Below are 72,089 nucleotides of genomic sequence, written 5' to 3'. Positions count from 1 at the left end.
TGCAAAATATTCAACAAATTGAACATGTTCTTATTAATAAAACTACCTGTGGAGTCCATTCCTAACCATTTGCAAGATGGCACCAAGTGTAAATTAGGTGGCCACTATGTTTGAGTGTAAAAGAAAATAAGATTATCCAATATTCACAGGAGAGAGAGAGAGAGAGAGTCTCTCACACATGGACTAGTAGCTTACTAAAAACACTCAAAAAGGGAAAAAGATTCATACCTGAAGGTAACACTGAGCACTGCAAGGTGTCCTGTCTTCTTCATGTTCAGACCAGCATGACTGTTTTTCACTCTGTCAAGCAAAGCCTCTGGTCATATAAATGAATGTAACAAACTTCATAATTAGTGCAGAAGCAATGAATAATGCTGCTGCTTACAGGATAGATTAAAGGTTGAGAACAGCCATGCAGCCTGCAGTCAAATAGCTGTTGGATAGGTGCAAGCAGATCAGCATGAATGTTGAAGCAATTCAAGGCTTCTATCAGACACAGCAACACCATGATTCTCTTTTGCAAATAATAAAGATGAGAAATGGTCTAAAGACCACATACCATACAGCGACGACAGAAAAGGTTATCAAAAGAATCTAAAGCAGCATTAAGGCTCTTGTCCAAACACATGGCCCTATCAGATTCCCCAGAGTCTTTGGAGTTTTGGTCATGTTTCTCTTGATACTTCTTGAGTGTGTCAAACCGTTCCTGCATTTTCAAACACAATTACAGCACTCAGAAATAGAAAGACGCTCGCTACAAATTCATATAGTGCTAATCATGTTTCAAATAAAGAATCGAGAAACTTCAACCATCCTCCAAACATAATAATCAACCTGGATTTCCAAAGTGGTGCATCCAATAAACTGGCTCACAATGTTCACTACTTCCTCACCTTGCCCATGCTCCTTCAAAGCCATCCTGTGAAATTGAACATTAAAAGATTAAAAAAAGAGTATAGTACAGAAAAAATTAAAACTCTTAACCGTATACTAATAAAGTTGGAATTTTATGACTATACAAGCATGACAAGTACATAGGAGCAAGCATTAAAAATAGTTGATGGTCAATATATGCCTCTTCTGCCTGGGAGACTGCAGAAGCAAGTCAAACATCTGAGTTCCATTAAGTAAATGTCAGCAAAAAATAGGAGTTTCAATGTCACAGTATGAAGGGACAGTGACAACATAACATTTAGCCCTTCAATTTTCATTTTTGTGTCTCAATTCTAACTTTGATATATGTTACACTCAAAACATTCTCTCCACTGGAAGACTGTCATTATCAGAAAAATTCCAAGAATATGACAAGAATGAACTCGCTTTGAACAAGGATGCCACGCTAAGACCTTTCTCTAACAGGATGGAACACCAAACTCTATTGATTTATATTTAGAAACAATGTATCTCCTTGAAAGTCTAGCATCTCATTTATACTTACATCAGAATGCGATCTTCACCCTCACAAAATTCATGCTTCTCTTCCTCATGTTCTTGAGTGTCATCCTCACTGTCACTACAAACCAGTGCTTCGCCACCATGTTGATCATAGTAGATACGTCTTCTCCCAACCACTGACTGGTCTTCAGCCATTCTCTGATTTCTGCGCTGTGTGCAACAAGTTTAAGAAAAAAGGAGCAGAAATTAAATCTTTCTATGAAAAAAATGATAGAAGAAATGGGTCATGAACCCATATCCTCACCCTCCAGTGCCTCCACCTTGCTCTTACAAGGGGAGGAGGTTCCATTTGAGCTAGAGGTCATTAGCAATAGAAGAAATCATATTTATTCTGTTCCCCATATGATTCCTTGTTTCTTACTTTATTTAAAGATATTTATTAAAAAAAAAAAAGTCATAAAGAAGAGCACTAAACAATATATGCAAATCAAATGTTCAATCCAGTAAACCCAAATGGAGAGGAATAACTTCGTCATACCTGTCCAAAAATATCCAAGTTGTATAAGGTGGTAACTTCTCAACATATGGAAGCTTGGTATTTGTTGATAATACCACTTCATGACCGTTAATATAGTCCTTATCTCCCACTCCTTGTGCAAATCCATTAAACATATAGAGAGGGCGTTCGGTTCTTGAAGAAAGCATTTTACCAACCCCATTCTCCGAAAGTGAAACATCTTTTCTTGATGTTGCTAATATGATCTGAGCAACATGACTTTCTAGCTTTCTTCGATTCTTCTCATTTTTTCCTACGCAAGAAATAAGTAGAGTTAGTAGCAAATTGGCCCGCAACATGTGCAAAAGTGGGCTTCTAAGTCTCCATCAGTTAACTAATATGTAAACCTAAGCCAAAGATATACATGCTATTAATATACAGTCAAAATGAGCAACAACATTTCCATAAACCTATCGATCCAAGGCACGATTCCAACTGAACTCCTTGATTGCTTTATACAACAATGATTAATACCAACCCAACACACTTAAGTCATATTTTTGTGCAACAGATGAGGCCTAAGAGTGTTCTGGAACCATCTACGAGTAACTTACATTACAATCATAGAACCAAAGACAGTTNGAAGCACTGGTTCGAGATTTGAATTTTAATTTCAGTATCTTCAACAAAAAGAACATGACACAAACAAGGATGGCAGTATCTAGTCTCAATAATAAGGTTCTTGCACAAAAGCTAAAGCGTTAGATCCTGAACAAACGAACTTTAAAAACAGTCACTCCCGATCCATGAGAGGCCATTCCCTAAACAAAAGGTAAGTTCATTTTGGTTTAAATCACTAGAGTTAGTTCCACCAGCAATGGCACCCATAAGAGAATTACTCTTCCTTCAATGAAGCCCAGGTTAGAGATTTGAATTTTCATAACAGTATCTTCAACAAACAGAACGTGACACATGCAAGGATGGAAGTCTGAACAATAAGGCTCTTGCACAAAAACTAAAGTTCTTCATACATCCTCCTGAACAAATGAACTAACAACAGTCACTCCCAATCCATGAGAGGCCATTCCCCTAAGTTCAGACCCTTTATCAATCACAAGACCAAGATAGGCATGATTTCATGCATGGGCTCCTGATTTTGCATGTAAGACTTGTCATTGGTTAATACAGTTGGCAGTCATGAAAATTTTCAAGACCAATTCATGGTTCAATAATGGATTCCTATAGATCCTACATTAGAGAATTATCTTCGGCCTCTCAATAAGCAAGCCTTGTAAACACAATTAGAGAACTTTGATTAAGGAAATTTTAATCAAGATGTACCCTTTTCTAAAGTGAGCCTCCATCAAAATTCTTACTATTAGTTTCAAGCTACAGTCACACCCTGCAAAGCCTCAAATATATTTTTTTATAAGCAATAAACTTGGACAAATAGGAAATAATGTAGCAATTCCAAGCATACAAATCTAAGCAAGTTTCTTGTCATTGTTTTAACAACTCATATATTCCTTCATGTTTGATGCAGTTCGTATGGAAGGAATGCAACTCTCATACATTTAAGAACACTAAAGATTCCTAGATCAATTGAAATCATTATTGATTCACAGACTGTTTGATTGGTCTCGGGCTTGGGGTTTTACACATTTTACTTCCATTTTTGAGTTTCCAGCATTAAACTCCAATCCTAGCACCTACAAAACCTTCAAGCAGCTGCTGTCCTGAAAATTCCTGCAACCCATATTTCTTGATCTCAACTTAAAAACGCCCCAACTACATTATTTGAAATTTTTTTCCATCCCTGATAACTAAAGAAGCCTGCTTAGCTATGGACCCAAAATCAAAATATTTAGCCCACATATATTTATCGTAGGAAGGCCCTAACTCAGGATTTAAGGGCTTTCATATATTGTTCATGACTCAGTGACACTACAAAAGAATCACATTACCTGAAAATCAATCTGTAATACTAGAGAATCAATTAAGACCATGACACTTTCTTGTTTTCCACTATAGCATATAGGTAGTACTTGCTAGGCACTTCCTTAGCATATTGCAATACAACTAAGCTTTACACTTAACACAAGCAGTAAGGTCTTTAGCTAGAAGGAAATGAAGCCACATAGTCCTACACATAATGTCTTCTAAATTATTTGAATTAATTTTGAATTACAAAAATTACGGTGACAAACTATCCGCAAGAAAGAACCCTTCCCACCCCCCCCCCCCCCCCAAGTGTGCCACCCCATCCCACCACCACCACCACCACCACCACACACATCCACATCACTTTTTGATGTTCTGATAGAATGATGGGTACCAGCCACTCACAACATGAATTTTGATCCCATTAATAAATTCTCAGCTTTAGAATCTTTTCAAGGTTCCAAAAAGTATATTCAAATCCCTTGCTTCTCTTTAATGGTTTGGCATCATACAGTGTCAAGAATAAGTAATCTTGTACAGTTTGTGTAAGAATAATGGAGAGACAGTGGAAAATCTTTTACATCATTGTTCTATGGCCTCAAATATGTGATCTTTTGTGTTTCTTTATTTGGCGTATTTTGGGATATGCCAGATGTGATTGTTCAAATGCTAGCTTGTTGGGGATGAAGGCTCCAAAATCACAGCTCAAATTATATGAATAAAAAAAAACCAAACTCAATCATATCATATAAGTAATACTGCCTAATCAAACTAAAGGTAAGATTTATACCAATAAAATTACCAAAGTAAAAGCTCACATATAAAGCTAAAACACCGATTCAAGCAACACACACAAGATATTCAAATCAAGGTTATAAACTCTCTAAATCGAAAATTTGCCACAAACATTCTAGAAAGAGCAATTCAATTTCTTCAACTAAAAATTTTTTCAAAGCCAAAGTGGATCTTGAATTTAGAGATAAAAGTTTCCAGCCATGAGGTATATGTTTCCATAGCCCCACGAATCCAATAACAAAGTATTTTGATCTTCTTGTCAACTTATAGTCCATTTGGATTATAGTCCATTTGGATTGAGGGAAAGGGAGGAGGAGTAGAATAGAGTAGATTTGGCACAAAATTAGCTTATTTTTAGCCAACTCTACTCTACTCCCCTCCACTCCCCCTACTTCCCCCCTCCATCCAAACAGGCCATTAAGGTGAGAATTTTGAAAAATTACTAAAATCTGTTTTTGAAGCCCCCCAAGCCCCTAGTGTTGGAGCATTTCATTTATCCTGAGTCTAATATCTGATACATAATTACATGTACTCTTCTAAACCAAGATCATTGTAGTAGTGGGTACAAAAAGTTTAAATTTTTATATCAGCAGCCGTCAAATTCAACTCCAGAATAGCAAACAAACACACACAGATGCTCAATGACATTACAATCAGAAGGAAACCTCAAACCTGAGATGGGAATTTCCCTAATGTTTAACTATAAACTTTTTTTTTTTTTTTTGGTAAATGAAACACAATTGAATTACAAATTCTTCACCTACAGAGTACCATTTCTGATCATTTACATGTTTATGGTCACAAATTACCATATAAAACCTCTCAATTACATCAACTTCCAATTTTTTTATTTTTTATTTTTAAATATCACAGTTTTAATTTCTTTGAATATAATGCAAAATTTTGAAGAGCCTAACTTCATATAAAATCAAATAGTGCGTGTCTCCAATTGGGTCGGGAATTCAGACACAATGCACTGTAAAATAGAATCAAAGAGAACCCAGAAACACTGATGAAAAATCCTTCGAAATTTAAGCAAAGAAAATGAAGGTCAATTGGGTTCTTCAAGAAGTAAAACTCAGTCAAAGTGAAAGTCAAAAGAGGGAGAGAAAAAATAAATACCTTCCATTACGAATCAATCTGTATGTGGAGAGCTAAAACAAACTTCAGATCTTTCCGTTCGGAAAAAAAGTCCGACTGTCTGTCCGTAACTCACCACTTTTCCTTTTATTATAATAATCTCTCTCTCTCTCTCTCTAAAATAGTTAAAACCTTTGTCTCTCTCTCTGTTCTGTCGTCGTTTGTACTTTGTGCTACTTACTTCAATTACAATAATGACTCGTTTCTTTTCTTTACTCTGCTGCTTTTCTCTTCTCATAGCTCTTTACTCGTCACTTCTCACCGCCCGAGATTTTTGCTAATTTAAATTTTTCTTGCTTTCTTTTTTTTGTTGTTAAAATACTATTTTAGTCCAATATTTTATCAAAAGTTTATTTTCTGTCGGTAAATTTTAATAAAATTGTTTTTGTCCACACTTTTTGAAAAGCTTGTCTTTCATCCATAAATTATTAAAAATGCAACACTTTTTGTTCTTAAACTAAGAGTGTTCCCAATGTAATGTAGGGTGATTTTGGTTTATTTTTAGCATTGTACTTTGCAATGCAATTTAGTCAAAACCATAACTGTACCACAATTCATTGTTGCAAGCACATGTGCGGTGTAATGCAGTGTAATGTAGTGTGGTTTAGAGTTTAATCAAAACTATAACCGCACTACACCTCATTTTTGAGGTCACATATGTAGTGCGACAGATAAAATGTAGTTTGAACAGTTTAAAACTGATATATTTTTTATATTTTAAGTTTTTCCTACCCAATCCAAAACTGATTTTTTCCTTTGTTTTAGACAAAGTTTTAAACTATTAAGTTAGTTTTCTTTATTTTGGGCTAGCTGCCCTAATCAATACTTGCTAGGGCTATTGATTTTTTTTTTTTTTTGGAAAACTAGGGTTGTTAAAATATTAATAATATATTTTTGATATTAAAAAAGTAAATATATTAATATATAGAGAGGATGCGACGCAATGCGGTTTTCTTATTATAAAACTGCACTGCACTATGCAATGTTGTGCAATTATGTTATTTTGTGGCTGGTTTTGGTGCCGTTTTTGCAATTTGGTGAACACATTAAACTATGAAAAACATTTTTTTTCATTCCTAAATTATTGAAAAAAGTTTTATTTTTTGTTTTTATTTTTTGTCTCTAAACTATTTAAAAAAAAAAAAAAACTTTTTACAAAGTATAGGATGAAAAACAAACTCTTCTAAGATAAACTCTTCTAAGATATTGTTTTCATCTCTAAACTTTGTATGAATTTAGTTTTTCATTTTTAAATTTTATAAAGTTCATTTTTTTTCCAAAACCATTGAAAATGTTATATTTATCCAATTTTTCAATTTTTAAAGTTCATTTTTCATCTTTAAATCATTGTAAAAGGGTCTAATTAACGAGTCATCACAATCCATAGAGCATTTGATAATGGACAATTTTAAGAAAGTATTGATACTTCTTTATAGGTAATATAAAAACCTACCAAAAAAATTCAATTACTTCTTTTTCCCACGAAAAGTTTATAAAAATATTCCCTAAATCAATACTGTATCCGTTAACTTTTTTTCATTGTAAAAGGTTCTTATTTCATCTTTATTTTTGTTTCTAAACTTTATTGTGCTATGCTTTTTTTTCTGTCCAGATGGAATTTGTTCCTCCAAACATCAATACTCTTATTTTGGGTGATAAGCCACTTTTCTAAGTTATAAAATTATTGGATGGATTCTCAAAAAAAAAAAAAAATCACCTCCCGAGATTTTGGCTAATTTAATTTTTTTGGTGCGTTACACATAATATTTGGCCAAAACATTGTTTTAGTCCTTAAACCTTGCTTGAATTTCATTTTTGTTGTTAAACTTTAAAAGATTAATTTTTTGACCTTAAAATATTGAAAATGTTAGATTTATCCAATGTTCAATTTCAAAAGTTTATTTATTATCCTTAAACTATTGTAAGAAGTTCTTTATTTATTTATTTATTTTCATCCCTAAACTATTGAAAAGGTCTCTTACAAAATTTTAAAGACAAAAAAAAAAATTTAAAATATACAAATAAAAAATAAAACTCACGCAAAAATAAATGAAAATATATTTAGCCTTTTATTTTTATCTTTTGACAAGTTATAGGTTGGTTCCTCAACTTTTGGTCATGGCTGATTTTAGTGTCTTAAATGATATGATAACACACAAAAAAAAAAAAAATGACAATGCATTATGTGGGGCCCGTGGGCCTGATAGCCTCAGCCCATCGTGTAGTAGGCCCAAGGCCCGCGCTGAGGAAGGATGACAATCCAAGGCTAAATTAGGGAGAGACTCTTTTTTTTGGATCCACGCCGAGGACCTCTTCGTCCTCGGCATACTAAGGATAATTTTGGGAAGGGACAAGCCCAGAGCAAGCTGTCACCTCCACACTTAGTGCATTCACTTAACCCCTCTGGTCGCATTGATGGGGATGCAACCTCTTAGTAAGGCGACGTTGATCAGTGTGAACCACTTGAGCGTTGATAAGGCCTCTGATATGACGGACGGTCAGAAGAAAGACAAATGGATGATCAACAGATGGAAGAACGAGATAGGACAATGAAGACTATATAAAGAAGAGCGAATAAAGTCAGGGGGGGAAAAAAAGAAAGAAGAAAAAGGGCTCCTCGGCCATGGGCCGAGGAGCATCCCCCAGTTGTAAATAGTTCTAAGTATTTTCTAATAAAAGAAGAGAGTTCATGCTCCCGGAACGCCGGCCAGCGCCTAAACCTTCAATCCACTCTCTAAAAATTTATTGTTTGGGCTTGTTGGGCTGAAAACTCATTCATACTCTGGGTCCAATCCAAATTGAGTCCCCACAATTAGCGCCGTTTGTGGGAAGGATTAGTGCGCTGGCCGGCGCATCAGGCGATTGTTCTAAGTGGTCGTTTTATAGTAGGTTGGCAACGTAAAAAAAAAATCGCAAGAAAATGGAAGATTTGACAGCAAAAAGAGAAATCTTGATATTATTTCATAAATAGAAAAAGTACAAAATACAATCAGAGGCTCAGGCAGGCGTACTTTACAAACAAATTTACAAGCTAATCCTACAATCAGAGGCCCAGGTGGACCCATCCTAGAACTAGCTAGAGGGAAGTGTCAACCCGTTCCTTTATTGGCACCAAGAGAATGGGAGAACTTGACAGTAAGAGGGCGGAAGGGGGCCGAGACGGGCTCGCTTCAAAGCCACCAACAACTCCTTTCTCGGAGCGGCGAAGCTTGAACAAAGTGAGGAGCAGATGCAGGGGCTCCGGGACGCCCTCCCCCGTGATGTTCCCTTGATTCTCTCCAATCCTCGCGAGCGTTGGCCGTTGGAGACGGCAACACTCGAGCACCGCCCATGACATGAATTCGCACGTCTCCTTCGTCGGAGGTGTGCTCCGAGGAGAGATATTAGGTACTTCAACGACATCCCTCCGGACCACCTTGTATGGCGCCATCGGGGTTACGCCTAGATTCTGCCGCACCGGAAGCCCAGTGGGGGCTGCGGCCATAACGGCTCTTGGCACGGATGTCCTCACACCCGCCCAAAGCCGCCCCATATCTGCCAACTCCGGTCACAATTCCGGCGGGGTTATTAAAGGGGCTTGGGGAGCTGAAAGGGTGTGTTCCTTCTATTTGTGTTGGGAGGTTCATGGAGTATGGAGAAACCATCCCCCTGGAAAGCCTTATATAGAGGATAAGGGTTGGTGAGAATTAATTCATGCAGAATTCGAAAAGAGAGTTATCAACAGGGCTAATAATGAAGCTACCAAATTTTAAGGGGGTCATAGACCGTTGGACTCGTGTTAATTCACGAGGACATTAATGAAGGCGCGTCTCGCGCACCGAAGCGTCAAGCGCGGAACACGAACGGCCAAAAGACGCTTCATAAATGAAAAAGATGGGAGCTCGAGCTGGAGGCGTGATCAATGCCACGTGTAAAGATCATAATCCAACCCAAGGAGGAATCGTCTCCAGTAAAGCAGTCCGAGGACAAACCCTTACTTACAGAAAAATAGAAGTGGTAGACAGAACCAAGGCATTGCATGGTCCTCGGACCCAAGCCTATGGTAAAACTATTCACACCATTATACTTGGGTACTAGACAGAACCAAGGTATTGCATGGTCCTCGGACTCAAACCTATGGAGAAACTAGATACTTACAGAAAAATAGAAGTGATAGACAGAACCAAGGCATTGCATGGTCCTCGAACCCAAACCTATGGTAAAACTATTCACACCATTATACCTGGGTACTAGACAGAACCAAGGTATTGCATGGTCCTCGGACTCAAACCTATGGGGAAACTAGATACTTACAGAAAAATAGAAGTAGTAGACAGAACCAAGGCATTGCATGGTCCTCGGACCCAAGCCTATGGTAAAACTATTCACACTATTATACCTAGGTACTAGACAGAACCAAGGTATTGCATGGTCCTCGGACTCAAACCTATGGAAAAACTAGATACTTACAGAAAAATAGAAGTGGTAGACAGAACTAAGGCATTGCATGGTCCTCGGACCTAAGCCTATTGTCACACCCCAAACCCGATTTCCGGATTTGTGACCATGACCGGCATGCTAATATCAAGCCTAAACCTGATATTAACAAGAACTAACTTAACTTTAAAAAAAACTTTCAGAAAAGCTTTTACAAAAGCTTCCCTCTTTATTTTCATTATTGTTTCTCTACTTAAATGATATAAATTTTCACTTGACATTCAGAGCATCTACACTGTACTCAAAATATAATGTAATCCTCCAGTTTTTCAAATTTCATACTTTCACATAATACATATCTTAATATCTTAAGGTACAACTTTCATTAGATCCTAAAATACACAATATCACAAAACTAAACATCAAATACTAATTTAGGATCTATACATATAAAACTAAACCAGCTCCTTCCAAAACTCGACTAAGGCTCCCTCTGCTCCAAAATAAAACCTGCTAACTGAAATTAATAGGGTGGAAGGGGTGAGCTACACAGCTCAGTAAAGGTAAGATATATGAGAGTTTAATAAGGATGCATGTAAATCAATTCATTTCACTTTATCAACGTTCGAATAGGAGAACATCATTTCATGCATAGTATTTTATGCTATTTATAATAATAGCTTGTATGCTTTTCATAGGTAAATAATCGTTCTCCTTTTCTTATCAGAATAATATTACCAAAACCTTTCGGATTGAATTTTCTTTCATTTCTTACAAAGTCACCATACATATTTTCATTACAAAATAATCATTTTAACTTAAATCAGATAATCGGTAACTTTGTCTTAAACTGGAAGCATCTTAAATAATAATAAAACTTTCCTTTGTAAACTTCTTCTTATAAGATATTATAACTTTCATAATCATAAAACTTAACGTTTTATAAGGAAAAACAGATATCTGATAACTTCTTAACATAAACTTGTACTTTCATTAGAAACTTTATCTTTATAGCACAACAGAACTTCAGGAACTTTTACCTTTAATGAACAGCTTTCTTTTCATCATAAACTTCTTCTTTTCATGAGAGCTTTTAACTTTTCATAATGCATTTAAACATAATTATTCTCTCATGATTGATAACATAATATAGTTGTTCATAAATACACATTGGTTAGTCCATATCTGACAAATCTGTACAGAGAAGGCCTCATCACATTTGGGTGCCCTCGTGTGTATGATATTGTCCCCTTTGGGAGGCCTGATGGCACATCCCCTCCAGGTTTTGTTCCTCCCCGCCGTCCTTACACACTGGGGAGAAGGCCTTAGAGTTATGGGCAACCCCATTTCCTCTACTTTAAATGGCCTAGAGTTACGGGCATCCCCATTTCCTCTACTTTAAATGGCCAAACATATAACATTTTTCCATGGAAAGCCAGTAATTAACCCCTACTGATCGAGTTCAGATCACCAGAGGACATAACCCAAAAACATTTCATACATTACATCATACTGAAATTTTGTATTTTGTATAACATTTCATAATAAAAGCATTTCCATTGTTTTCTTCATAATTATCGTGAAATTAGTAATAGCATCAATATGGTTAAATCATATACATAAAGTTTCAAAAACTCACGAACATATCTTTATCTGATAATGCTTATATGCCATATCTCTAATAACACATTTTAATGCATAATATACTTTAAAATAACCTCATGACTTACCAAACGCTCATATAACTTATCCCTTACCTGATAGCAGAGGAACCGAGAGCCTAAAGTCGAAGGAGCTTAGACCCGGCGGCTGGTAACACCTAAACCGAAATCAAAACTTATTACTATCCATAACTTCCTCATCATAAACTTACACATTCATCTCAAAGCCTATCTCTTAAAATTAAGGAAATCCTAATCCCACCTCAACGAGGTTCCCACAAACACAAAATTCATTCATCATACAACATGATGTATTAAATCATAAAAACCAACATTCTCACATTACTCTCATAACAGCCAACTTCATTTCAAAAGGTGCTTTGAGCTTAGGGCAACAATGCATGCATAAACATAAACTCTTTTAAGCATTGTCATGTAACCATAAACACACTTAAGGAAACATACAGCATGTTCAGTAAAACAGCTTCATAAATACAACTGTTGAATGGTTTAGAACCCCTTCTTTGAGTACTAAAACCTTGAACCAAGTTATACAAAAATCACTCTATGATCTAGACATATCATATGATGAGCAGAATAAATTATAGCTCAAATCATTTACCCTAACTCTAGAATTAAATCCTCAAAGTTAGGCATGTCCCTTGCTGTTCACTGTTTCATTCCAGCAACTTATACTTTACTTATAAAATACAAATGGACAACCAATTCACATCCAAACCTCAGAAATTTTACAGAGCAATTCCCCTGTATGTCCAGTATATACCATAAAAATTTCATAGTCAAAGAATAAAATTATGATTTATTAAAAATCATACAAGCCAAGTGTTCAATTCTGTCCTGGCAGAAAATCATGCAAATTATAAAGTAAATAATTATTTTTCTATTCATCCAAATGTTGTGAAACCACTTCCACAACACCATACGTGTCTTAGGGTTCATACAAACTATTCGTAGCATCCTAATTCACAAAATACGATTTAATACAGAATTTTCTTGTTGTAAACCTCAAATCTGTCACAGAGACAGCTTCAGTACATATTCTTTCTAAAATCATCAACAAATAGAAATTGGCCTTCATATCACTTAGGTATTTTTATTCCTATAATAAACATATTAAAATACCTAAATAATCATCCAATAGACCAAATATCATCAAACTTTCAAGTCACTAAAACAGAATCATAAGTTCATCTTCTAAAATCAGAACAGAGAACAAAGAAGGAAAATAAACAAAACAATTATACTATCAAAACACCCAAAACATATGAGGTTTAATTTACTTACCCACTTTGAAGATGAAACCCTAGTGTTTAGGCTCTTAATTTCTTCTTAGAGAGATATCTATGATTTTTGGCGTGAGAGTGAGGGAGAGATGCTGCTGTGCAAGAGCAAAGAGAGAAGAAAAACCAAGAACAAAGAAAAAGGAAGGGAGAAAGAAGATAAGGAGCTGCTGGACCTCTGGGGCAGCCAAAGAAAATAAGATAAGGGAGAAGACTTTTGTCTTCCTTTTGAGCGTGTGAACCCGTGGACTTGAGAGAAAAGAGAGAAAAGTGAGGTGAAACTTCAGATTTGTGTGACCCGTGGGAAATGAGAGGAAGTGAGTTTCTTGCATGTTCTAATTACATTGAAAAGTCAAGGAAAAATGAGGTGGAACTTGGTGATTGCATGGCCACCAAGTCTTGATCTTTGGCTTGTCAAGATGCATGAAACTTTGGCTTTACATGTGTTGAATTCTCATTGGTTGCAAGTGAGTGGAATTTCTACTATCACAACTCATGCATCATATGCCTATTTACAACACCAACCATGCATCATACTAAATATATATATATATATATATCATAACTTAGCCACTTAATATAGTCCAACAACTATATATATATATATATATCTCATAACTTAATGATTTAATATAGCTTTGTCCATTCTTAGTATATATATACATAATAAAATTAACCATTCAATTATTTATGATCTTTACAATTCTTATTCAAAGATATTATAAAATAATATGTTGATTAATACTCTTATATTAATTATAAAAAGAAAGTGGATTAAAATAGTAATTAACCACTTAAACATATAGTTTAATTATAAAATTGGGCCGGGGTGTTACACCTATGATAAAACTATTCACACCATTATACTTGGGTACTAGACAGAACCAAGGTATTGCATGGTTCTCGGACTCAAACCTATGGGGAAACTAGATACTTACAGAAAAATAGAAGTGATAGACAGAACTAAGGCATTGCATGGTCCTCGGACCCAAACCTATGGTAAAACTATTCACACCATTATACCTGGGTACTAGACAGAAGCAAGGTATTGCATGGTCCTCGAACTCAAACCTATGGGGAAACTAGATACTTACAGAAAAATAGAAGTGGTAGACAGAACCAAGGCATTGCATGGTCCTCGGACCCAAGCCTATGGTAAAACTATTCACACCATTATACCTGGGTACTAGACAGAACCAAAGTATTGCATGGTCCTCAGACTCAAACTTATGGGGAAACTAGATACTTACAGAAAAATAAAAGTGGTAGACAGAACCAAGGCATTGCATGGTCCTCGGACCCAAGCCTATGGGAAAACTAATCACACCATTATACTTGGGTACTAGACAGAACCAAGGTATTGCATGGTCCTCGGACTCAAACCTATGGGGAAACTAGATATTTACAGGAAAAATAGAAGTGATAGACAGAACCAAGGCATTGTATTGTCCTCGAACCCAAGCCTATGGTAAAACTATTCACACCATTATACCTGTGTACTAGACAGAACCAAGGTATTGCATGGTCCAAGGACTCGAACCTATGGAGAAAATAACTATTTGTAAAAAAAAAACCCAGAGTGTTACCTAGAGTCAAGCTATAATACGATCTTTAGATTTATATTTGAAGGATAACAGGTAATCTCAGGAGACTAACTCCAGAATAGAATACAAGTATTAAGCAGAATATTAAAGTAAAGCAAGTAAAAGAAAATATCCATAGTTGGAAGCAAAGTATTGAGTATTCAGTTCAAACAGAAAATATACAGTCTCCTTACAACGCCACCAATGCAAGAAACAAAATGAAATAAAAAAGAAAATAAACAGAATTATCCTATGTCATACACCAGTCTCCCCAACTCAGTAGGCAAATTAATTCGATAAGCAGATCAAAAGGCTTTAGCCAAGGCCTAAGGGCTTTGTCTCGGAGGGTCCGCAGGAGGCCTCGCCACGTCTTGTGGCATTTCCTGACCCTCGGTTCTAACTCCCCCCAACGTTCTCTGGAGTTCAACCTCCTCGGGGGGTTGGTCAGCTGAAGACGTAGCCTCGGCGGTCTTATTGTGGCTCTCACTCGCTGGTAATGCGGACCCCTCCTCGGGAGCAGCAGGGGCAGTCTCGCGAATTGTAATAGGGTAATATATCTTGTCCTCCCTCCTGAGGTCAGATGAGGCATCAACCCTTGCCTGGTTGAGGGCTTCATGCCAGGTCTCAGAGCAATAATGCCTGCACACTGCAGGAACTTGAGCCCGAAGGGTGACTTCAGCTTAGCCACCCCATCTGCGAAAGCCTCCTCCTCCGCCTGTTCTACAGAGCGCTTAGCGTCTATTTTTGCAAATACCGCCTCATCTTTGGCTCTCACAGCCTCGTCCCTGGTATACTCGGCAATACCTTTCTCATGGATTGCCTCGGCCAACTTATTCGTCAGGTAGGCAATGTCCTCTTTGGCAGTCTGTAGGTGGCCCTCAACGTCTTGCAAGCGATTGGTTTGATCCTCAGCTTGCTTCCTAGCTGCGGCTAAGTCGGAGGCAGCTGTGTCCCTGGCCTTTGTCATATCCTCCAGATTCTCGGTCGCCTTTTTTAGGTCGACCTCAGATCTCTTGAGAGTATTAGCAGCTTTCAAGAACTTGTCATGCTCTTGCGCTAAGGCGCTGCTTTGGCCATCAACCTCCTCGTCTAACCTGAAAAGAGCCTGGATAGCCTGCCAATAAAAACAAGTAACTCCGTAAAGAAAAGGGAATGTACTAAGCAACAAAGTTCAAATAAAGTAAATAGGTACCAAGGGACCCACCATGCCTAGATATTTCTTAAGGTTAAGGACAACTTCTGGCCCACTCATATTTCTTAGCTCGGCCATGTCAGTGGGAAGGAGAAGAGACTTCTCCAGGGCATCGGCTACGAGAGCCCCCTCAACTCCTTGAGATTCCCGTATCGATGCGTCATCCATCAGGGGTTGATCATGGAGCATGGCAGCAGGCAGCCAGGCTTGAGCCTCAGACTGCTGGACAATCTTCCTACCTTTCCGTTGACCACCGAGCTTCAACTGCTTCGGAGGCCTGCGAAATCCACCCTCCTCGGGCGAGGAATGGGATTTGCTCCCATCCATTGGTTCCTTACCCTTGGAAGGTCTCTTCCTTTTTGGGTCATAAGACTCGGTCTGAGGGTCTGATACTGTAGGGACAAAGGATGACTTAGTTTGCATAGTTAAAATCTGGGGCGGATGTGTTGAGGGCTTGGGCTGCGACTCTTCTGGTGCACCCTTCTTGGAGCCGCCTTCAAGCAGGTCAAAAAGATTGATTTGGGGCTGTCTTTTTAAACCCATCTCAGCCTGAGTACCAACTCTTAGGGACCGAAGATCGGCTTCGGACAGATGAGGGTCTCCTAGATCACCGAGGGATCCTCGGACTGATCAGCTAGGTTGAACACACTATATTCGTCCTCAGAAGAGCTCAGTTCAACCATCTCCCCTGCCTTCTTAAATTGTCCTTCCTCGGCCACCGTTACTTGGCGGGATGAGGAGGGACCTGTTAGCTGAATACCTTCAGGTATGTGAGATCCCTCGAAAAATGCAAAACCGTCCTCCACCATGGTAATCTGCGTAAGCCGAGGGTCACGAGCTCTAATTACGTGCCTCGAGACTGGGAATGATTTCTGAGCTGGGTCACATCCGAGGATTTTGTGAGCAGCTTTAACCTGGTTATCAGTTTCGTTCAGGAAAAGTTCTGACCTAAGAACGGTTTCCAAATCCGCTTTGTTGACCAGGTGGAAATGACGTACGAAGGCGTGCAGATCTGCAAAAAGAAAAGCGAAACTCCTGTGGTTAATCAATCAAAACGGATATACAGCTATAAAAAAATAAAAATACTGAAACCTAGATCGTCTCCTACTTCGGATACCCTACCTGGCTCCCCCTCAACTGTTGGGCAGTGAAAACTGTTGTGCCACTCCCCCGACACTATGAGGAAATCTTGAGTCAATCCCTTATTAGAATCAGGAAGACACTGGATGAGTCGGACCCTGTCGTCCCTCGTCTTCATATAGTGCGTCTTACCCCTCAGGTGATGAAGGTTGTAGCACCAATTCACATCGTGGTGAGTCAGTCTCAGCCCCATTTTCTCATTCAAGGTATCTACACACCCTAATATCCTAAATACATTCACGGCGCACTGGGTAGGAGCCAGATGGAAATGCCTAAGGTAACCAAGAGTCATTGGCCTCATAGGGATTCTCATCCCTCCCTCTACGAAAGCGACTATCGGGATCACGACTTCACTCTCTCTCCTCTTAATGTACCACTCCCCTTCTTCACAGTACCTCAAACTCACATTATTGGGTATCCCATAGTCAACAATGAATTTGTTCATCATTTCATTGGACTCAACCAACTTCTTAAACTTACCCATCCCCCAAGGACAACTAAAGGTTCCAGAAGAAGAAAAGAAGGAATAGAATCAGGGAAAATTTGGGGTTACCGGGAGAAGAAGACTTACAGAAATATGACGATCTTCTTCAGGCAGTGTGCAAGTTGAACCAGATTCAAATTATACGCATCAATGGTCGTAAGCGCGAAAATGAGGAAACCAGACGGTTCAAACAGGTACTTATACTCCCCCTTAGGCTTTCCAAATGTAACCGCCTGCCCATAAAAGCAGGAGATCCCCACCGAAAAATTACCATCACAATGTTGAAAGTGGGAAACGTCGTGCCGCCAAAATTTAATGTGGGCACACACTGAGTCTTGAAACGCCAAAACGTACATCGGGTAGTCGAAAAGTCGCCAGCATTAGCGCGGACCAAAGTGGGGCGATTCATCTAGAAGGCCCGTAGATATCAAAACCCTCCTCCCCGTCCGAGGGAACGTGAAGCAGGGTTTTGAGGGGCTATTGTGGGGCCCGTGGGCCTGATAGCCTCAGTCCATCGTGTAGTAAGCCCAAGGCCCGCGTCGAGGAAGGATGACCATCCAAGGCTAAATTAAGGAGAGACTCTTTTTTTTGGATCCACGCCAAGGACCTCTTCGTCCTCGGCATACTAAGGATAATTTTGGGAAGGGACAAGCCCAGAACAAGCTGTTACCTCCACACTTAGTGCATTCACCTAACCCCTCTGGTCGCATTAATGGGGATGCAACCCCTTAGCAGAGCGATGTTGATCAGTGTGAACCACTTGAGTGTTAATAAGGCCTCTGATATGATGGATGGTCAGAAGAAAGGCAAATGGATGATTAACAGATGGAAGAACGAGATAGGACAATGAAGACTATATAAAGAAGAGCGAATAAAGTAAGGGGGGAAAAAAGAAAGAAGAAAAAGGGCTCCTCGGCCATGGGCCGAGGAGCATCCCCCAGTTGTAAATAGTTCTAAGTATTTTCTAATAAAAGAAGAGAGTTCATGCTCCCGGAACGCCGGCCAGCGCCTAAACCTTCAATCCACTCTCTAAAAATTTATTGTTTGGGCTTGTTGGGCTGAAAACCCATTCATACTCTGGGTCCAATCCAAATTGAGTCCCCACACATTACTATGTTAGACACATTATAAACTAAAGTAATCATTTAAAATTGTTAAGACTAAAATCACTCATGAGCTAAAAATTTAGGAACTGAGATGTATTATAGCCTTCTTTTTTCTTTTTCTTTTTTACAATTATCATAACTAACTAAGCATTTGAACTATCAACAATATATGTGTTTGTTTGGATTTGGTGTCTACGTTTTCCAAGTCTACATTTTTGGCTTTTTTTTTTTTTTTTTAAGTCCAGCGTCTGGTGTAGTGTACATGGGACATGAACAGTGCATCAAGGCAAATGCACAGTATTTTCATTAATGAACCGTAACCAAAAAATATTTTTTTTATTGTTTTCAGTTTTCAGTTTTCAGCAAAATAAGCGGTATCCAAACGCACACTACAATATACAAATATCATAACTAACTGATGGTTTTTTTTTCCAATATAATTGTTTGTTGATTCAACCATGTTCAACCATTGGAATAATAATTAATTTATTTGAAAAATATCCATAAATAAATTAAAAATACATTAAAATGAAGAAAAATATTTTAAAAAATGATATGGTATTCAATTTAAACAAGATATGAAAACTTAATTAAGATTGAAAATTAATAGAATATTATTGTTTAGAAATTTTATTCAAAAATAGAACTTAATATTTTTAATGTATAAAAATAACTAATATTATGATATTTGAATTGATATTTTTACTACTTATTTTGAGTTTAAAAGCAAAAAACTTAAAAGCTCGTAACTAAAAGTGCAAAATTGAAAAGAAAGTATGATCATTTGGTCAAAATAATTTACATTAAAAAAATTAAACGATTTGATTAAAACCATGTGTAAACAAACCATCGATTTTCATGTTTACTCTTTTTTTCTTTTTTACAAATTTTATATTTCTTTCGTATTGAACCGAACTTTTGTATGATCTACCGGTCTTATGGTTTTGGAGATTGATTTTTTCCGGTGGTCAAGGATTAGATAAGTAAAGTGTTTTTCTCAACCAAAAAAAAAAGATGAGTAAAGTGTATCTTTGGTTGTAATTTATAGGCAAAATTACATTATTGGTCTCTAAAGTTTATCTTATGTGTGCAATTAATGTCTAAAGTTTCAAGTAAGCGATATTAGTCCCTCAAGTTTAAAAAATATTAGTCATTCTATCAATTGGGACAAAATGGCCTTTTGCCCTTTTCGGGCAAATTATATAGTCTTATACCCCCCTTTTCAAACTAATTAAGAAATGCTTCTCTTTTGAAACTCAACTTACTCAAAATCTGAGTTTAAAAAAAAAAAAAATTCTGGAGCCCTATAGTGACATTTTTAAGGACCTATAGTAACGTTTTAAGGATCTATAGTGACGTTTTAAGGACCTATAGTGGCGTTTTTTAACTCAACCTCCATGAAATTGAGTTATAAGCAATCTTTTTACCTATAGCTCGGTTTCATGGAAGTCGAGTTAAAAAACGCTACTATAGGTACTTAAAAACATCACTATAAGTCCTCAAAAATGTTATTATAGAGCTTAACTCAATTTTGAGTTAGTCGAGTTTCAAAAAATAGGCATTTCCCTAATTAATTTGGAAATAGGGCATAAGATTTTATAATTTGCTTGAAAATGATAAAGGCCAATTTTGTCCCTATTAATTGAAGTTAGTGATATTACTTATGTAACTAATAGAACAGTGACTTCGCATTTTTTTTAAGTAATGTGCACGAATCATTTCTCCTTATTTTTTTATCTTTTTGTTTAAGAAATTTCCACACTATTCCTTCTTCTCCTCCAACCTAACGCTTTATCTCCCTCTCCTTCCCATGGTCGTTGCTGCCATGGCTTCTGCCTCCTCTGCTAGCCACACAATGCTCTCCTCTCAACGACTGTTATTGTCACCTCTATCAGCACAAGAATCTTTCTCTGTCCTTTGCATAACTCAGTCTACCACCGGCTAATCTCCCAACATCTTTATGTTTTTTGGTTCTTATTTCTTAATCTTAGTTTACAAGGAATCTATAAATGACATGAAAAGGATTGAATCCGATTCATTAGAAATCTTCAAAAGTTTGAATTATTTTAAGTATTATATTCAGATTTTGCCGCAACAAAGAAATTTTTTTTCTTTTTTTCTTTTGGTCCCCAACAAGTCCTGCACCCAACCTTATCTCTCTCCTCTCTTTATATGTCCTTTGAACCAGAAACAAAAAAGGTGGCTTTTCAAGGTATTTCTGTTCTAGGATCACGTTTAAAAAATTAAAAAAAAAAGTACAGAGACAGTCAGTTAGGGGTAGATGAATCCATAAATGAGAGAGATAGTAGATAGAGTTTTGAAAAACTTTGTATTCTCAAAGGAGGATCTCTTGAACTCGGTACTTACTATTTACAAACCCATTTTTGTTGGATTTGAGGTGGTCTAGTAACTCAATGGCAGGAGTGGAAGACAGAGAGCAACAGGAGAAAGGAGAAATTGGGGAGGAGATGGAGGTCTATATATATATATATATATGTATGTATATACACTTGGCAACCATATAATTAAATAGTTAATTTGTCATTAGACACCTAAGTTGCCATGTCGGTTTGTAAACACATTTTTCTTTTTTTAATATTTTAATTTTTCATTAAAAAATGCCACATTAATTAAAGAATGTCAAGTAATTATTTTTTCATTAGCGTGGTAAGCAATTCAACTAACAACAATTAATAAAATAACTAATACCGCTCATTTTTAAAACTTGAAGGATTAATACTATTCATTTAAAACTTGAGGGACCAATTGCACACATAATGTAAATTTCAAGAACTAATAATGTAGTTTCCTCTAATTTGTAAACTAAATTTTTTTTCCTTTATTAAAAACGTCCTTTGTATGAAAAATAAAAAATGTCCTATTTCATTGATGGCTTTTGTTTATTTATTGACACAAAATATTTCAATTATAACATTTTTACACGTTTCCTTTCGCAACTATATATATCTTCTATATCCATATATGTTAGTGAAAATCTCATGCATTACACGGTTTTAGTCATGAATTTTCTTTATATGTTTTTTTGAAAAACAACTAAATGAATTATTATTACATAATTTTAGAACTTGTATCTAACTATATAAATAGTTATTATTATTCTAAATTTAAGATTAAAATGTCAATTGAATTTGTACACCTAAAAGAAAATTTATTTTTAAGTTTTATTTTGATATTTAAAACATCAGTTTTAGTGTTAATTTTATTCAAACGGTTATATTGAAATTTCATAATTTAATTATTAGATTTGATTTTTTTCTGAATTAAAGTTATAATTATTACTTTTGAAATTACAATATTTAATTCATTACTCTCTCTTAAATTATACTAAGGTTTAAATATAATTTTCTCTAATTATTAGTTTTTTTTTAATTATCGCTAGCTTATATCCCATGCATATACTTTGATTCATTTAAAAATAAATATAATTAGATATATATTAATATTCATACACAAGTATAATACTATTAATTAGGGATGGCAATGGGGCGGGGCAGGGCCAGAGGATGAAATCTTCATCCCCGCCCCGCATGGTTGTTGCCCTTCCTCGTCCCCGCCGTCGCCCTGCCCCAAGTTGTGGAGCAAGCTACCTTGCCCCATCCCCGCCCCTTGAGGCCTCGCGGGGACCCACCTCGGCCTGCCCCTAATACGATTTTATATATATAAATAAATTTTTTGCTATAATAATATAAATCACAACAAAAAAAAATGTTTTAAAATCCAAGCATTTAAATCAACCAAGTATTTAAATAGTCTAATATGTAACAACATAATTCAAAATTTCTTATAACAAAATAAACATTGTCTTTGCATGAATAGAATCATCAAGGACAATTGACTAGTTCTTTAACAAAATAAACATAAAAAAATAAACATTGTCTTATAACAAATAAAAATTGACTAGTTTTTTAAGAATAAGTTTCTCTTTCTCCCAATGTAGTGACACCACTTTCTTCTTTATCATCAAGGATGCTTTGGAATGTATTAGCTTCAATTTCATCTACAATAGATGAAATGCCTAAAAAAAGTAAAACAAATTCAATCAAATAATTGAAAAATACAGTGAAGAATGCAGCAACATAAATCATTAAATAGATTAACTAGTAAATTTGATTACCTTTTATTTCAACTCATAACAAATTTTGAGCACACATTAATGCCTCCACGGTCTTTGCATGAAGTTTATTGCAATGTGGACTTAGCAGCCTACCACTTGTGCTAAATGTTGACTTTGAAGCAACAGTTAACACTAGAATGGCTAGGATATCCCTTGCAATACATTGCAAAGTAGGATACTTAGGCCCATTAGATTTCCATCATGCCAAAATATCAAACTCCAAAGTTCTTGGCATTATTAGATCATCCTCAAGGTAATGCTCCAACTCCAATTTAATATTCCCACCCTTTTTTCTAATTAAGATATCTTTCAAAGTCCATAAGGGAGTCATCAACTTGTGGATCCTCACTTACACAAGTGCCACAAGTACCTTCCCTACCCATTCTCCCAGAAGTATAGTCACGAATCATTTCATAACAAGTATCTCTAACTCTTTGAATTTCATTTTTAGCTTCATCACCATAAATAAGAGGAAAATAATATTCCAACAATTCAATATCATATCTTGGGTCTAAAATGGTTGCCACAGCCATAACACCATGAATCACATTCCAATAATAGTCAAATTTTTCTAACATTTTAAATGCCATACTCCTAATTATATCACTTGGGCTTGTGAACCAAGAATTCAAAGCAATTTTTATTTCACACACCTTAGGAAAAAAAAGATTAGCTGTAGGATATAAGGTACCTAAGAATAGCTCTATAACCTTGTAAAACAATGCCAATCTCTCACATATACTACTTGCCATCTCCCATTCTTCCTCATTTGGAATGCACTTATAAGATGACTCCCTTTGGCTCAATTGAAAAAAGATATCTCGTTACTCTATAGCAGTAAAAAGCATAAAATAGGTAGAGTTGCAACGAGTCTTACAATCAAGGACTAGTTCTTTGGTATATTCAACATGTAATTGTCGAGCCGTATTTGTAAACCTTTGCCTTCTTTTTGTTGATCCAGTCCAAAATCACACTCTCATGAACCTTCTCAATGCATGATCCAATAATATTCAAACCATCCTGAACAATCAAATTAAGAACATGTGCTGCTCAACGGATATGCAACATTGATCCACGCATAACAAGGGTACTACGTTGAAGCTTGTCTAGTATAATATTTATAACTGCATTATTTGTTCTGCAATTGTCCACTGTCATAGTAGATAACTTCCTATCAATGTTCCATTCCAATAAGGTTTGTAAAAGGACATCAGAAAGCACTTCTCTTGTATGTGGAGATGGCACATAAATAAATCTAAAATAAGAAATTTATATTATTATAACTAATAGTGAAATAAGTTCATACAATATTTGAAAAAAAATTAAATAAAAAAATGAATATATACTTAAAAAAATGTACCTCATAACTCGGCTTTGTAATCTCCAAAAATCATCAATGAAGTGTGTCGTTACAACCATAAACTCTCGCTTTTTGTTTTGTGAAGTGCACATATCAGTGGTAATAGCAATTCTACTCTGATTCTTTTCTATTTCATGCATTGATTTCTCCCTTTCATGATCATAGATGCTCATAATGTCCTTCTTGATTGTGTTCCTACAAACCATCTTGAACAATGGTTGAAGAGAAGTTGAATATCTTCTAAAGCCAATGTGATCAACTATAGAAAGGGGATACTCATGCAAGATGATCATACATACGAGTTCTTTTCTTGATTCATCTTGATCAAAATAATAAGCATTCACACCTGCCATTGAATCCACATTATGTTGATCCATCACCAAAATTTTTTGTTTCATATACCTAATGTTCTTAAACTTTTTCCTAGGACATATTTTTAAGTTGTCATGCAAATGTTTAGTATCATTTTAGACCCTCCCCCCCCCCCCCCCCCCCTACAAGTAATCTCGTACAATAGTTGCACTCAACTTTGTCTTTCCCATCAACTTTCATTTTTTTAAATTATTCCACACAATTGATTTCAACCTCCCTCATTCCTCAGTTATCTCATTGTTAGGTTTGGCTTGGGCTTGGGCATCTTCTGGCCTATCCAACGGAGTTGAACAAGGAGTTGTATTATCTTCATCTACCATCATTGGAGATTGTTGGCTGCCAATGGGTGTGATAGATGGATTAGAGCTACCATTGTTTTCACTTGAAGTCATTACTAAAAAAATTGTTTATTATAATTTAGTAACTTACAAATCATAAAAAAGTAACATACATACACCAAAACCTAAGCCAAAAGTCTCCAACACAAACAATGTAGAACAATGTAAAAGATAAACTTATGTCACTTATGAAAAAATTCAGGTAAATTAAATTGTGTGTAATGCTTTCAACCATTTCAAGGAAAAATACTGTCAATAGAAAGATATAGATATAATTATTTAACCACATTAACAAAGATAAAGTCTTTAAGATTATCAATAAAATAATTTTTAAAAACTATGACTCTATCACATAGTAAAGAAAAAAATAAGTTGGATAGAAAAATATAAATATAAACGAATAGAAGATCTCTCCCCTCCTGTATTGTATCACTGCTAAGGTAAGGATAGCATCAAGAATCGGAAAAAGGCTGGCACAATCAAATCAGTACACGATTTCCTTCTTTATAGATTTAGTTTCAGTACGATTACAATTGCCCCTGCTTGTTTCCTTACTATAATAGAGATTAGGATAGCTTACTAATAACAAGTGTGGGGCCGAACATATAATGAATCACATCTAGCTTCAAACTACCTACTACATAATGAAACAATGTGCAAAAACATGAAACAATGTGGGGCCGAATATATCAACAAACCTACTACCTACTATAGTCAAATATATGAAACAATGTGCAAAAAAATGTGCAAAAAACATGAAACAAACCTATTGCCTACTGGAAGTCTGGAAGCGCTACGTAACGTGACCAGCCTTATTTCCTTTCAATTGTGCTTCTTCAATAGCTATAAACAAAAATACCAATTTTAGATAGAATAAAAAAAACCAAAATTTAAATTGAAAAAAACTAATTTAAGAAACACAAAAACAAAAGGAAGATAGTGAATGAGACGAACCTTGAAAAACACATATGGACTATAGAGAAGAGGGATGGGTCAGAGGCGGTAATAGCAATAGGGTTTTAGAATAAAAAATATTAAATCTCATTTCTTGTACTCTTGTGTTATACTTTAAATATTAGTGATATAGGGTTTACTAAATTTACAATTATAGTCCTTATTTATGTGAGGTGGGGCAAGTTGGGGATAAAAATACTAAACCCATCCTTGCCCTTCCTCAAGGAGCGGGGACAAAATATTGCCCCATCCCTGCCCCACCACCTTTGCGGGGCGGGGAAAACTGCACAGGGTGAGGTGGGGCAAGGCGGGGTGAAGAAAAATTGTCATCCCTACTATTAATAGTCATTCTTATATTTTATCAACTCTTAAAAAAGTGTTGTAAGAAGATTAATTGCTAGAACATGGAAATTGTTCTTTCTTATTTGTTTTATTAAAAGAAAAAAAAATTATTTTCTTACTTTTTAATTTAAAATTTTAAATTGTGATGCAATAAATCTATTTAATGTGTTTTCATATAAGGTATGAACAATCAATTTTTAGAATATCATATACGTTTTCATTCCGTTTATATTTGAACTAATAATAAGTTTTTTTTTTTTTTTTTTGTAAGAAAAATATAGATTAGTATTTAATAGATTACAAGTTATTTTGAATGAGATCTAAACAATAAAGCAAAGCAAAATTAAACAATAAAAAAGAAAAGACAAAACTTAGAGATGGCAATTATAAACACTAGATGACATTCGGCAAACCTAGATGACAATTAATTATAGATGACAATTATAAACACTAGCAGAAGAAAAAGGAACAGATAAGAATACACTAGATAACAATTAATTAGTAACCAGTGTCTTACATACACACCTATGGTAAGCATAGTTTCTGCCAATAAAAAAAAAAAAAAAGAAAAAAAAAAGAGTGCAACAGATTCATAAAGAAAATTGAATTACTAAAACACCAAACCTAAGCAACCTTATCGGGACAATCTCCTTTCCTTCAGGAAAAATGATATTGAGGGTTCATTTAGTACTGCATCTATAGCCACTTTAGCTGGACCTTCTTTTGATTCACAAGTACTGCAAACATGATCCTACCCTCTTGGTTTCCCATGAAGAAGCAGGTGCTGAACAGATGAAGGTAATCACCTGATTGCACCCTAGGAAGAGTCAACACCATGTCCAAAATTGCTTAAACCTCAGTAGCTGTTGTGGAAGCAAATGGTGTACGAGTACTTATACTTCTACTTTCAACAATAACATCTGAGATGTTCTTTAAAGAGTCGGACATCTCTTGCACAACTAAATGCTTTTTTTTGGTTTCTTGCAAATTCCCCTAAAAAGGTGAACACCGCTTGCCAAGCCTCTCCCCTTATTCACTGCCAATCTTGCCCTTCGTGATGATGAGTCTTCAACCTCCATTGGGTCAACATTTGTAGAGAGTTGACATTGGGGGTTAACAAATTCTTTGCTATTAGCGAAGTCTCCAGACCCTTTGGTGCATTCCTTTGGTATTTCATCACTCGTGTAGAATGCATTTTTCCCCGTTGCAACTGTGTCTTCAAACATGATTTCCATGGACTGAACATTCGGCAAAGATTTGTTTTTAAATGTTAATGCCTTGGGACATGCCTACATGTGGACAACCAGTAGTTAGAACATGATATAGTTGTAGACAGTTGAGTTTTTCACAATTATGTAAAGTGAATTAACTTGAAGCTTTCGAGTCCACCACTCATCATTGGCCTCAAGCTTCCTAGCTACAGAATCATAACCCAACCTAGTCTCGCGCTTAAAACACTCATTCCAAGCCTTCCACTGTTTTCTCAGATAATCCCATTTGTTTTTAAATTGCGTGTGAGTCACCACTTTTCCCATTCACCCAACTGCTAAATCATTACATCAACCCCTTCCATTCTAAAAAAAATCCTCCAATCCTCTTGCTGTATAGGACTTGAGCAGCACATAAATCACAAAAAGCTTTTAGTTCCATTGGTTCTTTCCACCCAGTTCTCACTTCATTACTACCGTACTTTGATTTCCCTTTACCCATTTTTGTTACAACTTCCTTCTATACTCATTGAGGCATTTCAACAAATAGTTCATATGCATATCATAATTGGTTATGCATGCCCACATGAAAAATGCAAAGTGAACTCACATAGTCCAAATACAACATAGGCAGGAAGAGAAACACACAAAATTACACAAAGGAGAGAGAAACCCACATACTAGTGTTATGGAAAACACAAAAGCCACAAACAAACGTTGAACACAAAAACTACACACAAATGTTGAACACAAAACCACGGATTGAAGCCTCACGAAAAACAATATAACCACATTTTTACATATCAAATAATATGAGAAGTTAGACACAATTTACCCGTGAATGCATAGACCTATAGTGGCAATAACGACGTCCCAAGCGGAGAGAAGGTGAGCTTGAGTGAAGAAAGAACAGAGGGGATCAAGTTCGTTTGTTCCACGTAATGGGTTTGCAATTACTGTGTTTCATCTGTTTTGATGCTTTATTGGTTGGTTGGTAGGTGCAATTCATTGAAAAGGAAGAAGACGAAGCATTGAAGCGCATTGAAGACATCTTTACCATGGCAGTTGAGAGAAAAAAGAAACTTGAGAATGCGAAAATTAGCTGTTGGCCTAAATGCACTGTTTTGTGTTTCCTCTACTTCGTGGGTCAGATGAGTGAACAGTACATAGTGAGAAGTTTGTAGCAACGAATTTCCTTTCAAGGTTGTGTCCATGCATAGTACACGCACATTCACACGCATAACGTTAATGAAACAGTGCTTTCAAGCTTTCATCCATGCGTTTTAGCTAGAACTTTTGCGCGTTTATTTCATGGGCACTGTAGCTGTGGGTCCCACGGTGAGTAAAACGCAAACACTAAAACACTACCCAGAAACTTAATCCAAACGCTACCTAAATATAATTGGCTATGAGTAGTTCTAGATAGACTTAAAATATTTTTAAATAGGGTGAAAGTATTCTACATTCAGAATTTTACATAGAAGAAAAATAAAATTTTAATTGAGTCTTTTTATATTTTTTAAGTTTAGATTTATAAATCTACATGTAAAGACACTTTTTTATAAAACGAGAGATGGAATGACACAAATTCAAGCCATTTGAAAATATAAAGACTCTCAACATCAGATTAGTGGGCAATTAAAAATAGACTTGGCCCAAATTGGAGTTCAATTAGAATTTAATTTGAATTCTTGATTGAACTTTCTGTTAACTTCCATTTTAATATTATATATATGATATGATTATGGATCTTTTTAACAAATGCTTTAAGGTATTTCTTTAGGAAAACTTTTAGAAATGTTTATGGGAAAGGAAAAAGCAACTAATTTTTCTAATAGCTTTTTATATTTATCATAATAAAGGTATCAAAACTTTTAAAAAATTGTTTATTAACAAATACCTCAAGGGCACATGTTAATCTGGCCGTATGATTATTACGAGTAAATTTAAGTACCATCTATTGGGTATTGTGTTAACTTGACCATATGATTATTATGAGTAAATTTAAGTACCAACTATTGGGTATCATATATTAGATTTTTTTAATTAAATTATATTGAAAAATTTTCATTGGAAAATAATATTGCTCAAACTTAATAAGTCAATACAACCTTGTGTTTGTAGAGAACTATAATTTTTCCAAAAAAAAAAATTATATATATTAAAGAAGAGAACAGTAAAGTTTCAACTCTTTAGGTTTTTTTTTTTTTTTAATGCTATTTTTGCAGGTATACTTGTCATGGCATCGAAAACGACGCATATTAGTTTTGTGGCCTTATTTGGAACTCGAGCCATAAAACTCAAGTTTTAATATAAGAAACTCGACCTCCATCGTAAACTTAGAAAGTATTAAAAAAAAAAACAGATCATCATTGGTTTTTTTCTCTTGAGTTCCAAATAAGGCCTTGATGTGGCCCAAGCCCCAAACCCGGAACCGAGCATTAAAAACAGTAGTATAAATTAAAAATCACACACCGGGCATCTTCACCGGTTTCTAGAACCTCTCTCTCAGGCTCTGCTCTCTGATCGATTGAGAGAGAGAGAAAGAGAGCCCTAAGAATACGAAAGCCCTAAACACGATCTCTAAGCACCTCCATCGACAATGGGTTCCGGTAAGCTTTTGTATATATACATATCGTCTTTTCTTAGTGAAGATTCGCTCCAATGCTCTGTTTGGTTGAGTAGAAAATTGATGAAAACGAAAGAAATTAGGTTTTTTTTAATTACTCCTTTTTTGGTTACCTTCGGGAGCTCAAAAACGAGCTAGTGAATATTAATTTTTCTTGGACAATTTATAGGGCCCAAATTACCTTTGAGATTTTTTTTTTTTTTTTAATTTAATTTATTTTTCTGTCTGTGTTTCTATCAATGTTGTGTGCTTATTATGTAAACCTCATTTTATTGAAAACAAAATAATTTTGTTTATGAAACAATGCCAAAACTTTATAAAAGAAAAGGGTTTTCTTTGGTTTTGGTTTTTGGTGGAGAATTGCTGAATGTTAGTGGGTTAGCTTGAAACAATGTCTAAACTTTCTCTAGTTGTGAGTTTCATGATTTTTTTTTTTTTTTGTAGTAACTTGAAAATGATTAATATGTTGCATTCATGTTGCTTCTTTGGATTGTTTATGTAAATCATTATTTGTGTGCACTTACAAATGCTTGATTTGTATTGTTCATATTGTTATATTTAATTTGAAAGAATAAGTCCAATTTAGAATTGACCCATTTGCTCTAATGGGGTAAAGAAAAAAGAAAAAGATAAAAATTTGTATTGTGGATTTACTATTCTTCACTTGTGTAGATGCGGACATGGAAGATTATGGATTTGAGTACTCGGAGGAGGAGCAAGAGGAGCAAGATGTTGATATTGAGAATCAATACTACAATGCAAAAGGTACTTCTAATTGGTTTGTTCTTTCTTTCTTTGTTTCGCTTATAAGCATTTAGATATTTGGAAAAGCTTGTGAGATTTGTAATTTAACATGCAGTTATAAGATATTAATTTTTTCTTGCATAGAGCTGTTTAATATATTCCTAATCAAGGTTGAGAAGCCTGAGCATTGCATGTTTACAGTTATGGGACATTGATCAAGCTTTATAAATTATTAAAATTACAGATGATGTTATACTATAATACAATATTTGGCAGTTCTTTTTATAAAAAATATTTGGTACTTGTAAAATTGGAGGATAAATGGGTTTGTGCAATATTATTTTACATATATGAACGTGCATTTCAAAAATTGCTTTAAAAATTCTCACTCATAAAAATATATATATATATATATATATATTTCTTTAAAAATTATGTCACATGGTTGTCAAGTTGGACATTAGTAAGGCTTACGATTGTGTGGAGTGGGAGTTTTTAAGGAAGATAATGTAAAAACTAGGGTTTACAGATGGATGGGTCAACTTAGCTATGCAATGTGTTACTTCAGCAAGCTACACGGTTTTAATAAATGGGAAGCCCTGCACTTTTATCTCTGACAATACTTCTGTAGCATATGAGAAGTTATATAGACTAAGAAATAGAAGACAAGGCAAGATATGTCATATGGTTGTCAAGTTGGACATTAGTAAGGGTTACAATCGTGTGGAGTGGGAGTTTCTAAGGAAGATAATGTAAAAACTGGGGTTCACAGATGGATGGGTCAACTTAGCTATGCAATGTGTTACTTCAGCAAGCTAACGGTTTTAATAAATGGGAAGCCCTGCAGTTTTATCTCTCCCTCCCGCAATATTAAACAAAGGGACCCTTCATCACCATACCACTTCTTGTTTTGTGTGGAGGGCCTGTTTGCTTTGCTTCGTAAAGCTATTAAAGACATAGCACATTCAGCCACTTATGTCTTGCCTAAATGGAGTTGGTATTTCTCACTTACTTTTCGCAGACGATAGCTTGTTATTTTTGTTAGGCTCTACCTTCTAAGTGCACCCAACTTTGCGCATCCTCGAAAACTACGAGCAAGCTTCTAGCCAAGCTATTAACAGGCAAAAAACAACCTTATTCTTTAGCCCCAACACTGGTATGGATGTGAGGGAAGATATCAAACGCATGTTTAATGCCCAGATAATGATAGACTTTGAAAAGTACTTGGGTTTGCCAATGGTAGGAGGTAAGAGCAAGGTGAACACTTTCAAAATATCCAAAAGAATCATAGGTTGGAAAGAGAAGTTTATTTCAAAAGTGGGGAGAGCAGTCCTCATCAAATTAGTGGCACAAGCAATACCAACGTACTCAATGAGCCTATTTAAATTACCAAGAGTGCCTGTAATGACATAAACTCCATCCTAGCCAAGTACTTGTGGGGACAAACAAGTAATGAAAAAAAGACACATTGGATAAATTGGAAGCGTCTCTGTGATTCGAAGAACAAAGGTGGGATGGGCTTTCGGGATATTAACGCCTTCAATTTCTGTTAGCTAAGCAGGCATGGGGGCTAATCAATGACCAAACCTCTCTGTTCTATAAAGTGTACAAAGCTAGGTACTTTCCTACATGTTCTTTCTTGGAGGCAGAACTAGGAAATAACCCATTCTATGTGTGGAGAAGCCTTCTCCAAGTGAGAGAGGTTATCTTGGAAGGGTCTAGATGGAGCATAGGGAGTGGAACCACTATTGATATTGTAGGCCATCAATGGCTGCCTAGACCTCCTTGTTTGCGTAGTAAGGGATCCCCGCTAGCGAAAGTGAGAGAATTGGTGGACGAAGATACTTGACAGTGGGATAGGTCTAAGATAGCCTAGTGTTTTGAGCCTCACACTTGTGCTGACATTCTACATATACCCTTGACCAACCTACATGTAAATGACATCCTAGTGTGGAAAGTGAACAAATCTCTTTCGTTCTCATTCAAGTCTACATATTTGGTGGCCTTGAGATTATATAATCCTTCAACCGATGATCACTCTAGGGCTGATGTAGATAGCAGGTTATGAAAATTGGTGTGGTCCTTAACACCCCCCCCCCCCCAAAGTTAGGAATTTTCTCTGGAGAGCCAGTTTGAACATCCTACCTACTCGAGTTAATCTACAGATGAAGTGTCATTGGGTCCTCACTATACCGTGTGTCATCATCATGGAGAAATGGTTTGCCATATCCTCTGGGAATGTCATTTCGCTAGGAATGTGTAGGCCATGGTTCGTGGGAAAATTCAAAAAAGCAATACACATGCATCAGATTTCTTTCAGCTGACCCAAAGCATATATGCTTAAGAAACTTTGTCAGAGTGAGATGGAGCATTAGACTATGATAGTATGGGCAATATGGAATAGGGGTGTCAATGTTCGACTCAACCCGCGAACACGACACGGGTTTTTGCGAGTGCCTTAATGGGTTTGGGTCATAAACGGGTTGACCCGAAAGCGACACGATAAAAAATGTGCCATAAGCGGGTCAACTCACGTAACCCACAATAGACACATTTGGCACGTTAATTTATTTGTGTCAACCCGAAATGACCCACTTAACACAACCCGTTTAACTCGTATAACAAATAAATATTTATTTTATTTTCAAATTTTCAAATACCTTTTATATATAGCATATATTATAAATTTAAAAAGAAAAGTGAGTAATTAAAAAAACTTACAAGGGACATAATTGGAAATTGAAACTTTATAAACCCTAGATCTCTAAACCTTACAAACCCTAAATCTCTAAACCTTCTTATAAATATTTAATTTTATTTTTTATTTCAGTGGTACTACTCACTCTACTATCTTTTAGTCTCACGCCCAATTCTCAAGCTCAAAGTCTCAAATTGGTTATTGCTCTCTCTCTCTCTCTCTCTCTCTCTCTCTCATGTGTTTAGTGAGTTTTAGAATTAAAGAAAACCATTTTCTTGGTGTTTCAAAATTCTGCAGTAATTTTTTCTGCATAATGTTTTTGTTATATAAACTTTGAACCCATGTGCTATTATTAATATATGAGATATATTAATTGTTGATTAAGGCCACGGTTGTAGCTTTTGTCTTGTGCCGCATGTTTTTTTTTTTTGGTGTTTGTATTAGTGTTGGACATCGTCTACATATCTTGCAAGTGGGTTTATTGATAAACTAGAATCTATGGATGGTAATCGTAATCATAGTCAGGATTAGCCTACTGTTTGCTTCAATTATTTCAATATTGATACTTAGCATTTGGCGAGTTTCAAGGATATTATATTTTTATTGAACTATGTTGTTTTATTTTTGTTAAACTATGTTATTTTGAATTTGGGTTGAAGTGTATGCACTTATTTTGGAAAGTAAAGAACTTATTTTTAGATGAATGTTATATTTTTGTTGAACTACATTACTCTATTTGTTTCAGCCTTAACGTTTTCTGAAAAATGGTTCATTTTCCAAAGAGCATTTTCTAGAAAACTGTCCCATTTTTCCAGTGTTTGGTAACAACCTTGAAAATGAGCTTGAGAATGTTTTCTGGTGTTTAGTATGCAATTTTTTTTAAAAAATATTTCTTGTATAATTAAAAACATGTATATTATGTAAACTAACTAATGTAATCATTATAAATAAAAAAACCAAGAATGAATTTGGTTTTCATACTAAAATTTTGACAATAGATACAATCAAAATTAATTAATTGTCAAATTTTTACGATCTCTACCACTCATCTTGCTTNCCAATTTTAGATAGAATAAAAAAAACCAAAATTTAAATTGAAAAAAACTAATTTAAGAAACACAAAAACAAAAGGAAGATAGTGAATGAGACGAACCTTGAAAAACACATATGGACTATAGAGAAGAGGGATGGGTCAGAGGCGGTAATAGCAATAGGGTTTTAGAATAAAAAATATTAAATCTCATTTCTTGTACTCTTGTGTTATACTTTAAATATTAGTGATATAGGGTTTACTAAATTTACAATTATAGTCCTTATTTATGTGAGGTGGGGCAAGTTGGGGATAAAAATACTAAACCCATCCTTGCCCTTCCTCAAGGAGCGGGGACAAAATATTGCCCCATCCCTGCCCCACCACCTTTGCGGGGCGGGGAAAACTGCACAGGGTGAGGTGGGGCAAGGCGGGGTGAAGAAAAATTGTCATCCCTACTATTAATAGTCATTCTTATATTTTATCAACTCTTAAAAAAGTGTTGTAAGAAGATTAATTGCTAGAACATGGAAATTGTTCTTTCTTATTTGTTTTATTAAAAGAAAAAAAAATTATTTTCTTACTTTTTAATTTAAAATTTTAAATTGTGATGCAATAAATCTATTTAATGTGTTTTCATATAAGGTATGAACAATCAATTTTTAGAATATCATATACGTTTTCATTCCGTTTATATTTGAACTAATAATAAGTTTTTTTTTTTTTTTTTGTAAGAAAAATATAGATTAGTATTTAATAGATTACAAGTTATTTTGAATGAGATCTAAACAATAAAGCAAAGCAAAATTAAACAATAAAAAAGAAAAGACAAAACTTAGAGATGGCAATTATAAACACTAGATGACATTCGGCAAACCTAGATGACAATTAATTATAGATGACAATTATAAACACTAGCAGAAGAAAAAGGAACAGATAAGAATACACTAGATAACAATTAATTAGTAACCAGTGTCTTACATACACACCTATGGTAAGCATAGTTTCTGCCAATAAAAAAAGAAAAAAAGAAAAAAAAAAGAGTGCAACAGATTCATAAAGAAAATTGAATTACTAAAACACCAAACCTAAGCAACCTTATCGGGACAATCTCCTTTCCTTCAGGAAAAATGATATTGAGGGTTCATTTAGTACTGCATCTATAGCCACTTTAGCTGGACCTTCTTTTGATTCACAAGTACTGCAAACATGATCCTACCCTCTTGGTTTCCCATGAAGAAGCAGGTGCTGAACAGATGAAGGTAATCACCCGATTGCACCCTAGGAAGAGTCAACACCATGTCCAAAATTGCTTAAACCTCAGTAGCTGTTGTGGAAGCAAATGGTGTACGAGTACTTATACTTCTACTTTCAACAATAACATCTGAGATGTTCTTTAAAGAGTCGGACATCTCTTGCACAACTAAATGCTTTTTTTTGGTTTCTTGCAAATTCCCCTAAAAAGGTGAACACCGCTTGCCAAGCCTCTCCCCTTATTCACTGCCAATCTTGCCCTTCGTGATGATGAGTCTTCAACCTCCATTGGGTCAACATTTGTAGAGAGTTGACATTGGGGGTTAACAAATTCTTTGCTATTAGCGAAGTCTCCAGACCCTTTGGTGCATTCCTTTGGTATTTCATCACTCGTGTAGAATGCATTTTTCCCCGTTGCAACTGTGTCTTCAAACATGATTTCCATGGACTGAACATTCGGCAAAGATTTGTTTTTAAATGTTAATGCCTTGGGACATGCCTACATGTGGACAACCAGTAGTTAGAACATGATATAGTTGTAGACAGTTGAGTTTTTCACAATTATGTAAAGTGAATTAACTTGAAGCTTTCGAGTCCACCACTCATCATTGGCCTCAAGCTTCCTAGCTACAGAATCATAACCCAACCTAGTCTCGCGCTTAAAACACTCATTCCAAGCCTTCCACTGTTTTCTCAGATAATCCCATTTGTTTTTAAATTGCGTGTGAGTCACCACTTTTCCCATTCACCCAACTGCTAAATCATTACATCAACCCCTTCCATTCTAAAAAAAATCCTCCAATCCTCTTGCTGTATAGGACTTGAGCAGCACATAAATCACAAAAAGCTTTTAGTTCCATTGGTTCTTTCCACCCAGTTCTCACTTCATTACTACCGTACTTTGATTTCCCTTTACCCATTTTTGTTACAACTTCCTTCTATACTCATTGAGGCATTTCAACAAATAGTTCATATGCATATCATAATTGGTTATGCATGCCCACATGAAAAATGCAAAGTGAACTCACATAGTCCAAATACAACATAGGCAGGAAGAGAAACACACAAAATTACACAAAGGAGAGAGAAACCCACATACTAGTGTTATGGAAAACACAAAAGCCACAAACAAACGTTGAACACAAAAACTACACACAAATGTTGAACACAAAACCACGGATTGAAGCCTCACGAAAAACAATATAACCACATTTTTACATATCAAATAATATGAGAAGTTAGACACAATTTACCCGTGAATGCATAGACCTATAGTGGCAATAACGACGTCCCAAGCGGAGAGAAGGTGAGCTTGAGTGAAGAAAGAACAGAGGGGATCAAGTTCGTTTGTTCCACGTAATGGGTTTGCAATTACTGTGTTTCATCTGTTTTGATGCTTTATTGGTTGGTTGGTAGGTGCAATTCATTGAAAAGGAAGAAGACGAAGCATTGAAGCGCATTGAAGACATCTTTACCATGGCAGTTGAGAGAAAAAAGAAACTTGAGAATGCGAAAATTAGCTGTTGGCCTAAATGCACTGTTTTGTGTTTCCTCTACTTCGTGGGTCAGATGAGTGAACAGTACATAGTGAGAAGTTTGTAGCAACGAATTTCCTTTCAAGGTTGTGTCCATGCATAGTACACGCACATTCACACGCATAACGTTAATGAAACAGTGCTTTCAAGCTTTCATCCATGCGTTTTAGCTAGAACTTTTGCGCGTTTATTTCATGGGCACTGTAGCTGTGGGTCCCACGGTGAGTAAAACGCAAACACTAAAACACTACCCAGAAACTTAATCCAAACGCTACCTAAATATAATTGGCTATGAGTAGTTCTAGATAGACTTAAAATATTTTTAAATAGGGTGAAAGTATTCTACATTCAGAATTTTACATAGAAGAAAAATAAAATTTTAATTGAGTCTTTTTATATTTTTTAAGTTTAGATTTATAAATCTACATGTAAAGACACTTTTTTATAAAACGAGAGATGGAATGACACAAATTCAAGCCATTTGAAAATATAAAGACTCTCAACATCAGATTAGTGGGCAATTAAAAATAGACTTGGCCCAAATTGGAGTTCAATTAGAATTTAATTTGAATTCTTGATTGAACTTTCTGTTAACTTCCATTTTAATATTATATATATGATATGATTATGGATCTTTTTAACAAATGCTTTAAGGTATTTCTTTAGGAAAACTTTTAGAAATGTTTATGGGAAAGGAAAAAGCAACTAATTTTTCTAATAGCTTTTTATATTTATCATAATAAAGGTATCAAAACTTTTAAAAAATTGTTTATTAACAAATACCTCAAGGGCACATGTTAATCTGGCCGTATGATTATTACGAGTAAATTTAAGTACCATCTATTGGGTATTGTGTTAACTTGACCATATGATTATTATGAGTAAATTTAAGTACCAACTATTGGGTATCATATATTAGATTTTTTTAATTAAATTATATTGAAAAATTTTCATTGGAAAATAATATTGCTCAAACTTAATAAGTCAATACAACCTTGTGTTTGTAGAGAACTATAATTTTTCCAAAAAAAAAAATTATATATATTAAAGAAGAGAACAGTAAAGTTTCAACTCTTTAGGTTTTTTTTTTTTTTTAATGCTATTTTTGCAGGTATACTTGTCATGGCATCGAAAACGACGCATATTAGTTTTGTGGCCTTATTTGGAACTCGAGCCATAAAACTCAAGTTTTAATATAAGAAACTCGACCTCCATCGTAAACTTAGAAAGTATTAAAAAAAAAAACAGATCATCATTGGTTTTTTTCTCTTGAGTTCCAAATAAGGCCTTGATGTGGCCCAAGCCCCAAACCCGGAACCGAGCATTAAAAACAGTAGTATAAATTAAAAATCACACACCGGGCATCTTCACCGGTTTCTAGAACCTCTCTCTCAGGCTCTGCTCTCTGATCGATTGAGAGAGAGAGAAAGAGAGCCCTAAGAATACGAAAGCCCTAAACACGATCTCTAAGCACCTCCATCGACAATGGGTTCCGGTAAGCTTTTGTATATATACATATCGTCTTTTCTTAGTGAAGATTCGCTCCAATGCTCTGTTTGGTTGAGTAGAAAATTGATGAAAACGAAAGAAATTAGGTTTTTTTTAATTACTCCTTTTTTGGTTACCTTCGGGAGCTCAAAAACGAGCTAGTGAATATTAATTTTTCTTGGACAATTTATAGGGCCCAAATTACCTTTGAGATTTTTTTTTTTTTTTTAATTTAATTTATTTTTCTGTCTGTGTTTCTATCAATGTTGTGTGCTTATTATGTAAACCTCATTTTATTGAAAACAAAATAATTTTGTTTATGAAACAATGCCAAAACTTTATAAAAGAAAAGGGTTTTCTTTGGTTTTGGTTTTTGGTGGAGAATTGCTGAATGTTAGTGGGTTAGCTTGAAACAATGTCTAAACTTTCTCTAGTTGTGAGTTTCATGATTTTTTTTTTTTTTTGTAGTAACTTGAAAATGATTAATATGTTGCATTCATGTTGCTTCTTTGGATTGTTTATGTAAATCATTATTTGTGTGCACTTACAAATGCTTGATTTGTATTGTTCATATTGTTATATTTAATTTGAAAGAATAAGTCCAATTTAGAATTGACCCATTTGCTCTAATGGGGTAAAGAAAAAAGAAAAAGATAAAAATTTGTATTGTGGATTTACTATTCTTCACTTGTGTAGATGCGGACATGGAAGATTATGGATTTGAGTACTCGGAGGAGGAGCAAGAGGAGCAAGATGTTGATATTGAGAATCAATACTACAATGCAAAAGGTACTTCTAATTGGTTTGTTCTTTCTTTCTTTGTTTCGCTTATAAGCATTTAGATATTTGGAAAAGCTTGTGAGATTTGTAATTTAACATGCAGTTATAAGATATTAATTTTTTCTTGCATAGAGCTGTTTAATATATTCCTAATCAAGGTTGAGAAGCCTGAGCATTGCATGTTTACAGTTATGGGACATTGATCAAGCTTTATAAATTATTAAAATTACAGATGATGTTATACTATAATACAATATTTGGCAGTTCTTTTTATAAAAAATATTTGGTACTTGTAAAATTGGAGGATAAATGGGTTTGTGCAATATTATTTTACATATATGAACGTGCATTTCAAAAATTGCTTTAAAAATTCTCACTCATAAAAATATATATATATATATATATTTCTTTAAAAATTATGTTTAAAATAATTGTTATTTTGGCAACCTCAATATATATATATATATATAGAACAAAGTTTAGCTATAAAATAGATTGTAGCCTTAGGCTACAACCTTACTCAATACCATTAATATTACTACATATTTCGAAAATCTAACTGTTGAATTGCATGTTCTTTACAATCTTAATACACATGTCAAATTTTGTGCCAATCGGATATTATTACAACATAATTTATAAGATTATATTTTATGCGTAATTTTAAACTACAAAAACTTGCAATTTAAACAATTTATGGGTGAAATAACTATTAATTTTTTATTTTCTAGAAATTTTACAAGCATGGAGGATATAAAAAGAAAATGTAATCCAATGAGTCACCTTCAATAAAAAGATATTGAGTAATGTTGTAGCCTTAGGCCACAACCAATTTTGTAACTAAACTTTGTCAATATATATATATATATATATGTTTTGTTAAAGTTTGAAATTGACAACTTGCTTAAGAGAATGAGGCAAGAGGAATCTCCTTTTAAAATATTCCATTTTCAGTTCATAAATTTACTAAAATGTTGAATATTTTTATTGATCAACTTGTCTTTAGGAATATGAGCCCATTTGATATGCTGCTGGTTAGATCCTTTTTTTTTTTCCCTCTATTTGTGGTACTGTTAATTATTTTTTTTTTTTGGGGGGTGGGGGGGGGGGTGAATAGTAGCAGTTAGATCCAAAATTTTATCTTTTTATTTTTTCAACAAACTATTTTGAAAAATTGTAAGGTGTCTACCATTAAGGCATCATGATCTCTCCACCCTAATTTCCTGCTGTGATTGAGATTGATAATTATTGTTTCATATAGTACCCTTTTTTTTTGATAAGTTGTTTCATATAGGAGCCTTGTGCTCCTACAATATTGATATCCTCATTTTTTCCTTTTGGTCTGTATTTTTACAGGTTTGGTTGAAACTGATCCAGAAGGTGCATTGGCTGGGTTTTCTGAAGTAGTACACATGGAAGCAGAGAAGGCAGAGTGGTGAGCATCTTATTATTGGAATTTCCCTTGCTTATTGAATAGAAAGATAACCTGGAGATAGAAATAGAAGAATTCCACAATTATTTATGCCTCCCATGTGTAATTTTCTCTGTAATCTCAGTAATCTCAGTCTTGCTGTATATGATACTGATGTGTTTTTGTTTTTGTTTCTGTAACTTATTGTTGTTGTGTATTTTTTTTTCATCATTACACTTGTAAACCTTGTGTAATTGATGCTGATGTATTGAATTTTGAACTTATGCGGCTCACCAAAGTGTAGTGTCAATTTTGAGTCAAAAAGCTTTTTTGTTATTTACTATAATTCTTGACTGTGTGGCTTGGTGATGATGTTTTTGAGAGCAGTCTTTGATTGGCTGATGGCAACTAGTAACTTTTGTACTAGTTCATTTTTGGACTTTCTGGGTCTTTGTGATTTTAGATCTTAAAAGTTTCTGAGATTCTCATGTATGTTTCTTCTGTACTAGGTTTGTGCACTTCTATTTACTGAAGTTTTTAAAATTATGAAAATTAGATACTCACTCAATTAAGTGTAAGTTTTTGTGGAAAAATTATAGCAAATAGCATTTCCGTCTCTTTTAAGAACAAGATGGAGATAAGGTTGTGGGTTCAACACCCATTGGGTGTGCACTAACTTATACAACAACAACAAAGCCTTATACCCCCCCCCCCCCAAAGTTAGGAATTTTCTCTGGAGAGCCAGTTTGAACATCCTACCTACTCGAGTTAATCTACAGATGAAGTGTCATTGGGTCCTCACTATACCGTGTGTCATCATCATGGAGAAATGGTTTGCCATATCCTCTGGGAATGTCATTTCGCTAGGAATGTGTAGGCCATGGTTCGTGGGAAAATTCAAAAAAGCAATACACATGCATCAGATTTCTTTCAGCTGACCCAAAGCATATATGCTTAAGAAACTTTGTCAGAGTGAGATGGAGCATTAGACTATGATAGTATGGGCAATATGGAATAGGGGTGTCAATGTTCGACTCAACCCGCGAACACGACACGGGTTTTTGCGAGTGCCTTAATGGGTTTGGGTCATAAACGGGTTGACCCGAAAGCGACACGATAAAAAATGTGCCATAAGCGGGTCAACTCACGTAACCCACAATAGACACATTTGGCACGTTAATTTATTTGTGTCAACCCGAAATGACCCACTTAACACAACCCGTTTAACTCGTATAACAAATAAATATTTATTTTATTTTCAAATTTTCAAATACCTTTTATATATAGCATATATTATAAATTTAAAAAGAAAAGTGAGTAATTAAAAAAACTTACAAGGGACATAATTGGAAATTGAAACTTTATAAACCCTAGATCTCTAAACCTTACAAACCCTAAATCTCTAAACCTTCTTATAAATATTTAATTTTATTTTTTATTTCAGTGGTACTACTCACTCTACTATCTTTTAGTCTCACGCCCAATTCTCAAGCTCAAAGTCTCAAATTGGTTATTGCTCTCTCTCTCTCTCTCTCTCTCTCTCTCTCATGTGTTTAGTGAGTTTTAGAATTAAAGAAAACCATTTTCTTGGTGTTTCAAAATTCTGCAGTAATTTTTTCTGCATAATGTTTTTGTTATATAAACTTTGAACCCATGTGCTATTATTAATATATGAGATATATTAATTGTTGATTAAGGCCACGGTTGTAGCTTTTGTCTTGTGCCGCATGTTTTTTTTTTTTGGTGTTTGTATTAGTGTTGGACATCGTCTACATATCTTGCAAGTGGGTTTATTGATAAACTAGAATCTATGGATGGTAATCGTAATCATAGTCAGGATTAGCCTACTGTTTGCTTCAATTATTTCAATATTGATACTTAGCATTTGGCGAGTTTCAAGGATATTATATTTTTATTGAACTATGTTGTTTTATTTTTGTTAAACTATGTTATTTTGAATTTGGGTTGAAGTGTATGCACTTATTTTGGAAAGTAAAGAACTTATTTTTAGATGAATGTTATATTTTTGTTGAACTACATTACTCTATTTGTTTCAGCCTTAACGTTTTCTGAAAAATGGTTCATTTTCCAAAGAGCATTTTCTAGAAAACTGTCCCATTTTTCCAGTGTTTGGTAACAACCTTGAAAATGAGCTTGAGAATGTTTTCTGGTGTTTAGTATGCAATTTTTTAAAAAAAATATTTCTTGTATAATTAAAAACATGTATATTATGTAAACTAACTAATGTAATCATTATAAATAAAAAAACCAAGAATGAATTTGGTTTTCATACTAAAATTTTGACAATAGATACAATCAAAATTAATTAATTGTCAAATTTTTACGATCTCTACCACTCATCTTGCTTATATATATAGACAGTAAGATACATACACACACACATATATCAACCATTTGTCTATATATATATATATAAATTTGACAGGGGAATACATTTTCAATAAGTATAAATAACAATAACTTTTAATTGTCTACTCTTTTTGTTTGTATACTAATTTTTACTATGGTTAACCACAAGTCTTCAATATTACTCTAAATTATGTATTTACATAATGTACTGTATTTTATATCATCACTGCATAGTTTGCCAACAAAAAAAATATTTGCCAACAAATGCAATTCTCCTAAACAATTATCATTCATTATATAACAATATTATTAGTCCACGGTAAAGATTGTCCCATGTAAAAGCAATTTAGAGCAATATAGGTACTATGTTTAAAATTTTCGTCTTTTACTTCATTCATTCTTTCTTCTTCTTCTTTTTTTATTTTTTTATTTTATTTTTTTGCACTTATGTACAAAAAAGAAGTAACTTCTGCTTGGAATCCATAAAACTGAAAATTTCATAGAGAAAATGGAAAATCAAGCTTGGAATTCAAAGTAAAGAATTGGGATTTTGGTAGAGAGGAATGAAATAATTACCACTACAAATTTGTTCTCTTTTGCAAGTTAGAGCTATTAACTAATCAATGAAGGAAAAAAAAAATCTAATTAGAGAATTGTGTTACAGAGGGGAAGAGAAACATGGAGAAAAGAGAGAAGAGAGACAGTTAGAGAGAGAGAGATCTATGGGAAGAGGAGAGACCAGAGTTAGTGACAGTGAGAGTGTGAGGAGAGAAAAAGCAGAGGGAAGAGAGAAAAAGTGAGAAAACTTACCATGAGAGAGAGAAAGCGCCAAAAAATTATGTTTCCCACGACTATAGACGAAGATAATATTTATAAGAGATGCAATACGTGAGAAAGATATTATTTTCCAAAAAAAAAAAAAAATTGGAAAACAACTTATAGAAAATAAGCCTTATTTCTATTAGGGTTTTCTGTTGACCAATGATAGTTTTCTATTGACCAGGTTTTTTTTGTGCTACCAAACACTGGAAAATGTGAAAAACTATCTTCACAGAAGGTTTTCCAGTGAAACAAACAGAGCGTGAATGTGGGTTGAAAACTTGAAGTATATGCATTACTTTTGGGATGTAAAAAAAAAAAAAAAAAAAATTTATATGGATGTTATATTTAATTTTATGCATGTTGAAATGAGTTATATTACATTCGTGTCAACCCAACACGATTAGTTTATTAAACGAGTCAAATGGATTGGGTCAGGTCAACTCGCCTTATTAACAGGTCGGGTTAGGGTTGAAAGATCATGATACGATTATTAAATAAGCCGGGTTAAGGTTGAGTTATTTAGTCAAATATCTTTATTTTGACACGACACAAATTCGACATGCTAACTCGAATTGACACCTCTAATAAAGAATGCCCGTAATTAGCTTTGTTTTGAAGATAGTCAGACTCATCTAGAGATTATTATTCGCGGGCAACAACTCTTCTTGAAGAATATCAAAACTAGGTAGCAAACCAGCAGACTCATTAGTCTATTCCTTGGGGTTACGTGGTGACATAGCTATTTTCTTTGTCATGGCACTTAATTTTTCTAGACATAGGCTGTGTTGTCCTTGTCCATTCCTTGTCCTGTCACTCAAGCCCTAGTTTTAGCCTGTTGTGGTGTCAGGATCCCTTTCATACTTTTGTAATTTGGTTTATTTTAATATATCGATTCTAATGTTTTCAATTCAATTCAATTAAAAAAAACCACTTTTTTTTTTCCTTCCTTAATTTGCATGATTTATCATTATATCATATTATATCATATCATACACTATATAATAAAATTTAAATTTAGAAGCCGTAATTGCACTAAGTGGCTACTCTTACTAATTGGTAAATTAATTATATATTTTTTGTTAGGATATATTTCCTCAATTAAGGGATAATATTTAACAATTTTCTAATTTAGGTAAAATTTTATCATTAAAATTTCTAAAAATTTAAATTCTATTCAAACTAAAATTTTATTATAAAAAATTTCTAAACTTAAATCTCACACAACAACTCATGTTTTCTTTCTTTAAAAAAAAAAAAAACCCACATAAGATTTAACAATAATTTAAAACAAATTTAAATTCTATTCAAACTAAAAGTTTATTATCAAAAAAGTTTAAACTTAAATCTGCACAACCCACGTTTTTGTTTTTTGTTTTTTTCCTCAAGTTGCATGACTTAACAATAATTTAAAACAAATTTAAATTTATTCAACCTAAAAGTATATTATAAAAAATTTCTAAACCTAAATCTTATACAAATCACGTTTTTGTTTTTTCTTTTCCTCAGGCTGCATCTTATTAAATTAATATTTTATTAGGATATTAAGTTACAAAACTCTTGACTAAGGGATAAGATTTAACAATAATTTAATTTAGATAAAACATTACCATCTAAGTTTTAGAAATTTAAATTCTACTTGTAGGGACTGGGTTTGAGCACTTCTACTATTGGATGAGTGAACTCAGACCCAATTAGCCCAATACAATAAATTTATAGAGAATAGGTTTAAGAACTAGGCCTTAGTGAAGATTACAACAATTAGACATGGTTATGGGTTGATTTGAATAACAAGGACGTGGACTAAAGTATGAAATTCTGTCCTCAACCCTCATCTGAGGAGCTTGTAGTTCTTATTATTTCTTCAATGCTCCATTACAAAGGTTTCAAAGATCATACAAATAGCTACCGTGTTTTCTGTTTCTAATTCCCCCCCTTTTCCTAGAGGATCTCTTACATTATATATCCACTTTCAGTTGATCTTGGCCCTCCATTTGTTGACCATGTAGGTCACTACTCGAGTGTTTGTCCCATCAACCACCTTCCCAAACCTTCTGTGAGTTGCAGCAACCAAGGTGGTACTGTTTAGGGGTCATTTCCTCATTAATGCGGCCAGAATGTTAGTTGTGGGCATTTAATACGGAGGTGACAGTTTCTCCTTAAATTGCTCCTCCACCATGCTCCCATGGCTGGCCCATTGTACTTGTCCTTCTTCTTGGAATGCTCTGGGAGGCTGCCTTTGATGGTGTGCTGCTCTTTCTTTCTATGATCTCGGTTGGCCAAAAACAAGATTGTCCTCGACGATGTTTATTGGCAATTTGGACTTTCTTCGTTCATCCTCGAACATTTCTTCCTCTTCGGCGTGGGCCTTGGGCTTAGTATAAAATGGGCCGAGGTTGCCAAATTCTTTGACCCCACAATAGCCCCTTAAAATCCTATTGTCCAGCTCCTTGAATGGAGAGGAGGATTTTGATGTCCTCGAGCCTTTGTCATGGCTTGTCAAGTCTTGTCCTCCGTTAGTGCCAAGGTTTCTTCACCTGTCCAAGGCATGTTCCTAGTGCTTCAGTATACGGAGCGTGCTCTCATTAAATTTTGGTGGCTCTGTGCTCCCCACGTTCAACGGTGTGATGGTCATCTAACGATGAGGATCTCTTTAACTTTAAAGGTGGGAAAACCCGCATGGTCCTTTTTAATTGGAGGTATAAATACCCATTTGAACCAATTTGCCTCTTTACTTTTACACTCAAGAGTTCTTGCGCACATATCCTAAATTCGGTCAAATCTCCAACCAAACTCACGTCTCCTTTTAGCATAAAAAGCCTGTCCGAGGAGCTTTTCCTCATTTCTGTAAGTTTTCTTCTCCCTCTAATTCACGCTTTCTCTCTTTCTTTCGTCCTTCCTTAAGTCCTTTAGCCGTTCTTAGGGATGGGTAGGTTTAAAAAGTTGGTTGAGTCTGAAAAGGCAATGGAGAAGTTCATCGTCAATTATAGGATACCCCATAATGTAGGTTTAAGATATTGTGAAAAAGGGGAGTGGCATTTTAGGAGGCAAGAGGGGGAAGTAGTGATTCCCATAATCGCCTTCCTAGAAGGTGGTATGAGAATCCCTATAGGGTCGGTGATGAGGGACTACCTTAGGCATTTCCGATTAGCTCCCACCCAGTGTGCCACCAATGTGTTTAGGATCCTGGGTTGTGTGGACGCCTTAAACAAGAAGATGGGGTTAAGGTTAACCCATCACGATATAAACTGATGCTACAACCTCCAACACCTAAGGAGTAAATCCTATTACATGAAGATAAGGGACGATAAGGTTCGGCTTATTCAGTGCCTCCCCAAGTCCAACAAGGAGTTAAATAAGGACTTTCTCATCATGTTCGGGGAGTGGCACGACGACCTTCATTGTCCGGCAGAAGAGGGGGTACCAGGTGGGGTATTCAGAGTAGGAGAGGGTTGATCTTTTGTGTCATCACAGTTTGCATTGTTCGGTTGCAAATATGAATATGCTTTCTTTTTTACAGATCCACACACCTTTGAACGACACCTTCACTTGGTCAACCGAGAGGATTTGGAAACCATCCTTAGGGTGGAGGTCTTTGTGAACGAAACTCACAACTAAATCAGCTCATAAGATCCTTGGGTACGATCCCATCCAGAAGTCATTCTCGGCTCTGAAGTACGTGATCAAAGCCAAAGATCCTCGGCTACATAGAATCACCATAGCAGAACATGAGTTCTTGCTTCTTGAAGGATCTCTTATCCCAGAAGGCGTTCTGTTGGCAAGCCCTTCTTCATCCCATCAAGCTACAGAGGCTGAGGGAGAAAAAGTAGAAAAAGAAAAGGAGGTTGCTGATTTGGGTCCGTCCGAGGACGAATTTAGTGTTTTCGATTAAGTCAATCCATCTGAGGATCCCTCTAGTGACTTGGGCGACCCTAATTTGACTAAAGCGGATCTCTCATCAGTAGGGACTTATTCTCAAGCCGAGATGGGTTTTAAGAGAAAACCTCAAACCAGCTTGCTCGACCTGATTGAGGGTCAACCGGGGAAGGACGCGCCGGGGAAGCCATAATCCAAGCTTCCTCCTCTGCCACCCAAGCTGCAACCTGTTCAGACCAATTCATCTTCCACCCAACCAAGGCCACCATCTCTACAATTGACTCTGCCTTCTCGGCCCGAGCTCGTTGATCTAAAAAGGAAGAGGGCTCCCAAAGGCAAAGAGCTAATGGATAGGGGAGATCTCGCTCCTTTCAGGAGGAAGATAAAGCTCGATGAGCTTCAAAGAAATTAAAAATCGAGTATCAGGGCTAAGAAAAAGAAGTGGCCACATGGTCCGAGCCCCAGGCTTGGCTGCCTGCCCCAATGCTTCATGGGGAGCCTCTGATGGACAATGCCACCCTCAGGGACTTCTGAGGGGGTGAAGATGCTTATGTGGCCAACGCGCTAAAGAGGTCCCTGCTACTCCCCGCCGATATGGCCGAGTTGGGGGATTTGAGGAGGCAGGAGGTCTTCCTCAACCTCAAAAGGTACCTGGGCATGGTAAGACTTCTAACACTTGTGACTCCGTTGATTTTTGTTCTTTGGTTTCCAACTTATCGTGTACTTGTTTCAATAGACAGGTTATCCAGGCCACCTATAGGTTGGAAGAGGTGGCCAATAACCAGAGCAGGGCCTTGGAACTCGAACTTGACAAGTGCCTGGATGCCATGCGGACCCTCAAAAACTTCGATGCTGATCTCCTGAAAGCAAGGGAGGACTTGAAGGAGATGACGAGGGCCAGAGATAGCACTGAATCAGGCCTAGTTGGTGCTAAAAAACAGGCCGAGGACCAGATGAGGTGCCTACTCGAGGCTGAGGATCAGTTGAAGATTGCGAATGAGCAAATCACTGATCTGAAGAAGAAGCTAGCCAAGCCAGACGGGGCCAAGAACGTAGTGGAGTGGGCCAGGGATAAAGCCTTGAGGGCTAAGGAAGAGGCGGAGTTCACCAGGACAGCGGCCAAGAGCTCTAAGGAGAAAGCCGAGGAGGAGGCTTTTGACTTGGGAGTGGCCGAGACCCAGACCCCTCTTAAGGCTCAAGTGCCTAGGGTATGCAGGTTCTACTGTTCCCAAGTTTGGAATGAAACCCTCAAACAAGCTGGGGTTGAGGCGTCATCAGAACTGTGGAAGGTAGAGAATGTATACTACCCTCCAGCCATCTGGAAATCTGTCCCCTCTAGCTCTGAGGCTACGGTTGCTTCTGAGGAGGTTGAGGCTGCTTGACCTGAGGCTGTGCTAGTTATAACTGCTCCTGATGAGCTAGCCGAGGAGGTTGAGCTTTCTGGGGCGTTAGAGAGAGAGATAACTAGTAACCAGGAAGCACCCAATGAGGTGGTAAAGCCTCCAGCCTGTAACACCCCATAATTTTTTTTTACACCAATTTAATTAATTATTCATAAATTATAAGGAGGCCCACAATTAAATGGATTAAATTAAATTGGGCCTAAGATATTAAAAATAAGATAAATATTATGGAATATGAAGCCCAAGTGAAGTGGCATAAGTAAATATATGGGCCTTGATAAGCTTTAAAATAAAATAAAATAAAATAAAACCCTAGCCTCCTTCCTCTTTAGTCACACAGACTTCCTTTTGCTTCAGCCGCGTTACACTGCTGAAACTTTGCTTCCCGTCACTGTGGTTGGGAGTAGAGACTACATGTATGGTTTTTATGACTATGTTAATGGAAAAAGGACTCCTTGATTTGTTATCATACTTAGACTAGGCAAGTGCATATAGGCATGTGTCATGGAAAGGAACTTAGAGACGTGGGTCTCATGAATTTCCACCTATCCTTACATTAAGGAAAAGATGTCCTATATTGTTATTATATTAGATTAGGAATGGTCAAGAATGCTGTATGTCAGAGAAGCTTTGAAATTGTATCTAATAGGCTTGTATGTGGCTTCCCATGTTAGATTGAATATAAATGTATATAATAAAATCCTTGTTATGAAGATTTAAAGCTTTTAAATCCTTTTGTCGAAAAAGCAGTCTTAGCATCCAAAAAAATTCTTGGTTGCTAGCTTTGACAGTACTTGCCGTGTTAATTATGTCCACCAAGTCATACCTATATTTATTTCCAGCATCAATTAGAAGTCTTAAGGCTTTGATCACCTTCTGTGTAGAATACCATACATGTGCCTGAGGCAAAGGAGAGCTGGCATTTGATGAATCCCAATCTAGGAATTTATAATGGAAAAATCTGATTAGGCAGCAATATTTTTTTTAGTCTAGAAATCTGATCAAAGCTGGAAGTGTATTGGATAGTTAAGTGAATAAATAAAGGATTTTGGATATATCAATATTGTCTAGGATAAAACCGTTTAAGTGTGAAAATAGATTTTTAAGTGAGAAATTGTGTATTAACGAACCTATTTTTGGTGTTGCTAGGTTCTAATTCTTCTGAATTGTTGTGATTCGAGGGAGGTTGATTTCCTTTATTTTTGCAACTAAGAGGTAAGTGGTATTTACTAATTTTTGGGGTTTTCCCAAACAGTGTTGGTTATTAAACTATTATATACATAAGAAATATATTGTTATTCTATACATATAAATGGATATTTTAAAATTTCTTGATGTGCACGTTAATTATTCGTTTTATGAAAAACTTGTGAGACAACCTAAATTTATTTAAATTTGTATGTGCGATATATCCTTATATTTTCGAGAATTATGATAGGATTATTTTTGTGAGCATCTTGAATGGATTATTTATGTGAGCATCTTGTATATGTTTTGAAAACCTATGGCAAGTCGTGATTAGAAGCTCAGTATGGTATTTAGTCCTTAGCAAGGGACGGTCCCAAAAGGGGATAGTGCACATTTGATAGCTCCTTAGCAAGGGAGTAAATTATTGAGGATCCAAAAAGGGAGCTCCTTAGCAAGGGAGTGCACCTTTAGGTTCCAAAGGAGCCATCCTTAAGAAATGGGATGAAAAGGGGGTTCCAGTCCCAAAAAGGGGATAACACAACCCTGTCAACAGGGCGTAAACGTTGACCACGAGAAAAGCCTAGGAAGTTGTTTATGTGATGGTATTAATATATATATATATATATTATGATGGCTCATGATATAAAGATATTTTTCTTTTACATGAAATATTTGATGATAAATATTGATGAGTTACAAGTTATGAAATTGTTGTAAAAATTATTTATTTGAAAGATTTGTTCCCACACCCGAATGTTAGTGAATTCCACTTATTGAGTTATCTCACTCCCCTTTTATTTTCCATTACAGACACATTAGAAGGATTACTGGAGTAGAGATTCTTGGGAGACAGCAGTTACAAACTATTTTTGTAGAACTGAGGATTTTATTATTATTTTATGGCATTAAACATTGTATTGGAGAATTATTTTGAGGATGTTTTGTATTTGGTGAATTAGAGCTCTGACTTTTGTGATGAGATTCAAGGTTGCTAGTTTCTTTTATTTAACATATTTTATGGATTATTCAGATTAAATAGACATTTATTGCTTATGATTTTGGGGCGTTACACAGCCGACCCTCAAGCTCCTCCTGCTAAAAAGGCATCAGACTTGGCCTCCCCTGCTGCGCCCCCTAAAGTCATTCCTCCAAGCCAGGATCCTCCAGCTTCTGACACAGCCTCTTAACAACCTTCTAAGGACAAATTGACCATAAAGTTGAAGAAATAGGCTGCCTTTATTTGTTTGTATTGCCTCGGTTGTTGTTTCGTTTTCTTCTTTTCTTTAAGTGTACTTGAACTTTTGTAATGAAATTGGCCCTTTTTGTAATGGAATGTGCTCATTTCTTTTAATGATAATGCCCTATCATTCATTACGTTTTTACGCTTTTACTAACATTTGACTATCCTTAGTAGTGTGCTCCATCCTTTATTAATCAAACAATTGAGGATGTTAAATCCACCATGTAAATTTTAATTCAAACTTAAACTGATAATTGAATAACCTCAACAACGAAATTTGTCTTCCGTTATGTAAGCCACAAAAGAATTTATGTTTATAACGTAGACCTCATATTCTCTAAGCTCATAAGTCATGGTAGGATGTGCAAACACACATTTCTCATGAACTTATTAATCTTAAGGAAATATCACAGTACTGATTTTAAAGGAAAAGTGATTAATGCTTTAAGTGATACCTTAGGTGAAATGACTTAGGCATTCTCTGAAATGCTTTAAGTGATACCTTAGTTTCCCCACATGTTTAAGTCTGAGAACCATGTAAGACTTTGGTTCTGTCTAGTACTTAGATTCTTCTTAAAGTAACTAGTTTTCCTACAGGTTTGAGTTCGGAGATCATGCAAGACCTTGGTTCTGTCTAGTACTTAGATTCCTCTTGAAGTAACTAGTTTCCCCACAGGTTTGAGTCCAAGGACCATGCAAGACCTTAATTCTGTCTAGTACTTAGATTCTTCTTGAAGTAACTAATTTCCCCACAGGTTTGAGTCCAAGGACCATACAAGATCTTGATTTTGTCTAGTACTTAGATTCTTCTTGAAGTAACTAGTTTTCCCGTAGCTTTGAGTCCAAGAACTATGCAAGACCTTGGTTCTGTCTAGTACTTATACTGTTACCAAAATACAAGACATATAATCATAATGGACTTAAAATTTGAAATAGAGAAATGCTTTTATTAAGAATAGTACATTCTCAGGTTATTTACATTCCATGGATGAGGTACAGTTTTTCCATCTAAGTCTTCTAAGTAGTATGCACCTATTCCTGCTACTGAGGTAATTCGACATGGTCCTTCCCAATTGGGTCACAGCTTTCCAAAGGATGGGTTCTTGGTAGCACCCACAACTTTCCTCAATACTAAGTCCCCTGGTGCTAGTGGTCTCAACTTCACATTGTCATCATATCCCTGTTTGAGCTTTTGATGGTAATAGGCCAACTGGATCACTGCCTTTTCTCTTCGTTCATCAATCAGATCTAGGCTCTTTCCCAGTAGTTCATCATTACTGCTTGGAATGAAGGAGCTCGTCCTTAGCGTTGAGAAGTTTGCCTCTAGAGGGATAACAGCCTCGGCCCCATAGGTCATGGCAAAAGGTGTCTCCCTTGTTGACTGTCGTGGTGTAGTCCGGTAAGTCCATAAGACGAGTGGCAGCTCTTTTACCCATTTTCCCTTCGCATCATCTAGTCTCTTCTTAAACCCATTGACTATGACCTTATTGACAGCCTCGGCTTGTCCATTTCCTTGAGGATAAGCTAGAGTTGAGTACCTGTTTGTGATCCCCAATTTGCAACAGTACCTTCTAAAGGCTTTGCTGTCAAATTGGAGTCCATTATCTGAAATGAGAGTATGAAGGACCTCGAATCGTGTAACAATATTTCTCCAGATTAATTTTTTAGCATCCACGTCTCTGATGTTGGCCAATGGCTCAGCTTCGACTCATTTGGTGAAATAATCTATACCGACCAACAGATACCTCTTATTTCTTGATGCCTTAGGAAAATGGCTTACAATATCCAGACCCCACTAGGCAAACGACCATGGACTGGACAAAGGGTTGAGGACCCCTCCTGACTGGTGAATATTTGGGGTAAACCTTTGGCACTGGTCACATTTCTTAACATATTCTACTCGAGTGCTTATCCCATTAGCCACATTCTCAAACCTTCTATGAGTTGTAGCAACCAAAGTGGCACTGTTCAGGGGTTATTTGCTCATTAATGCGGCCAGAACGTTAGTTATGCGCATTTAATGTGGAGGTGATAGTTTCTCCTTGAATTGCTCCTCCACAATGCTCCCATGGCTGGCCCATTGTACTTGTCCTTCTTCTTGGGATGCTCTGGGAGGCTGCCTTTGATGGCGTGCCGCTCTTCCTTTCTATGATCCCGGTTGGCTGAGAATAGGATTGTCCTCAGCGATGTTTATTGGCAATTTGGACTTTCTTTATTCGTACTTGGATATTTCTTCCTTCTCAGCGTGGGCCTTGGGCTTAGTATAAAATGGGCCGGGGTTGCCAAATTCTTTGACCCCACACTACTCCAACTAAAATTCTATTATCAAAATTTTTAGAACTTATATATATTCAGTCATGACTTTTCAATACAATCTCTCTTAACCAATAAGTCATCCCTTTAATTAAATCGTACACAATACACCATGTGTTGTTGTTGTGTGTTTTGTTTTTGTTTTTGGTTTAAAATGCAACTTACACTAATGGTTTAATTTAATAAATTTATCTTACTTATTGTTCTTTAGTTTTGAATTTGCGTGCAGGATATCATGTCAAAGGAAGTTTACTATAAAAAAAGAAAACAATAGACATCCATTTAAGTTCTTAGTTCTCTTATGTAAGTTTTTATTTTTTTTTTATTCTCAGTTTTTGAAATCTTTTGTTTATGTTTCAATTTTTGATTTTAGTTATTATATTTAATTTGTGAGTGCATTGATTTTTTTCAATTAGACTAGGAAAAAATCGGTATTAAAGAAGTATGAGATATGAGTTTTAGTTAGCTTAACTAATAAAGTTTCTGATGAGTTATATAAGAGATTTGAGGTTCAATTTCTGCCTACATCAAAAATTGATTGGTATTTTAATCTGATAATAAAGAGTTATCATTAGGTGAGACGCAATAAGTTAAATTCTCTCAAAAAAATAATAATAATACTAATAATGGAATGAGATCCCATTAATGTGTCCCAAGATTAAAATCATTAAACTAGAGGGTTGTTTTTGTACTTTCGCTTTTCTTTTTTAAACATAGAAAGTAGCAACAAGTATAATAACCCCCGGCCCAAACCCGAAACCCGTGCATTTATAAATGAATGAAAGCCGGCAATGGCATCGTCACCCCGGGATTGTTGAGTCTCATTCTCACTCTTCCACGCCTTGTGATTTCTGAAGGAGTTTGTTTCAGCTTTTTCTCCTTCACCAACAAAGAACCAACTAAGCCCTAAATTACTAATTATTACCATCCATCCAACAATGGCTTCCGGTGAGTTCCTTTTTATATTCCATTGCTCTGTTTAGTTCACCAATTAACATTTTTTAGGTTTATTTTATTTTATTTTATTTTATTTTGGCAATTAAACAAACAAACCAAACGGAGAACAAAGTTATCATAGGTTTCTGTGTGTCATGCTTTCTAGCAGGACAATTTTATTTTTGACAAAAAAAAAAAAAAAACTTATATTTCACTGTGTCTGTGTGTTTATTGACATTATTTGATTTTGTAAAACCTCAATTTAGTGATGAAAAAAATTGAAAATTTTAATTCTAATGAGAGTTTGCACTTTTATTTATTTATTTATTGTTATATAATTGGAGGAGATTTAAAATTTTGAAACTGAAAACTCATTATGATTTCTATATCATGTAAAATAAGTGTACTATAATCCTATTGAGATTGTAGAGTTGGACTAATTTTAAATCTATGTCACATTTTTTTTTTGTTGGGTTGTGGGGTTTGGATTTTGAACCTATAAGGAGGAGGGGCTCAGTGAGTGCAACTTTCAGATTGTTTTGCTTTTAGGTGTACGATGGTTAGTTTCCACGGCTGGGTTAGAAAGAAAAAAGGGTTTCAATGCTTTTTTAGTGCCACCTACACCTAGACTAGATAACATCTTAAATGTTTGATATTTAATTTGTTGTTTTTTTAAGCCATATATATATATATATACACTCATGATTTGCAAAATTTGCAGTCACTTGTATCTCTCTCTCTCTCTTCATTTGTTGCTTTAAAAAAAAAAAAAAATTAATATGCTCAATTGGAAAGAAGAATTCCAATTTAGAGAAACTTTTATGATGGATTTATTGTTCATCAACTGTGTAGATGCAGACATGGAGGATTATGGATTTGAGTACTCGGAGGAGGAGCAAGAAGAGCAAGATGTTGACATTGAGAATCAATACTACAATGCCAAAGGTACTTCTGATTGAAATTTTCTACTTTTTTTTTTTTTTTTTTTTTTTTTTGTTCTGACGAACTTTTACATATTTGGAAAATTTTTTTTTTTTTTTTTTTTTTTTTTTTTTTTTTGTTCTGACGAACTTTTACATATTTGGAAAAGTTGGTGAGTTTTTGGAATTTCTTGTAAGATATTAATTATGTCTTGCTAGGAGCTGTTTAATGTTTGTAATCAATGTATAGAAGCCTGATCTGCGTAGCATTTTTACACTAATGTCATGTTAAACAAGTTTTATAAAAGCTGTAGGTTTACCTGTTTAATTCTTTCAAAAATTAGAGGTCAAGGTGGGGTTCAAGTGTTAGCCCAGTGGTAATGGCATCCTTTGTGGAGCCGCATGTCTCTGGCTCAAATCCCCCCTCCCCCTCCCCCACTATCTACCTATCAAAATAAATAAATAACTAAATAGAGGGAAAGGTCAAATACTTATTTGTAAAACACGGGACAATTCATGGGGCTGATCAATATTATTTTACCATAATGTCCCTCATGGATTATTGATACGTGATAGTTGTTGAATTCATGAGGCTATTTCTAAGAATATGAAAAATGCTTTGAGAGACGCATTAGAATTAGGATGTGCATCTCAATATGTTTCCTTAAAAAATTCCAAAAAGGGTTTTCTTTTCGGAATATCAGAAATCTTTTTCCACATGTTGATTTTGAGAAATTGTTTGAAAAATAAGGCCATGGAAAACTCCTTTGCAAATTGTTGCCATTTTAACTTCCTGCATTTTAAAAATTAGTTTGTTTTCCATGATCGACCTGTATTTGGGAACATGAACCCCTTAGATATGTTTCTGATTTGACAACATTTTACATCTTAATTTTTTCTTTTGGTGGCACTGATGAACATCAGGGCAAAAGATAGCAGCCATTAGGATTTTAAGTGTAAGAAAAGAGATCCTGATAGTAATGAGCATTTGGGATTTCTTTTGGTCAAGCCTTAAACCCATCTATAAGATCTATGCAATCAGCTAGTCCAATGTAGACCGAAGGATGAAGGTGGATTGGGTTTAAGAACTGTTGAGGGCTGGGATAGGACTGCCATATGTGATATGACATTATGGAATGTAGAACTACCTAGAAGCTTTTCAACAAAGTACTCCTTGTCTTGCATCTTAGAAGTTTCTCATTTAACATTTTATTTTGTTAAGTTACTTTGTTTCAAAAGACATCATATGCAGTGGGATAAAGATTTGCATGATCTATAGAATGGGAAAGTCCAAAGCCACTTATTTAATTGCAGTAAAATAAAATTGGAAGCTTCTTTTTCTCCCTTGTTGGGAGGGGTTATATAAATAGACAAATTGGACTGTGTTTGATGATTTATATGAAGAACAAGGCCAAATTTTTTTTCCTTGGACCACTTTCCCCCCCTTTTTTTCCCCTTTTAAGGAAAAGAAGAAACAGGGTGGGGGGAGGGGTCAAGGTTGGTCTTGAAGGGGCAATGTATAAATATCACCGCTATAATGTATCAATTATGAAAATTGTAATGCCTTAGATTTAATTGGAAATTGATTGAGTGTGTATTGTGTGGGTGTGTTCTAAGTCCACATCAGGCATTTACTGGGTTGATCTGGGTTTTATTAACAATTACAAGAAGTCTCAATTGTGACTAGATTAGTCCATTTGGGGTATAGGACAAATGTGGCTAGCGCGTTTCCATAGGTCATTACCATTGGTAATAATCAATTAAAAAATTGAAAGTAATTGACTTTTAGGAATTTGCTTACAATTAATACACAGGCCTTGTTGGACTGAAATACGTATTTTAGGCTTTACTGGTACCCTTTAGGGAAAATTAGATGTTATTTGTATCTTTCCTTTTTTTTAAAGATTAATTACATCATATCCTCTTTGGGTGATGAGATGGATCAATTATTGTCTCATATTGTCACTGTTTGTTTCTGTATAAATATTTTTCATCTTTTTTTTTTTGTTCTGTATTTTTCTGTAGGATTGGTTGAAACTGATCCGGAAGGTGCATTGGCTGGTTTTGCTGAGGTAGTAGGCATGGAAGCAGAGAAGGCAGAGTGGTTAGCATCTTAAATTTTGAAATTTCTGGTGCTTAATGAACAGAAATATGACTCAGGGATAGAAGAATTCCACAATTTCTTTTGGTCTCCCTTGTGTTACCTTTTCTGTAATTTCAGTTCTGGTGTTGATGGTCACAAAAGAATTGAAAATTTATTCCATTGTATATAATCAGAAAAAATTTCTTCATTTAACAAAATGTTGCCTATCCCCAAAAAAAAAAAGAGAGAATGGATTGCACTTCAGAGTGACTGAAGTTACATTAAGATGTGCTTAAAAACCTTGTTTATTTTGGTTAATATATTTCCATAAACTTTTTACTTTAGGCTTAAGTAGCCAGAGCTTAGAGTCAATATTATCCTTTTCTTTTGGTGGCTTGTAGGTATAAATTTTATCTTTTCCTGATACCCTTTGTTGCAAACTTGCAATATTCACATAACTAAACTTAAGTTACTTTTCTGATATAAATTTCTGCATTTTGCTTTCCTTAAGAAGCTGCTTTCTATACTTGTAAACCCTTTGTCTATATAGTTTGCAGCTCACTTGCCTCTATAAATAACTTTACCTGAAAACTTTGATAATTATTTCTGGATTAGGCAATCATTACCTGTTTTTAACAATTTCCATGTCTGTTTTTTCAGGGGATTTAAAGCTTTAAAACAAACTGTCAAGCTTTATTATCGGTTAGGGAAGTATGCAGAAATGATGCAAGCCTATCGGGAAATGTTGACTTACATTAAATCAGCGGTGACACGAAATTATAGCGAAAAATGTATAAATAACATCATGGACTTCATTTCTGGGTCAGCTAGTCAAAATTCTGGGCTTCTGCAAGAGTTCTATCAAACCACTCTGAAGGCCCTTGAAGAGGCAAAAAATGAGGTTAGAGGTCATCTTATCCTCTTCCACAGTGGCTTTCTTGTTAAGAAGTTCAAGTTTTGAATATATTACTCACATGCTGTGCTTAATTTTGAGGAAGTGCTTCTTGTAGAGCTTCCCTTTATCAATGAAATTCGATAGTACTTTGTAAAAATCTTATTCTTATGCTGTGCAGAGACTCTGGTTTAAAACAAATCTCAAGCTTTGTAAGATTTGGTTTGACATGGGTGAATATGGGCGAATGAATAAGGTATTGGGCTGGTTCTGGGTTTATACTTCAACTTCGTCTTAATATATACCAAGATGCAACTTATAATATCTTGGACACAGATTTTGAAGGAGCTTCACAAATCTTGTCGAAAAGAAGATGGCACAGATGACCACAAGAAAGGAACCCAGCTTTTGGAGGTATATGCGATAGAGATCCAAATGTACACTGAGACCAAGAATAACAAAAAACTCAAGGTCAGGGTTCTGAAGTTATACTAGACCTTTTGCTTGTATTCATCAAGATTGTCTACCGTTTCTTCAGTCATTTTCTTGACCATGCCTTTCAACCATCTTTATGAATTTGTCAGTCGAATTTCTGCTGGACTTTCTTCATGTAACAGAACTTTCTTCATGTATGGTCAACCATTTGCTGTTTTCATGTAGCATAACTTTAACCATAGCATAATTAAATCAAATCTAAAATTAGAAGTGCTAGCTATTTGCAAGGTTTAACTGCTTTTGAAGGGTATGTTTGGAACAAAGGGAGATGGAGCGAGGAGAGTAAAGGGGAAGGTGGATGGAATATACTAAAATTTAGTACATTCTAGTCATCTTCCATTCACCTCCACTATCCTCTCCCCACCCCCCCAAATCTCTCTATCCAAACATAGGGAAAATCTGAAATATGTTTAATAGATAAGATTTGTAGAGGTTGGTTTTGATTTTGGAATTTTATATAGCAAACTTACCTTTATATTTTGGACTCAAATGAGGAGAGCTAGAATTGATCGCTGCTCATAATTGGCATTTGCTGCCCTATATTTCACATGTATTTGCACTATTGTTTATCTTTTTTATTCAGTAACTGTAATGAAAGTGGTAGTTAGAGTAGAAGGTTTATGCTGTTTGGGTATTTAACATGTAACATGATGATTCAGCAAAAGAAAAGAAAAGAAAAGAGAAAGTAATGTGATGAATGTTGGAGCATGGGCCTTATGCCAATTTTATGATTTTTTTTTTTCTTTTCCTTTTGTAGATTTCACTTACTATTTTTTTATTCTAATTCTTTAGGGGGCACTTTTCTGTACTTTCTGTATACTTAAGTTTTCATCTTATTAATAACTTTTTAATACTATTAACTGTAAAACAACATCCCAAGGGTAGCACAATTGGCTTGGCACCATGCCTCATGAAGCAGAGGTCACTAGCTTGAATCTCCCCTCCCCCCTCCTCCTTGGGCCAAACTATATATATATATATATATATAAACACAGCTTTGAGTCCCCTTTGAAGTTGATGTTTCTTTTTTTGTAATGCTTTTTTTATGTTTTGTTGACTGGAGCTTCATTGGACATGAACTAATTGCAGCAACTATACCAGCAAGCACTAATGATCAAATCAGCAATACCTCATCCAAGGATAATGGGAATAATTCATGAATGTGGGGGGAAAATGCACATGGCAGAGCGCCAGTGGGCAGAAGCAGCTACAGATTTTTTTGAAGCTTTCAAAAATTATGATGAAGCTGGAAATCAGCGGCGTATTCAATGCTTGAAGTGCGTAACAGACTTTTGTCGTTGATTCCAAACATCGTTCTTTTTTTCATGAGAAATAATTATGCATTTTAATATATTCAGTCATGCTTTTATATAGATATCTAATGCGTTTATGTCTTGAAGATAATTTTTTGTCTTTAAAGATTGATGAACTGCCCAAGTGGTAGACTGTTTGAGGGAATACTTTTTGGGGAATTAGATATCTACATCTCTCTCTATAAACCTACTTAGAAATAAAATGGTCTAGTCATCTTTATCCTTTATATTTCACATTCTTACATTATTCCTGTTTAATTTGTCAGATATCTGGTTCTTGCCAATATGCTGATGGAGTCTGAAGTTAATCCCTTTGATGGGCAGGAGGCTAAGCCGTAAGTCCTCTATGTGACTTCTATATTCAATCTACTTAATCTTCTTTTCTCATGTAATCTTGGTTGGGGGTTGGGTGGGTTGGGCTTGTTTCTATTCTTCTCTCCATTTGGCCACTTATAATTGCTGCTTTACAGATACAAAAATGACCCTGAAATTTTAGCTATGACAAATCTAATAGCAGCCTATCAACGGAATGAAATATTGGAGTTTGAGAAAATCCTGAAGGTAAGTTTTAATATGCTCATCATATTTTGCTAGCACATATGCTTAAATTTATAATATTCCTTTTATACTTGTTCTCACCTAAGTGGATGTGTGGCAAATGTTGATGTCCAGAGTAACAGAAGAACAATTATGGACGATCCATTTATCCGAAATTATATTGAGGATCTCTTAAAAAATATTAGAACTCAAGTCTTGCTCAAGCTCATCAAGCCTTATACAAGAATCAGGATCCCATTCATATCCAAGGTAGCTATTCACTTCATGGCGTTCTATTTTTTGTTTTTCAGTTTTTTGTTTTTGTTTGTTCTTTGCTTTGTTTTTTTATAGATAAAATCTTGTTACCCATATCATTTTGGATTACTGCTCTAAGTAGGTTGTACCAATAAGCTTTGAAGTATTTCTGACTCAGTAGAAAGGTGATGCAGGCAGTTATTATATTTTAATGAAATTGGCATCTTTCTAAAGGTGCCAATGCAGCAAGACTGTTTTGACCCAAACAAAACCATTTATGAACTCCCTTGGTAAATTGATTATTAGGTCAAATTAGATATGAGCTCATTAGAAACTGAAAGCAAAGTGTCTTATCAATAAGAGATTGAAAGGGGAAATGCTGATATGCATGCCACTGATAATTGTGTAATACTGGATGCTGCTTAGTCTTTGCTTGATGCTAAATTGTATTGTTTCTTACAGTGGAATGAGTGATGTCTCCCTCTCTCTTCTCTTTATTTTCCTCTTCACCCTCTGTGTGTGTGTGTTACATGATCAATATTGACATACATCTATCTCACCATAATCTGCTTCTGTTTATCTTTTCCTGTTCTTTCTTTTTAGTCATTAATGCGGATTTTGAGATGATTATGTATTGTTCAATTCAGGAGCTAAATGTGCCTGAGCAAGATGTTGAGCAGCTGTTGGTGTCACTAATATTGGATAACCGAATCCATGGGCACATTGATCAAGTGAATCGGCTGCTAGAGCGCTGGGACAGGTCAAAGGGAACAAAGAAGTATACTGCTGTGGACAAATGGAACACACAGCTTAAGTCTCTCTATCAAACTATCAACAATAGAGTTTGTTAGGATTTGTATTTATACCCTTATTTGGTGTTTTTGTCATTTTAAGTTGAGATCAACGATATTCTCCACCAGTGTAAGGCAGTCTAGGAAAATACAATTTTCAATTATTATTACATATCCTTAATATGTTTATATGAATGAAAGATACATGTCAAGAGGGCAAATCCATACCAAAGACAAGGAAATTTTCTAATACATAAACCAATCTGGATCATTCATTTGAGCTCAACTGGTGGAAAGAGACCTGTGTCTTCATATCCGAAATTATCAGGCTGAGGCTGCATCGACAACTTCAGGTTCCCTGTTGTTTGTGTTAATTGCACTCTTTTCATGGTTGTGGATCTTACACGCTTCTTCTGCATTTTTCTCCTCAAATTCCGCTTTTGCTTCTCCATTTTCCATTTCATGCTTGTTTTCCACAGCACAATTATTATTACATTGGAGGATTTCAGCTGTCCAACTTTGCAACTGCTCGATAGCAACCTCATCTGTTAATAACAACCAAAATCAGTCAGGGAGCCAAAGTTCATTTACTATAGGTTTTGGTCTGTTAGAATACATGTGTATAAAACGAGAGGGAGAGAGATCAGAATAAAACACCTAATCTTGGCACTGTATGGCCTTGAGGATGCCTTATGATGAGAGGGTTGTCGAAAGCGGTAGCAAGATCCTCAGAAGGCAGTTTCAACCAATCCTTGGCTCCTATGAAGTGGACAGATTTGACCTTGATGGGGTCTTTGTAGGCAACCTCACATATGCTTGGATCTCTGAACTTTGCCCCAGATATTGATACGAATAGTTTCATGGGTGGATGATCTTTCAACACCTTTCCCTGATTTCCCACTTATGTTTTCAATATGCTATCTTTAATATGAGTGATCTAATGACACAAAAAGAGAGACTTAAGTAGACTTACTTGTGCCTGGTAGCCCAGCAGAAGGGCTGACAGTGTTGCACCCTGAGTAAAGGAACAAATATTAGTCATATTTGACTGGACTGTTATTTTGGACCATAATTTTTTTAAAGGCTTATAAATTTGTGATCTTCTGCTTTATATTGTCATTACAGGGTTGGATACATACCTGAGAGAAGCCAAGAAAACCATCAAAAGGACCTTTGGTTGTTATGTATTCACACAAGTAAGAAATGCATTCTTCCAAGTTTGTGTACTCTGTGAAGTCCTGGTTAACACAGTTTCAACATGTTTTTTATGAATCAAATCTAACCTTTTTATCTTGCAAATATACCATTCTTATCTCCTCTGATTAGAAAAAAGCAGAGAGATTTTACCTTGTCATACTGGAACCACTCAAAATAAGGTGGTGGGAAGATGCCTTCAATGTCTGATTTTCCTCCCGCCGGAAAAATACCATCTGGGAAATCCTGTAGTGGTAAATAAAATTCCTTAATGTTGATTTCATTTTATATTAATAGCCAAATTAATGTTTAAAACTTCCTATAAGTACTGTTTCCCCAAAAACCTAGAATTACTCCTATTGATGGTACCGCTCCTCAACTTTGATGATTTAGGGCATGGTTTCATTTTTAGCACAAGACAAATGTTAAAATGTGCTTTAACACACCCTTCTAAGTTTGAGATTGTTTCTAAATTGATCTCTTGATTTTCAAAACTTATAAATTAAAATTCATAACGACTATTACAATGATGTAAATGTGCTTCTTCCATTATAGTCCGTCATATTTTTATTGTTAACCTGCCTAAAAGAGTCATGTGAATTAATTGATATATATAATACAATTAGACGGTAAAAATTCAAAATTTTAAATAAAAAATTAACAATTAGAACTTCCATATAGGAAACGTGGACTTTATTTTTGGGATGTGTTAACCTGTTAGGCATATCATAGAATGTGGACTACTAGAACAATGCAACCTATATTAATTGTTTATATATATATATATATATATGATAGTATTTGAATCTATTTTTTGGTTTAGAAAATAAATCAAAATAAGGCCATATATATTCTAATAAAAAAAAAAAAAAAACTAGTTTCAAGTTTGATTATTTCAAATGCATTTTTCATATAAAGTTAAAATTTAAAGTTCTAGTGTTTTCTGTTTTCACATGCCTCAAAATTAGTTTTAAATTTGGCAATTTCTCATATATAGTCCTACCAGAAATTAGTTCCTGAATCAACTTTAAAAAAAAATAAAAAATAAAAAATAAAAAATAAAAACAGTTTAATTTAGTTTGACTGGTTTTATATTTGATTAAGCTTATACCATAATTAAACTAATTATGTGATTTGCCAAACACCTTTTTTTTCTTTAAATAAATAAATATTATAACTTCATGTGATCCATAATTCACATACTAATTATGTGATTTGACAAACACTTCCTTTTTTTTTCCCCTTTAATTAAATAGAAAAATAGTGTAACTTGATCTGACCCATAAATAATTCATACACGCGATAACATGAGGATGAATCTACAATATATATCCTTCCACCATGACTGGGTAGGTAGGTCTCCTATGATTTTAACCAGTAGTTTGCACTTTGCACTTGAAAGGTAGATGCCGCCTAAGAAAATGTGTGAAATATAAGTAGCACAAGTCTGGTTCACCGAATGACTTAGCACTGATGCCGATACTTCATATTCACCGTAGTGATTAATGGTACAAAGTCTTTTTTGAGAGAGCCTATATTAGATTGTAAGTACACCAGATAAACATAATACTCGTTCATCCCATATCACATGTTTAAGGAACAAGACAACTTGCACGTGTGGCAAAAGAAAGATTCTTTTAATCAAATAAATAGTAATAATTCACATAGGTGCAAGTGAAAAAAGCATGGAAGTCATGTAATATAAAAGAGAGAGTGAGTTTGATCACGTACCATGTCAAATTGAGCAAATATAGAAGGTTCCCATTTGCTAATTTGCTTTTTCAGAAAACTCCCACTGGTCCTAAATCCATGGAGGCATAGTATCTTCATCTTCTTCTCTTTTGTGCCTTCCATGTTTCTCTCTCTCTCTCTCTCTCTCTAAACCTGGCAACAATGGAGAGCAAAGAGTGTCCTATCTGGCTTTTTCTAAGGGGAAGCTCATTTTTAATTCTACCTACTACAAAATGTAAGACGCCGAACTACCATCGCTGGTTTGGTTGGTAGTCCCACGTGCACCCAAACCCAATAAGAGTAGCAGGTAGAATATATCAATTCATCTTAACTAGCAATGGCTAATCTGCCGTATCAGACGGTTTTAATAAAATGTTAAAAATATTTTAAAGTAATAAAATGAAATAATGTTGTGACAACATGAAGATATTTTTGTTAAATTAATGATGTACTATAAAATTAAGGGCATGAAGAACTTAGATTATAGAGTAAATGTTATAAAATTATAAATTAGTTATTATGTGGTGTAATAAGTTACTTGTTTGTTTCATCATAGTTTTTGTTTTTTCAATGCATTTGAGTTAGCATAATTTTTTTTTTTTAATATAATGTTAATGCTTAGTTGGCTTATGGAGATATTGTAGAAATTTTATGTTAGTGGTAGGTTAAATGCTCAGTGAAAATAGTAATATCTTACTAATGTAATTTTATTATAATCTAAAATATGTAAAAACTGCAAGGTGGAAAGCTAAATGAAAAATTACTCTAACAAAGAGCCATAAGGCAAAAGTGCATGTTCTCCCATATGAAAATTTTACTTTCTTACATAGAATTTAAATTTAAAAAAAAAACACATAAAACACTTTTATATTACTACTTCCGTTCTAGTTTGTTTGTCCTCTTTTTCATTTTGGAGTGTCCCAAAATATTGTCTTGTTTATAAAAATAAAAGCTATTAGTTTACTAATATTCTATTATACCCCTACTTTATTTTCAAAACTATTTGAAAAGAAAACTAACTAATATTTAAAAAATCAATTTAATTGGGGCACATTTTTAGTTGTCTCATTAAGAATAACAATTTTTAAGAAAGCTGATAAATTTATTTAAGAGTAGTTTTGTAAACTTACACATTTTTATAAGGCAGACAAGACAATAAATGATGTTCCTTTAAAAAATTTGACTTTTCAAACAAGACAAACAAATTGGGACGAATGAAGTAATATAATATTAGTGCACACCTATAAATAATTAATATGTGCATTTACTCTATTGACACATTCAATAAACTAAAAATTTGACATAAATGTAAACTTTGATGAGGTTGAATCTTAAATGAGAGAGACTCAAGAAATGTGCCACTTGGCAGAACTTTGTACTCTCCCACTTGAGGTTTATATAGAGTTAGGTTAAAGTTACACCTCGTGTAATTTTAAATAATATTAAACTACTAATATTTTTTAATTTGATGTGAATTTTAACAAATCGACTGTTGGATTACATTATTTTCGTATATTCACCATGTTTGCAAAATTTCAAGATGATCAAAGATCAATAATCATGTCATCTATCAATTGTATAAATTCGAGTTTTTGTAGTTTAAAATAATGCATAAAAGATGAGTTTATGGATTGAATGGTAAATAACATCCGATTGATATGAAAACTGGCATACATGTTTAGAACATATAAAACATGTAATCCAACGGTATAATTTTCAAAATATAAATTCATTAAAAAGTTATTAGGTGGTGTAACATTACTTAGAGTTATACCATGTGTAACTTAAACCCAACTCATATATATATACACACACACATATATATTATATATATTGATTTCATTCCAATGGATGCTCTCACTTTTTTTTTTTCTTTTTTCCCTCAGATTTTTCTTGCTATATCTCTTTATTAAATATATATTTTAATAAATCAAACATTATATTGCATTTTCTAATTATATCCTCTACATTTACAAAATTTTAAGAAGATCAAAAATAAAATAAAAAAATTTAGCTACAAACTTGATTGTAGCAAATGACTATAGCTATACTTAATATCTTTTTATTATTATATGTAAATTTTAACAAATTTACTTTTTGATTATATTTTACATACTTATAAAATTTCTAGAAATTAAGAAATTAATGACTATGTCATCAATTAAATGTTTAAATTTCAAGTTTTTATAGTCTAAAATTATGTATAAAAAAATTATGGATTGAATAGTAAATAATATCCGATTGACACAAAATTTGATATGCGTGTTATAAAGAACATGCAACTCAACGGTTAAATTTTCAAATTATGTAATCATGTTAATTTTTTTAGTGGAAGTTGTAACCATTAACTACAACAAAGTTTATAGCCAAACTTTATTCAAAACTCAAAAATTATATTATCAATTAAATGTTTATATTTAAAGTTTTTATAGTCTTAAATTAGGTATAAAAATTAAGTTTATGAATCGAATAGAATATAATATCCGATTTGAATGAAATTTGAAGTATATATTAAATATGTAAAAGAAATGAAATTCAATTGTTAGATTTTCAAAATATGTAGTCATGTTAATATTTTAGTAAGAGTTTGTGGGCAAACTTTATCCTTAATCCATAAAGAAATTCGATAATTCTCATTGATTCAACTAGTACAAATTGAAAGGAGAAATACAAAATTGTTTTGGCCTGAAAACAATAAATAATTATCACAAAATGTTGACATATGTAGGGTCCAGATTTGTAGTCCAAGTCCAAAAGATTTGAAGTATGATCCCAATAAGCCCAATACAATGAATTTGTAAAGAGTGAGTGAAAGAGCTGGGTTGGTTGTGAATTAAACAACGTTCAACAGAGGTTTTACTGATGAATCAGTGTATATCCCAAAGGGCTAAATATGATTACCTGTGCAAACTGGTATGGAAATAGTAGAGGTAGATTTCATTGTTGTAGACGTGTATTCGCCCTATATTGCAATTGTGGCTAGACCTTGGCTTCATATGCTAGGGGCTGTCTCTTCTACTCTGCATCAAAAGGTTAAATATCCATCTAAGGGACAAGTTAGTGAAATCTGGGGGGATCAATTCGTGGCCAGACAATGCTTGGTGGCTACCATCCGTCAAAAGCCCGAAACTGGGTCCTCAGCTCAGGCCGAAAGGGATTTATAGCAATTAAAACTTCGGGCATCGTCTGTCGAAGATTCAGCCGAGGGCACCAGGTGCGAAGATTTGATAAAAGTTGCTGCAGTTCTACAAATTTATTGTATTGGGCTTATTGGGCTCATACTCCAAATCTTTTGGACTTGGGTTACAAATCTGGACCCTACAACATAAATTCAAATTTATCATATACATATATGTACATGTAAACTAGTCTATTATTGGTAGGGTCATAGTTTGTATTCTAAGAAATATCCTAGGCGTTTGGCCATCTTAAATTTTTTTTAAAAATTATTCCCAATTTGTGTAATGTTACATTCACAAATTAAATTTATACTTATGATACAAAATATATTTAGCATAGTAGTTTTAATGTAATTAGTTTAGGATTAAAAGTTTATTCCAATCATTAAAAGTATATTCCTTTTTGGCTTTGGTTTTGTGTAATTTTAATTTACTAATTTCAATTGCTATGGAAATTTGGAAATAAGACATTATTAAAATTCTATTACAAAATGAGTAGATTGAATTAACCCACGTCAATAGCAATTAAATAATTATTTTAAACTGCATTTAAATAATATTGACTATCATTAAATTTTTTTTTTTTTTTTTTATAAATATGATTGAATTCTAATTTCAATTGCTATGGAAATTTGGAAATAAGACATTATTAAAATTCTATTACAAAATGAGTAGATTGAATTAACCCACGTCAATAGCAATTAAATAATTATTTTAAACCGCATTTAAATAATATTGGCTATCATTAAATTTTTTTATAAATATAATTGAATTTTAACTTATAATGTTCACTCTATGATGATTGCTTTTTATCATTAAGTTAAGACATTAATTGATTTTTTGTGTAGACAAATTCAAATACAATATCTGACAATAAGAAACTTTATTAGTTAAGCTAATTAAACCTCACTATTTTAGTATCTATTTAAATTACTAATAATCTTGCAAAATCTTGCATAATTTTTGTTTTTTAGAATAAAGCTACAAATGTTACGAAAGGTTACAACATTGAGGTGTGGAGAGACATCTTCCTTCCACATCGATAAACTTGTGACATGTTGCACATGTTTATCAAGATTGTTAACTACAATCTTATCACATCTTGGTATGTGTGCCTAGCTAATATTTCGGAAGGCTTCTATAAGGAACTTTGCATCAGAAATCTGATGGCCAAAGGATGCCAATGAATTATATATCCTTATCTCTCAAGGTGATAATGATCACTTTTGAGTCTCTCTCAAGAATGATTGAGTTAGTGCCAATATCCTTAGGAAAAACTAAAGCTTGAACAGCTGCCATGGCTTCAACTTCAGCAACCAAGTAAGGGAGACTGGGAGAGTAATATATATATATATATATATAGATTGGTTTCGGTCCCGTTTGATACTGCATAACTCAATATGCCTTTCTGAGTTATCATGCCATATAATTCAATATCTAGGGAGTCCACTGCTAGTAGGGATTTTCGGGATTGTTTCTGGTTCATGAGAAAGAAACAAAATTAACAAACTCTATTAAATTTCTAACCAAAGCATTCCTTGGGAGAGAAGGTTCATAAATTTGTGGGAAATACTACCTCGTAAGTGCTTGGGCTTGGAAAAAATTTCTCATATTTTATGTAACTCCCATTTCATTTTAATTTTTTTTTTCATATCATATCCCTTTCACTAGAATCTCTATTGCCATCCACCCGCTTCTCCAAAAATAATATATACCCAATAGGCGGTTTCAATATCAGATTTTGAATCGACCACTTAGCAGTGATGTCTGTGGGTGTCTTCCTCCCACTCTCTCTATGTGTGTATATATAGTAGTGGTGTGCAAGGTGTAAATAAAGTCAATAGAGTTACTACCAATCACCAATGTGTATAATTAGCTTCTTTTTTTCTTTTTCTTTTTTAATACAATAAAATTTCATCTTATGGTATTTACTCCTTATAATGATTGCACTATAAGTGCTATTTTCCTGAAAACTTAGAATTACTCTACATCGACAGATGATACGTTTCCTTAGCGCAAGAAAAATGCAAAAATGTGTTTTACACCCTTCTAAGTTTTGAGATTGTTTTCAAATTAAAATCTCGATTTTTCAAAACTTATAATTCGTACCAAGGACTATAACAATGATGTAAATGTGCACCTTCCATTATAATCTATCACATTTTTATAAAAAATTATAGGACCACAACTTATTACACACACTTTGTCACAACTCTCCTATATGGCTGGTTGTGAGTAGTAGAGAAAAAAATAGTGGGTTCATGTGAAAGTAATAGGTAATCAATCACAATTCACCACATAAGACAATTGTAGCAAAGTGTATTTAATAAACCGCAGTCCTAGAATTTCTGCATTTTTATTATTTACCTACCCAATACAATTGTTTTGTGTGGAATAATGGATGTTGATGCATTCCATGTGTGTATAGAAGCGGTATGCTATTTTTGCTGACTATTTTATATATTATATACCTGATTTTTATAATAAACATGTTTTGAGGCCTTCAACACTTCTAAATTAGCTCACAGGGTAAACTCATGTTAATGATATCCAACACTTACCAAATACCAGAAAATGTTGTGCTACTCATTTTTAAGGTTGTTATCAAACACAAGAAATTGAGTCAAGATTTTTTTTATTATTATTATATATAAATAAAACGGCACAATTTTCAACTAAAAAAAAAAAAAGGTTTTATGTCCAACAAAAAGAGAGCGTTAAAACGAGTTGGATGTGACTTAATTAAAACCCTTAGGCTCCTATAATGGGTGCGCCCCACGGGTCAGCTTCCCTTTAATTTGCCCTTTTTCCATTCGTCAACCTAAACTTTGAGAACTTGGTTGGAGGTCTTAAGGACCTCTGAATTGGCTAATTTTGAAACCGTTGAAAAAAAAAATCAGATTCTAATTTCTACAGCTTCCGGCTTTGTAGCATTTGGACCTTGGAAGAAAGATTTACATGCGTTTAAAGTTGGCTGCTTCAGAATTTTGCACTTGAACATGATTTTTTGTGATTTTGCTGGGTTGATTCTCGTCAATCCGAAGATGCTTTAGGGATGTCATTTGTTCCAGGTTATAGAGAAAACTTCAAGAAAATACAAATTTTTTGGCTCCAATTTTTGCGGTGTGTCACCCGTTTGCGCTCACAGTAGGTACTCGGCGCTGATTACGTGCAGAAAGTGGGATTTTTCCATATTTTTCTTCCAATTTATTGAGCCTGGATCTTAATCCTCCAACCTCGGATTGGTTCAAATAAGGTATTGTTGGAAAGCTCCCGATACATACTTTGAGAAAGTACCAGCTTTTTGTCTCAACGCTCCCATCTTGGAAAACTACATTCATGGAAAGAAAACTACTTAAACAAAGTAAAATTCATGTTTAACATTTAGTAAATTACTAATTGTTAGATATTTTTTTTTATATTTTTGCATTATATCACATGTTTTAACTACGATTTAGGTCCAAAAGCAGTCATTTTGAAGGAAATTCAATTTTCTTCGATATGAGCTCAAATGTCCCTCAATCGAATGGTTCGATCTTGAGCAAATTACGGTCAAGTTTGGGTTGACCCTAGTCAAACTTTGTCAAAATTGGAGAAAATATTGGTTTTGATTAAAATTGGGGTCT

At 34.7% G+C, this 72,089-nt stretch overlaps 3 protein-coding genes, 1 long non-coding RNA gene and 1 pseudogene across 6 annotated transcripts in view; 1 reads left to right on the top strand and 4 right to left on the bottom strand.

Moving 5' to 3' along the window:
- LOC136067102 (histone-lysine N-methyltransferase EZA1-like) overlaps positions 1-2,487 on the bottom strand; it is a 6,625-nt pseudogene extending 4,138 nt beyond the window's left edge.
- LOC112039238 (uncharacterized) overlaps positions 1-6,006 on the bottom strand; it is a 14,578-nt gene extending 8,572 nt beyond the window's left edge. The window contains exon 1 of the mRNA XM_024072098.2: positions 5,750-6,006. Within this exon, the coding sequence (XP_023927866.1) occupies positions 5,750-5,756 (7 nt within the window). The 5' untranslated portion in view covers positions 5,757-6,006. The remainder of the gene's footprint in view (positions 1-5,749) is intronic.
- Positions 6,007-10,492: 4,486 nt separating this feature from the next.
- Positions 10,493-13,688, bottom strand: LOC112038938 (uncharacterized). Its single transcript, XR_002885909.2, has 3 exons — positions 13,150-13,688; positions 11,941-12,002; positions 10,493-10,700 (listed from the first exon to the last, which is right to left on the bottom strand). It is a non-coding gene; the product is annotated as an uncharacterized LOC112038938 (long non-coding RNA).
- Positions 13,689-38,581: 24,893 nt separating this feature from the next.
- On the top strand, positions 38,582-62,563 carry LOC112039285 (COP9 signalosome complex subunit 2). Of its 3 annotated transcripts, none has more exons than XM_065772411.1 (11): positions 38,582-38,744; positions 39,434-39,526; positions 40,874-40,952; positions 58,737-58,977; positions 59,150-59,224; positions 59,305-59,439; positions 60,553-60,740; positions 61,043-61,111; positions 61,247-61,337; positions 61,449-61,583; positions 62,216-62,563. In XM_065772411.1, exons 1-11 carry the CDS (start codon positions 38,735-38,737, stop codon positions 62,417-62,419), a joined length of 1,320 nt encoding a protein of 439 aa, XP_065628483.1. In that variant the 5' UTR covers positions 38,582-38,734; the 3' UTR covers positions 62,420-62,563. The 3 variants fall into 3 exon arrangements, with proteins under 3 accessions (XP_065628483.1, XP_023927924.1, XP_023927917.1); XM_024072156.2 differs by lacking the exons at positions 38,582-38,744; positions 39,434-39,526; positions 40,874-40,952 and adding exons at positions 54,900-55,085; positions 55,932-56,018; positions 58,019-58,097; XM_024072149.2 differs by lacking the exons at positions 38,582-38,744; positions 39,434-39,526; positions 40,874-40,952 and adding exons at positions 54,900-55,085; positions 55,926-56,018; positions 58,019-58,097.
- On the bottom strand, positions 62,501-65,492 carry LOC112039302 (dihydrofolate reductase). The gene is made up of 6 exons (XM_024072164.2): positions 65,285-65,492; positions 63,707-63,799; positions 63,499-63,597; positions 63,333-63,374; positions 63,017-63,248; positions 62,501-62,904 (listed from the first exon to the last, which is right to left on the bottom strand). The coding sequence occupies exons 1-6, from the start codon at positions 65,405-65,407 to the stop codon at positions 62,684-62,686; spliced, it is 810 nt and encodes a 269-aa protein (XP_023927932.1). The 5' UTR covers positions 65,408-65,492; the 3' UTR covers positions 62,501-62,683.
- Positions 65,493-72,089: the final 6,597 nt, after the last annotated feature.

This window comes from Quercus suber, unplaced genomic scaffold, assembly GCF_002906115.3.
Source record: "Quercus suber isolate HL8 unplaced genomic scaffold, Cork oak 2.0 scaffold_58, whole genome shotgun sequence".
In the NCBI taxonomy this organism is placed as follows: Eukaryota; Viridiplantae; Streptophyta; class Magnoliopsida; order Fagales; family Fagaceae; genus Quercus; species Quercus suber.
This window is presented reverse-complemented; position numbering and strand designations above follow the sequence as displayed.

What these genes read in the sequence shown, in the direction of transcription:
- LOC112039302 (XM_024072164.2), bottom strand. Translation starts at nt 65,407, where the DNA reads ATGGAAGGCACAAAAGAGAAGAAGATGAAGATACTATGCCTCCATGGA. An exon ending in GTTTTCTTGGCTTCTCTCAG is followed by an intron (nt 63,375 to 63,498) that starts GTATGTATCCAA and finishes TCCTTTACTCAG; the next exon opens with GGTGCAACACTGTCAGCCCT. An exon ending in TGCTGGGCTACCAGGCACAA is followed by an intron (nt 63,249 to 63,332) that starts GTAAGTCTACTT and finishes GTGGGAAATCAG; the next exon opens with GGAAAGGTGTTGAAAGATCA.
- LOC112039285 (XM_065772411.1), top strand. An exon ending in TCAATACTACAATGCAAAAG is followed by an intron (nt 39,527 to 40,873) that starts GTACTTCTAATT and finishes GTATTTTTACAG; the next exon opens with GTTTGGTTGAAACTGATCCA. An exon ending in TTGAAGAGGCAAAAAATGAG is followed by an intron (nt 58,978 to 59,149) that starts GTTAGAGGTCAT and finishes TATGCTGTGCAG; the next exon opens with AGACTCTGGTTTAAAACAAA.